This window comes from Zingiber officinale, chromosome 8B (assembly GCF_018446385.1).
Source record: "Zingiber officinale cultivar Zhangliang chromosome 8B, Zo_v1.1, whole genome shotgun sequence".
Classification (NCBI taxonomy): Eukaryota; Viridiplantae; Streptophyta; class Magnoliopsida; order Zingiberales; family Zingiberaceae; genus Zingiber; species Zingiber officinale.
Window position 1 is genome coordinate 19258136 of NC_056001.1, and position 72089 is coordinate 19330224.

A 72089-nucleotide genomic window follows, 5' to 3' on the forward strand; every position below is an offset into this window, starting at 1 on the left:
TTAACCTTCCCATAGTAACCCTAGGTTAACCTCTAAGAACAATCAAATCACAAGGAAAAGAAAAAATAAAAGAACACAACATCGAAAACTAATTCGAAAAACTAGAATCGCATGCCTCTTGTATTTGGTATTTTTACATGGAGATAAAACTAACATGATGCGGAAAATAATATTAGTTATACCTTTCTTAGTAGATAATGACCTATTGATCTTCTACCGTATTCCTCTTCTAATCTCGGACGTTGTGTGGGTAACGATCTTCCAAGACGAGAACCACCTAGCACCTCCTTCTTCTTCCTTCAAGTTTCGGCCAAGTAAGACTTCCAAAGGATGAAGATCTTTTTCCACCAACCAAGCTCCAAGGGATACAAGCTTTCTCTCCTTCTTCTCCAAGCTAAGATCCGACCACCAACTAAAACTCCAAGAGCATGAAGAGGTTTGGCCACAAAGATGGAGAGAAGAGAAAGGGAAGAGGCCGGTCACACCAAGGAAGAAAAGAGGGAGAAAAATAATAGAGGTTGTTCACCTTGAAGGCACCCAAAACCCCCTCTTTTATAATCCTTAGCTTTGGAAAATAAGGAAATTTAATTATAATAAAATTTCCTTAACTTTCCTTGAGATGAATTAATTAAGAAAAATTAAATAAAATTTCCTAATCACCCATGTCATGGCCGGCCACCTCATAGAAGAGCAAATAAGACAATTTTCAATCAACCAATTAAAATTCCTTATTTATTTCCGGAAATTTTAAAAAATAAAATTTCCCTTTAAAATCCCTTCATGGATGATAAAAAGAAATTTCTATAATTTTAATTTTTCAACATGTGAATAATTTATAAAGAATAAAATAAAATATCCTTTCAATCTACAAATAAGGAAAGAGATTTAATCTCTTTTCTTAATCTTTTGTAGAAACTTATAAAAGAGATATTTTAATTTTTAATCTCTCTTTTAAATTATATCTTCCACATAAGAAAAATTTAAAATTAAAATTCTTTTCTTTTTAAATAGGGACGACCACCTAAGCTTAGGTTCAAGCTAGGGCCGGCCACCCATGGACCAAGGCTTGGCCGGCCCTAGCTTGGTCCTCAAGCTAGCTTAGCCGACCACTACAACATCGGTATGAAGGTGGGTATAGGTGGGTATAGTACTCTATAACTAAGAGGCTGCGATAGGGACCGAGAGGAGGAATTAGTTTTGGTCTCCCGATAAAATTAAGCATCCCGTGTTCGCCCCGAACACACAACTTAATTTTATCAATAATAATTCATTCCACTAGAGAACTATTATTGAACTACCGCACCAATCCCAAATTACATTTTTGGGCTCCTTCTTATTATGAGTGTGTTAGTCTCCCTGTGTTTAAGATGTTGAATGTCCACTAATTAAGTGAGTTACTGACAACTCATTTAATTAATATCTTAGTCCAAGAGTAGTACCACTCAACCTTATCGTCATGTCGGACTAAGTCCACCTGCAGGGTTTAACATGACAATCCTTATGAGCTCCTCTTGGGGACATTATCAACCTAGATTTGTAGGACACAGTTTCCTTTTATAATCAACAACACACACTATAAGTGATATCATTTCCCAACTTATCAGGCTTATTGATTTATCAAACTAAATCTCACCCATTGATAAATTAAAGAAATAAATATCAAATATATGTGCTTGTTATTATATTATGATTAAGAGCACACACTTCCATAATAACTGAGGTTTTTGTTCCTTTATAAAGTCGGTATAAAAGAGACGACCTCTAATGGTCCTAATCAATACACTCTAAGTGTACTAGTGTAATTATATAGTTAAGATAAACTAATACCTAATTACACTTACGACCTTCCAATGGTTTGTTCCTTTCCATCTTGGTCGTGAGCTACTGTTTATAATTTATAAGGTTTTGATAACATTATCTTCTGTATGTGACACCACATACTATGTTATCTACAATATAAATTAATAGAACAACTATAAACAAATGTAGATAATTTGACCAAATGTGATTCTTTATTCAAAATAAATGTCTACAAAAGCTTAGACTTTCAGTATACACTCTAACACCTGGGCAGGCAGAACACTCAGAAGGTGGAACTTAGCCTTACCATTTACTATTAAGTCGTTGCACTGCTTCTCGATCCATCGATGCTCCTCAAGTTTTTTTCCTTCTTCACTTTTGGGCATATCAAAACCATACTTAGGTGACGTTTGGTTTAGGAGTTTGGAAATGAGAGAATGGAATTATTGAAATATAGAGTGTTTGGATAATGAGTTTGGAAATAAAATTTTGAAATCATTCCTAAATAATTAGGAATGGACAAAACCTAACTAAACAAATGGGTTTAGAATTCATTCCCTATTCTTAACCCTCTTCTCCCATGATCCCTTCCACCAGATCGAGACCTACCACTTCTTCTCCCGCCTCAACCACGACTTCCACTAGTGCGCCGTCTACAACTCCAACTTCTGCTCCCACCTCAACTATGACTTCCACCAGAGTTGGGTCGAGACCCTGTCGCCGGAAGAGTAGAAGTTGTGGCACTCGCATGCGCATGAGGTGAAAATAGGGATCCTCGTGTGGCAGCACGCACCGGAGAATTTGTGCAGGAAGGAGATCGTGGAGTTCACAAAGACATATGGCAAGTTCTGGTGCACGTGGCTGGTGGAGATGATTGAGGTGAAGAGCTGAGGGAGACAATGCAGACCGAAGAGTCTGTGCAGGAAGGAGATCACAGAGTTCATGAAGATATACGACAAGTTCTGGTGCACATGGCTGGTGGAGATGATTGAGGGGAGGAGCTGAGGGAGAAGAGAGTGGACATCGAGGAGCTAGAGACGATCGAGGGGTTGAACGCCGATTACTGGGTGGATGGATGAACCACCATGGGCAGCATCATTGCTGCTGTGGCCGGAATCTGACTGACAAAGGAAGAGGAGGCCGATGGTTGCTTAGATAGCAATGCAAGGAGATCCTTCTCCTTGGTCGACGGTGGAAGGAAACCCAAATAGATCAGAAGAGAGAATAAAAGGGGGGAGAGAGAAATCATAAAAATAAAAATTAATTTCAAAATTATTTTATTTTTAAAATTAAATTCAATTCCTATTTCAAAGACTATAAATCAAACAATAGTATTGGATTGATTAAACCCATTTCCATTCCAGTCTACTAACAAACTCATTCCCATTCCCATTCTTGCACCCCAAACCAAACGTCACCTTAATTGTTAGTAAAATATTGAAATCAGTTTTAAAACATACCTCCATTCAACGTCTCCAAAATGCGAACTCCGCCTCGAACACTGGTGGGTAGATGCTTGTCTCAGTTATTTTTTGTCTTTCGGTCGGCGATTAGTCCTCTTGAAACGAACCTCACTCTGATACTAATTGTTGGTCCCTTGGCGGCCGACAAGAGGGGAGCGAATAGCCTAAAATAAAAAATAAAACATTTCTCGTCTTTTCAAGCTAAATTAAGAAACACTTGCATAAAAAGAAACTTAATTAATGAAAGAAAGATGCAGATCGTTTACTTGATTACAACCTAAATAGTTGTTAATCCAAGGTAAGTAAAGTTCACTAAAAATCTCCTTTTGGCGGAGAAGTCTCTTTTAGTAGTTAAAACATTCGAATATAAAGCTAATCAAAAGGTAGAAAGTTTACAAGTGTTCTGCCCTATCTTTTTTAGTGTTGTTTAGCTTCTGGGATCAGGGTTGTATTTATAGCCCTGATAAAGGCGCCTGGAAGGGTTCCAGGTGTCTGGACGTGGATAGAATTTTATCATCATCGTAATGGATCGCGCCACATCGCGATATGATAGAATTCTGGGTCGAGTCTTCCACTCCGGTTTTACTCGCTTGGGTGATTTCAGCCATCGGGAATAAGGCTCACCCGAACCCATCTTCCAACCTTCGAGCGACCTTCTGCTCCGGATTCTGGTCCCTCGGAAATGCTGCACACCTCCTTCTCGCCCGCCATCATACTCTTCTATAGCACCTTATCTCTCAGACGTGCCGAGCCCATCGGCTCTCTCCCATGCCGTCCTTCTCACTAGCTACATCTTTCGCTCGACTTCCTGTGCTCCTAAGTTCCTGCACACTTAGACACATGGCATCAAAACGTAACAGGATCTAACTTGACTTGATTGATCACATCAAAATTACCACGGAGTACTTACAATATGATATCTTTTGTTCGATCAAATCCTCATACGAAATCTAGAATGCCTTGGAGAACAAATACACATTTGAAAACTAAGGTACATACATATTTATAAGAATGAAGTTTTTCGAGTTTCATATGGTTGATAATAAACCTGTCTTGGATCAAGTCAATGAATTGCTTGTCCTAATTTCTAGACTCAAGGATCTGAAAATAGAAGTGTCTGATCCATTGCAAGTGGCTGTTATAATTACAAAATTGCCAACCACTTGAAATGACTATAGAAAGAAATTTTTATATACTTATGAAGATTTCATTAAAGATCAACTTATAAAGCATATTCAAATTGAAGAAGAAACTCGCATTCATGAGAATAAATTTGCTTTAGAGTCTGGATTTAAGGTTAATAGCATTGAGTCTAGTACTAAGAAAGCAGGGTATTCTGGAAAGAAGAGAAAATTTCCTGAAACTTCATCCAAAAGTTTTGCTAACAAAAAGAAAATTAAGACATGATACTTTTGTGGAAATAAAGGTCACTTCACAAAAGAATGCAAGTTTTACAAGAAATTAAAGGTAGAGGGAAATGCTAGAAAAAAAACTTTTAATGTTTTTGAACGTCTACCAAGTTCTCTTGATATTGTTTCTATGATTGCCGATCTTAAAATAAGCATGATAACTGAATACAACATGGTAACAAATGAAAAATTTACTGTTGGAGTGCTGCTGACGTGGGCCCAAACATCATCCACATCAACGTCTCTTCGTCGAGGCACCCTTGTTGTGCCAAGAAGGTCTGGAAGCCTGGAGTATGGGCGCCTGGATGTGGTCCAGGCGCCTAGAGTCTGAGCGCTTAGACATGGTTTAGGCGCTTGGACAAGTCAACTTTATGTTGACTTGTTCGACTTCTGCTTCGGTCACTTGGGTGATTCTCCGGCTATCCAAAGTCGATCTCATCCGAACCCAACTCCAGCCTTTTCTTCTTGAGTAGTCTTCTGCTCCGGCTTCTCATCCCTCTGAAGCGCTGCATGCATCCTTCTCGCTCCACCGGTGTACTCTTCCATAGTTTCTAATCCTCGGTTGCACCGAGCCCATCGACTCACTTTCCTGTCATCCTTCTTGTCCGTTGCGTCTTCCGCCTTTATCAGGGCTATAAATACAACTTCTTGTGTTACTCGGTCCGACTTCTGAACATCGTCTCCTCCTCTGTCTGGCATCCAATACTCCATTGAGCATTGATCATTTGACACCTCCCCGTGTCGAAAGCGGGATTAGAGCGGGACCCTCTCCCCCCGGTCGGGGCATGATCACCCGACTGGCAGATGATATCTGAGCGTTGACTTGATCGTCCGACCGACTAATGATATCTGAGCGTTGAACTGATCGCCCCGATCGACCGATGATATTTAAGCGTTGACATGATCACCTTGACTTTGACCTCTATCGTGGTAACTATCCTCCGCGGGGTGGGGCCCCTCCTTACCACCGCATCACATGCCTCCCCCTCAAGTCTAGTCGAAGGAGGCTGCAAGTCCGACTGACTGGATAAAATTGTTTGCGAAGCTTTCCACCCGATCAGTTTCGACACTCCTTTGTTTCTGATCGGACTAACGTGGCGCAACGGTCGGCTAGGTGACCGCTCTTTGCCGGTCGACATGTTGAAGATTGTCGTTCGGCCATAGGTCTGCTCCCTTAAGCCGATCGACACAATGAACATTCATACATGGAAATCTTTTGGGCTTCTTTGAGTGTGATCCGGGCTTACATCACCTATATTTATGGGAAATCATGTAAATCCCTGTACATTATGGAAGACCACCCCCATGCCTTTTAATTGCCCTCATTAAATGCCAGCCCGTGGCGATGCGCCACGTGTCCCGTCCGCTGCCGCCGCACGCTTGACGTGACAAGAGGATATCCTCTGGCGATGTGACCTTTGGCGTTTCAAATTTAATGACCAGATTTCTGCTTGGGTTTCTGTGACCTAGATCGGACAGCTCCAGTCGGCCAGCCCCGAGGCTTATAAGCCCGTGCGCGTCACCTTCTCCTCCTTCGCATTCCCGTCTTCGAGCTCTTCGGCGATACTTCGTCTCTATGCTCCAACGATATTCTTCCTTTCATGTTCCTCCAACGAACTTCCAGTAAGCTTCTGTCCAATCGCATATTGCCTTCTTCCTCTACACTTCCCCGTCTTCGAGTTTTTCGACGTTTCTTCATTTGTGTTCCGACGATATTTTTCCAGTAGGCTTCCTTCTCCTCACATCCTTTTATTGCCTTTATTTTTTGCGATGGCGAGTTCCTCACAGCCGCATGTCGGCGTCCCTGGGCTTTGGTACACCTCTATTGAGTCCGGGTTTAACGTCGGCAACGCTGAGAGTCTGATAGCCGCATTTGAGTTTCCTTCTGGATATAAAGTTGTTCTTCCTTCTCCTTCCGATCGGCCAAACTCTCCGCCGCCCAACTGTCTTTGCTTCTTTAGGGATGAGTTTACCGCTGATTTGCGATTTCCTATTCACCCCTTCTTTCCCGCCATTTGTAAATACTTTCACATCTCCCTTCATCAATTAGTGCTGAACTCCTTTCGGCTGTTGTGCAGGGTAGTTGTTCTGTTTTGCCTGCATGACATTCTTCTCACTCCCCGGGTTTTTCATTACTTTTATTATCCGAAATTGTCCAAGCCGGGGAGTTTCCTTTTCCAAGCCCGCGTGTGCTTAGTTTTCTTTGACAAAATGCCAACCTCCAACAAGCATTGGAGGGAATACTTCTTTTTTGTATGCCTACCCGAGCGGCCAGACTTCTCAACCCACTGGTAACTCGAAGTGGCGAGTCAACCTCCCTTGAAACAGTACAAGAGCCGATCAGACTACCTCAACACAACTTCAATGTTGGCGGTCAGAAATATGACATCCACAAGTTGTTGCTGGAGGGTGTCCTCTACATTTTCGGCCTGAGTCTGATCCACGCCCGGCTTCCGTCCAGCCTAGGTATGCAACTTCTTCATTCCTTCCTTTGATTCTAACTGATTTTTCTTCTTTTACAGCTAAATTCATGCTATGTGCACATCTGGCCGGCAAGGCTAAGCTTGCGGATGCTGCGATCAATGCGGCGGCTGTGGAGGAGTTGGAGAGCCGCGATCTACAGATGATCGACTCTTAAGAAGACCCACAAGATGAGAGCAAAGCAGTTCCAGTCTTAGTGAGCGGAGGGGCAGCCAGCCAGACGCCTAGTGGTGGAGCGGCTGGTGGATCATAACCTTCTTCCGAACGACTTCCGATCATTCAAGTTGAGGGGGCGTAGGGCTCAGCCTCCTTATGAGCGCCGCTAATCAGGCGTAAGAGGCGCCGGGTGAAGCCTTCATCATGCTTCGCATCCTCGGTGGTGTGGTCCACCAAACGGGTTGAAACTTCGCCCTCGCTCTAATTCAAGAAACTACGACCTCCACGTCGTCTGATCGGACACCCTCGTTATCCGGTCCGCCGCAAGGGACTCTCTACGCACCGCCTGTGACCTTCATGCCACCACCATCGAAGGTCAAAAAATCCGGCATCCGTCCGACGCCCTTACCTCGGTCGTCTGGATGAGCGACCTCGATGCAGTCAGCCCCGAGCGATGTTACGCTTCTGTAAGTGCACGGATTCGTCATCAGTAATAAAGATTATCGATCCCACGAGGATTTGTTATAAACACTAGTGATGACACACTTAGGATTAGCTACACTATCGATGGTTGTAAGTAATCTAAGGAAAGAGATTAGAAAGCGGAAACGAAAACTAGCAATGAGAAGAAATCAACCTGGTTAATGAAGAGTTTTAGGAGTTCGATTTTATTGTGGTGGTATTGATGTATCACATACTATCCTATACTCATTGTCCATTAGCATGCATTCACCGGAAGCTAAGGCAACTATCCTTAAGCACCAAACAAAGACGATCCCTATGAAATTCTGTTACGGTTAACCCCTATCACTAGGGCGCCTCGGTAGATCATAAGGACACAACTCTAATTGATGTTAGTAAAGATAGAATTAAGGAGCTTAGTTTGGTCTCTTACTTCCTTGTGAAGGAGTCGCCTCTCCTTTCAAGGAAGTACCCTAGATGTCCGTGAATGGATTACCCCTATCACTAGGGCCCCTTGAGTGTACGATCTAAGGTATTCCCTCTATAAGGTTGGAAATTCCTACACGATCAATCAACACGACAAAGAGATCGAGTAGTCAAAACAAAGGAAGTGAAATCATCCAATGGATATAAACATAATATGAGTCTTACATCAAAATCAATCCACAATTACTCCCTCATCCTAGAACAAGGACTCTACTCCATAGACACCGGAGAAAAACTCGAAGACATGATGTATATAAACATACAAATTCTCAACACGAAGAGAGAAAGAAGAAGTATGCTTATCCAACGACGACGAGTGATCTTCGGATCCAATCCTTTGCTTCTGGAGTTGATGTGGTGATGAAAGATCGTTGGATCGATGTCTTGGACGGCGTGGAACGACACCAGAGTGATTATCCTATTGATGGCTTGCCTCTCGGCTCTCTCCCCCGAGGAAAAGGGGTTAAAACCCTTTTATAGGGTAGGGCGCGGTGCGACGGCACGAGCGTGCAAGGATGGCACGACCGTGCCCTTTCTTGGCTCTGGGTATGTTCCACGGTCGTGCCAATTGGCACGACCGTGATCCTGGGGCTCGGCTCTGAGGATACGGCCATGCAGGGTTGCACGACCGTGTACTGCCTGGTTGCGATCATGGGGGGCACGACCGTGCAAGTATGCACGACCATGCTCTGATCTGCTTTTGGGTTCGCCACACGATCATGCAAGGGTTGCACGGCCATGCACTTCTCTTCTTCTGTTTGGCCATACGACCGTGCAAGGTTTGCACGACCGTGTTCTCTGGCTCACTCCGGTGCGTCGACAAATGTTGTTTTCGCTCCAAAAGTTGTCCCTATCAACACAAAACCAAACAAAGAGCAGATATCCATACAAAAGAGTATATATGATAAGTACATGATAAAAGAGGCGATCATACAAAGAATATGTACGTATAAAGCAAGTGAATGTACGTAAAAACATGCATAAACTATCATAATATTTACGTACATCACACTCCTAGACTTGAACCTTTGTTTGTCCTCAAGCAAAATGCTACAAACTATGTTCATGAGCGCATGACAGAATTTCATAATCCCTAGTGCATTCGCCTAACTCTATTAACTAGTTTCATTGATAAGCATGATTGTGGAATTACCTAAGTATGGCCTAAGCATAAGTCCTTTGTGCTCGGTGCAATAAGTAGCTCAAACTCTTCAAGTTTCAATTCTTTGTCCTAGTTAAGTCATTATACAATTGAGTTCCTAATGTTTCCGGTGATAGGCACTTACCTGCCACACACTTGGTTCGTTTTTCTTAAATTACACAATGTCTTAAAGGATACTTCTTGGAATCAAGAGAAACATAATATTCATTTCCCCAGTAACCTAACTCGGTCTGAAAGGGGTGAATTGTTAGTTCCCACTCACGACAACTATTTTTTTAATCCCTTATTCATTTTTAAATATATTTTAGTGCTATAGTGTAGCACTAATCACACATGCGGGATGCATATGTTGGGATTTAGATTTTTCTAAATGAGCTTCCATGATCCGAGGTCATCCAGTAACCAAAATGTAAATAAAAAATCACCATGGGAACAAAAGTACTATACAATTTGGATGAATTATAATTATTCCAAAAGTATTTATTCTATTCAAGCTCAAGTACTTAAGTGTAGTGTAAATAAGATCCTTAAGGTTAGACCAAAACTTATACTAAACTCCGTACAATACTTAGCTTATTTCATGCTACTAAAGATAGAGAAAGGAGATACACCAAACATACTAACACTATATTGACACACATAAACTAAGAAAATGCTAGTCATTTTGCTATTGGACAAGTAGCAGAAAAAGTAGAAGGTTTGATGTTCTCAAATATGCCTCAAAACTAGAAATATGAATCTCATAAAATGCGAATAAACAAAGCAAAGAGCAGATGAGATGCAAATAAAAATATGAAACTAGTAAAATGCGAATAAATAAAATAGACTAATAAAATATGCAAAACGAAATAAAATGCAAAAAGGAAAGAAAACTCGACTGTGACTCAGGTTGTGCAGACAGACACAACACCCCCCAGACTTAGACTTTTCATCGCCCCGATGAAATCAAAATGGTCGATGAGGCCGAAGGTCGGGGAGATCTGGAAGCTCAGGATAATTCTTAACTACCCGTCTCAAATCCCTTACCCGCTTATAATATGCAAACAACTCATCGATATTGCTCTGAAAGTTTCTTATATACCACTTAAAATCTTTGTTCCAAACCATTCTCTTTCTATGAGCCTTCATAAATTCAAGCATCCGTGTGCATAACTCTCTCTCACTCTTAAAACAGTCTTGTAGTTGCTTAAACTGCTCATCCTCCATGCAAAAATTCCTAGTAAGCAATCCATTATTTTATTCTAGATCATGATGAAGAGAGTCAATGATAGGACTAAACTCTTGAAAATCAAATCGCAAAACATCCCGACTAACCGAAGGTATATTTCTAGGAAGGGAGGTTGGAGGTGGCCTAATCTGTTGCTTTGCAAAAGTCAAATGCTAATTCTCCTTAACATGGATCATAGTCAAAGCCAGGTTGGGCAATCTAAGGGAAAAACTATCCTTAATCACAAGAGTATACCCAAATTCCTCTTGACAAATCAAACGAGTGGTTAAACAAATATTTAGATCCATTCGAGAAACATCTTCAATCATTTCAAGACCACTCAGGTCATAGCCTAATATTACTGCAATATGAGTAAGCAGTCCACCTAAAACAATGGGGATAGGGGAGGAAATTTTCCCTAATTTTACCAAGTGCTTCAAAAAGAAATATCTTGAATTGATAGGCACATTTTCTACCATTTCACATAAACAATACAAGTCTGAAAGTCTTACAATTCCATCCTTACCGCCCCTTCCAAATATCGTGTTTCTCATCATCATATGGACATATCGAAAGATTGGGTTAATGATACTACTACCATTAGAAACGTGTGGATTAAACTCGGACTCTCCACCAATTTGCTCCCACAAATTTGATTTTTCAAAAGCAGGTAGGATTATGTAAGCTCCGTCCCTAGGCAAATCATAGCATATATTAAAATCCTCAAGACTCCATTCATAGTCATCATTAAATAAACAAAATTTTAGTTCCCCTCCTCCTTGAACATTATCAACAGAAATGAAGCTTAAAACCTCCAAGACAATACGAGGATAAGTTGGGTACCTTAGGGTTATTATGCTAGACCAACCTATTCTATCAAGCAACCAATCAATATCATTTCCAAACCCCAATGCTTCTAAGGTTCCTCGGTCCATAAATCTAGTGCTTAAAATGGGACGTTTAGATAAAGAATGAAAACGATGCAATTGATCATCATTAGAGAAAGTAATACCAAAGTTGTTCAATATACCTTCGAAGCGTGCATTCTCCTCGTTTGAGATGACCAACACTTCTTTTCCTTTCCTTTGACGAGAATTCCTTTTTGCGAAGTTCGACATCACAGATGATCGATTGGAATGAGATGAACATGGGGAAGGAGTGGTAATACTTTGGGAAGTTGGAGGAAGGGAGGAAAGAAAGGAGGTGTGGGGGAGGGGGTTAAAGCGGCGGCACGGGCGTGCAAGCCTCTACACACCCGTGCCCTAATAAAGCAAGAGTTTGGGTTGGGCCGTGTAGGGTTACACGACCCCTCCATGGTGACTTTACACGGCCGTGCCAATTGGCACGACCCCATCCTTTCTCCACTCGACCGAAGTTGCACGACCGTGTCGATTGACACGACCAACTCCTTCTTCCTTTCTACCTTGATCGCATGGTCGTGCCGATTGGCACGACCCGAGTCTTCTGCTTCTATGGCAGTCTCGCACGGTCGCGCCGATTGGCACGACCTGTATCCTTCTTCTTTTTGCATAGGCCACACGACCGTGCAAGGTTGCACAACCTGTGGCCTTCATCCTTCTATTGGCTTCGCACGACCATGTGGGAGCACACGACCGACTCCTTTAGGCTCATGGTGACTCGCCTTTTGCTCTTTTGGTTCCCTTGACGCCTCCATGCCCATGAAATACTCATGGCCAGCTCGTGGAGGCTCTGCACATCCTGAAAATGAATACCCAAAAATAAAGAAATAATAAAAATACTCAACTAAACTCACCAAAACTAGAACAACGAACTAGAATGAAAAAAATCCTTGGGTTGCCTCCCAAGAAGCGCTTATTTTAGGTCTTTAGCTCGACCCCATTTTAACTCATTCAAGTCGACGTGGATCTGAGAAGTATATCAGCATATCTTCCTCTGCCGACACATCATGGAGGTATTTTTTTTAAACGTTATCCATTCACTTTAAATTCTCCATGCTCCTCGCTCCAAATGCCAACAACTCTAAACGGGTAAACCTTCTTGACTTGGAATGGTCCTGTCCATCTTGATTTTAATTTTCTAGGAAAAAATTTCAATCTTGAATTAAACGGAAGCACTGAGTCCCCTTCCTTGAATTCTCTCCGCATGATATGTTGATCATGCCATCTCTTTGTTCTCTCTTTGTAGGATTTGGCATGTTCGTAGACATCCATCCTCAACTCATCAAGCTCATTTAATTGGAGTTTCCTTCTGTCTCCTGCTAACTTCAGGTCCATGTTAAGCTGCTTTATCGCCCAGTAAGTCTTGTGCTATAATTCTACTGGAAGATGACACGACTTTCCATATACAAGTCGGAATGGAGTCATACCAATTGGAGTCTTGAAAGCAGTACGGTATGCCCATAAGGCACCATCCAATTTCAATGACCAGTCTTTGCGGGAATTGGACATTGTCTTTTCTAATATTGCTTTGATCTCCCGGTTGGAAATCTACACTTGTCCATTGGTCTGGGGATGGTAGGGTGTTGCTACTTTGTGGCTAACTCCGTATTTCTTTAGCAAATTCTCAAACTGTCTTTCAATGAAGTGTGAACCCCCGTCGCTAATAACTGCCCTAGGTACACCGAACCGTGGAAAAATCACCTTTTTAAATAGTTTAATTACTATTTTGGCATCACTGGTAGGAGAAGCTATGACTTCTACCCATTTCAACACATAGTCCACTGTCACCAAGATATAATTGTTTCCACATGATGAAGGAAAGGGTCCCATAAAGTCTACTCCCCATACATCGAACAGTTCCACTTCGAGGATGTAATTCAGTGGCATCTCATTTCTTCTAGTAATGTTCTTGGTCTTCTGACATTGGTCGTAGGACTACACAAAATTCTTCATGTCTTTAAATAGACTTGGCCAAAAGAATCCTGCTTATAAAATTTTTACAGCTATTTTTGACACGCCCAAATGTCCACTATAAGATGATGAGTGACAGTGAAATAAAATGTCCTTGATTTCGTCTTCCGGCACATACCTTCAGTAGATTGTATCTCCGTATTTCCTAAAAAGTAGTGGTTCATCCCATATGTAGTGTTTGACGTCTGAGAAAAATATTTTCTTCTGCTGGCAGGTGAATTTTGGGGGAAGTACTCCACTTGCAAAGTAATTTACAAAGTCCGCATACCAAGGAACTCTCTCAGAATTTACTGCCAACAAATGCTCGTCAGGGAAAACATCATTTATGGGTGGATTAAAATCCATATTTTTTTTTCCCATTTGGCCATACTCGGGATAGATGATCTGCCACAACATTTTCAACCCCTTTTTTATCTCTAATTTCCAGATTAAATTCCTAAAGAAGCAAGATCCACCTGATCAAACAGGGTTTGACATCTTTCTTATTAAGCAGATATCTTATGGCAGCATGATCAGAATACACTATCACTTTTGAGCCCACTAGATAGGACCTGAACTTGTCGATTGTAAACACTATGGCCAACAATTCCTTTTTAGTAGTAGAATAATTCATTTGGGTTGCATCCAGTGTCTTGCTCGCATAATGGATTGCGTGCAGTACTTTGTCCTTTCTTTGTCCTAAAATTGCACCTATTGCAAAATCACTTGCGTCGCACATGATTTCGAATGGGAGTCCCCAGCCTGGAGCTTGAATTATGGGAGCTGAGATGAGAGCATTCTTGATTTTCTTAAACACTTCATTACATTCATCATCAAAACAGAATTTAGCATCTTTAATCAATAGATTAGTTAGTGGCTTGGAAATTTTTGAGAAATTCTTGATGAAACGCCTGTAAAATCCAACATGCCCTAAAAAGCTCCTAACCCCTTTTACGTTAAGAGGTGGAGGTAGTTTCTCAATTGTCTCTATTTTGGCTTTATCTACCTCAATTCCTCGTTCTGAAATCTTATGTCTTAAAACAATTCCCTCTTGGACCATGAAGTGGCATTTCTCCGAGTTCAGAACTAAGTTCACATCTTCACATCTCTGAAGAACTTTAGAAAGGTTCAGAAGACAAGAATCGAAGTCATTCCCATAAACTGAGAAATCATCCATGAATACCTCCATAATTTTTTCTATAAAATCTAAGAATATTGCCATCATACATCGCTGAAATATAGCTGGTGCATTGCAGAGTCCAAACGACATTCGTCGATAAGCATAAGTACTAAAAGGGCACGTGAAGATGGTCTTTTCTTAATCTAGGGGATGTATTGGAATTTGAAAGAAACCAAAATATCCATCCAGGTAACAAAAATAGGAATGCTTTGCCAATCTCTTTAGCATCTCATCAATGAATGGTAAGGAAAAATGATCTTTCCTAGTCTCCTTGTTTAGCTTCCTATAATCAATACACATCCGCCATCCTGTAACTGTCCTTGTTGGAATCAATTGGTTATTTTCATTTCTAACCAGAGTCATTCCCCCCCTTTTGGGGACAACGTGGACTGGACTCATCCATTCACTATCCGATATAGGATAAATAATCCCAGCATCAAGAAGTTTCAATACTTCTTTCTTCACCACCTCTTTCAAATTTGGATTTAGCCTTCTTTGATGCTCAATTGAATTTTTATATCCTTCTTCGAGCAGAATTCTGTACATGCAGATCGAAGGGCTGATCCCTTTAATGTCATCAATGGTGTATCCAATTGCTTTTCTGTGCGTTCTCAGCTCCTTGATCAATTTCTGAGTCTCCATCTCCATCAAATTGGCGTTAATTATTACTGGGAAGGTGGAATCTAGACCAAGAAACACATATTTAAGGTTAGATAGCAGAGGCTTTAACTCCACTTGAGGTGGTACAATCTCAGGCAAGGCTGGTTCGTATTCTAATAATCGTATTTCTTCGTTCACCACGACTTCTTCTGGCGCTCCCTTAATTTCTTGAGCCATTCCCTCAATATCATTGTCGTCATTCAAGTCCTCCTCCATACATGATGCTGATGTGGATATCAAACCTCCCGACGATTTTAATAAGACCTCTCCACACCAAGGGAACATTTTTTTTACATCCTTGCACCGCACACTGATGGATTCCTCTAATTCTACCTGAACCTCGTTCCCTACGTGTCTTGATTTATTTTCATCCATCAACACTCTCATATCCTCTTCTGCTTTGATCGGGTGTAGAGATAAGTTTAGCACGTCTTGTCCTGACCACTCGCTGAGATTTGACACCACCATATGGATTATTTCTTGTGCTTCATCCAAACTTTTTTTCATGAGTGGCCCCCCCCCCCCCCCCCCCAAACTGCTGTGTCCAGAAGGCTCTTGTTATGGAACAAGAGTCTGATGTAAAATATGTGAAGAACCAACCAACTCTCAATAACATGATGTGGGCACTAATATAGAATTGACAGGTACCTATCCACTACAAGAAAAACCCTCATAGACATTGGTGGAATAACAACAGTTTTAAGCAAAAACTGATGTCTTTGAGTATTTTTTCCAAAAAACTATGTCTATGAGCGCAGATTTTCGCTCATAGACATCGGTTTTTTAGCCGATGTCTATGAGCACCTTTTTTTCGTTAATAGACACCGATTTTAACAGCGGTTTTTAAAACCCGGTGTCTATGATAAATAAAATAATTTAATTTTTTCACCCATACTTAGCCAAAATTTACAACACTTCCCTCCAAACCTAAACCTATATCGCGCCGTCCTTCCCCTTCCTAGATCGACGCCCCTTCCTCTCCCGATCAAGATCAACACACGACTCCCTTGTGAGGTATGCGGAAAACGACCACATCCATATCCTCTTTCCCCTTCTCTTCTCCTCTCCCTTCCGTCTTTGCCCTCTCGCGGGTTGCTCCATCTCTTAGGGTTTCTTCTCCTCATGCTTTCTGGTTTCTCCGTTGATTCGTTGGCGGCCTTTTCCCAGGAAATCGTCTTGATTCCGTTGCTGTTTTCGCTGCTGGTGCTCAGATTTGGCTCCTCGGGCCTGCTCCTTCGTCGTCTGCACATTTTGCACCTCGCCTAGGGATCTTTCCAATGACGACGTCCTCGACCGCTTCCGCTCTCATTCTCGCCATCATCCTTCTGCTTGTCGCCCCCTTGTCACCTGGGAACTGCGCATCGACTGGAGAAGGTAACGCTCTCTTCTTCTCTTTCGGTGGGTCGGGGAAAAATCGGAGCTTCGCAACGGAGTTTGCCCTCTATGGCGATGCTGAGATGAATAGCTCGGAGGTGAGGGTGACGCGTGCGGCGAACGAGAGCTCTGGGCTTATGATTTACTGGAAACCAGTCAGATTCTTCGGCACCAAGCCCGGGTTCTCTTCTTCCTTCTCGTTCTATGTTTTGCCTTTCTTTTTATCTCCGGTCAGCGTTCCCTTGGAACCGGCGAATGGCGCCTGGTCTAGGTTATCGACCAGTGTCGTTGCAGTGAAGTTCGTGACGGCAGCAAGCCTCGTCGAAGTCGATGTTGGCGGAGAACTTTTGACAAAAAGCAGTAATCTTTCCGATGATGGTTTGCTTCTCATCCTCAGCAGAGGAGAAAAATTGCATTCTTGGATTGATTACGATGGAGAATCGAAGAGAATAGAGGTCAGGCTTTGCCAGGATAAGGATCCGAAGGAAGCAGCCCCTTCGATCTCTGACTCTATCGATTTGTCTTACATGTTGTGGAGGGAGGCGTCCTGGGTGGGTTTATCTTCCTGGAGTGGCAATTATAGTCATGGCAGTAGCATATACTCGTGGAATTTTACAGAGAAGAGTAAGCTCTGTACTTGCACAATTCCAGTTTATTCTGCATTAATGCTTAGCAGCTTCAGGCATTCATATGACTGATGATGAAAGCAAATGAATTGTTCTATAATATAAGTACAGGATTGTTATATCAAAAAATTCATGCTAAAAAAATTTAGTAAAAAATATTTATGGACTCAGTGCATCTTTTTTTAACTAATAAATTGTAAAATAGTTTCCTTGTTTCCCATTCTTTAGGTTATCCTTTGATTATTACTGCTTCATGGCATCATGAATGTTTTGTTTGGTCTATTAAGTTGTTTGGCTGTGGTTAATTTCAGCTCCTGTTTGAAACAAGAAAATGGTTTTGGTGCTGAGTGAATAGGAGAAATACTAATATACATGTATCCTGATTATATTTGCCCCTTTCATGGAAATTACTATATATTTCTTGTTCCTATTTAACTTTTACAATTCATTTCTGATTATTTTTCATTGTGCGTTGTATTTATTTGCCTAGTTCGTGTTTGCTACTTTGTAGACAAATCTCAATTCTTAATCAAGATCGGACAGGATGTGCTACATGATGTACTTAAAAGGATACTTCTTTCATAATATAGTGATATTCATCGCCTATTTTCATAGAAATTGTTTTGACAGGATTTGTGATAGAGCAGGAGTCCATGTCCATTGATGTAATAAGGAAGGCATACCAAGCAACAGAAGTCACAAAATTTGTAACACAATTTGAAGTGGACCTTTTGGTTATGCTCAATTGGATTTTGTTGTTGTCGTTAGTATTTGAATGAATAACTTACAACCGATGCTAAGAAAATACATTGACTGAGTACTTGCTCATATCAATAGGGTTTTGGCCGACTATCCTTAGTTGCAAGCTCCGCTGCACAGTCTGCTGCTAATGTTGTTCAAGCAGGAACAAAGGAGCTGTCATCCAAGGTACTGCTACTTCCTGTATAGATTTTACTGACAGTATGCTTTGCACACGCATTCTACTTCCCTATGGATTCACTCTTAATTACCAGATTAAAATGTTTGTTGAATTACACAATTTGTTTTAATTGAGCTATTTAGAATCATTGCGACGTTAAAAAAATTACTATAGTTTTTTTTATTCTAAAGTTAGGTATGGCCATTGTTTTTCCCAATCATGTTGGATCCAGGATTTGAAATGATATATTGGTTTAGAGTCAAAAGGAGTACGAAGTGTTTCATGTTCTTTTTTATTTTTTCCTTATGTGATTCATGCCGAAGGAAGTAGGTACAATTTGACAATATCTCCATTATGGTTCGTTCGTACCTTCTGCAGAGTTCCATAAGTAAGCTTTTTAGGTTAATGGAGTTCATCCATTAGCAGCACTAGTTATGTTAAGGTGTTAACCTTGGACCAAATTGGGATCCTCCCAGCTACTAAATAGTCTAAATTCCACAAATTAGGCGTACAAATTATGCTCCAGGATTCAAGTAAGAGAACTTTGTGTGACTTCATGTTCGATGACACTTTTAAGGATCTTGACAATGCTAGTTTAGTACATCCAATTGAAAATATATCAAACAATTTGTTGTTATGAAGGATGTCAAGATTACTTTGGCATTGAATGATTGTTGGAAGTGACAAGGTTAAGTAGATAAAGTCATTTGATTTGGGTGTGTGAAAGTTTTGTGAATGTCCATGTCCATTGATGTAATATTTATGGATTCATTTGATTTCTTTCATTAGATGTTGAGATTGTGGAAATTTCCTATGCAGCGTCTTTCAGATATTTTGAAGGTAAATGGATGTATTCAGGAACTCCAACTAAACAGTTCAGGTATTAGAGATGAGGTTGTTTAATTTTACTTGTTGCAAGTTCCGGTTGTTTGTTTCTTGAGGAAGAAAATGATTCTTGATTCTGGTAAAGTCTGAATGCTAAATATGTTATGTAGGGTGCAAGGGTTATTGCAGATATGCTGAAAGAAAATCAAACTTTACGTGCACCGGAACTTAACAATAATATGATTGAATATTCTGTATGACCTTATTCTTGGGCAATCTTTCATGTTTTTTTATGAAATTCCTAGATCTTTTACACTTTGTTTCTGGTGTCCTTACTCCTTACACCTTATTTCCATGTGAAATTTTATAGGGTTTTGCAAGTCTTGCTGGAGCACTAGTTGAGAATAGGGCAATTCGATCTATACATCTCAAGCTAATAAGATTTACACACACTTAGATTTTCTATCCATGCAGTTCTTGCTTGCAGATTTAATTTCTTCATCAGATCTGTTGGCTTTCTAGTATTTATTGATTGTACTACTTCTCAGCAATTATGTAAAACTATATTTCTTCTTGTTTAGGAAAAATAACACTTCTAGATATTGGCAACAATGAGATTGGTCCCAAAGGCGCCTTTAGCATCGCTGAGTTTGTTAAGAAAACTAAGTCCTTGCTATGGCTGAATCTTTACATGAATGACATTGGCGATGAGGTGTGGTTATTGACTATTGTTGCTTCATGCTCTGTTGCTTCACTTCTGAAACATAAATTATCATCTAAGGTGCATATATATATCTCATTGGAAATCATATAAATGAATTGATGTTACTCATCTTTATTGCTGCTGAGGAATTTATTTACTTTCCATGTACTCTTAGTGGTAAACAGTTATGTCATTTGGGTCGACTACTAATAAATTAAATTTGAAAGATTAAATTGCTGTTTATGTAGTTAGATTAAAATTTTTTGTTTGGATTATATTAAGTTCCCAGGAAGATGGCATCAGAGGTAGTACAATAAATAGTATATCTCTTCATCAGAGGTAGCTTTGTTCTTCTATGCTTCCTTCACTGGATTTGTTGTGTAGTCATATTTCTTTGTTCAACCATTATCATGCATAGTAATTTGTTGTATGATACTGTCGGTTCTTATCAATCTGTACACTTGAATTAGAATGAGCAAATTATCTATGTTATATTCTAAGCAGCATATACTAAGTGCCATATATGAAAGTTTTAGATTCTATGTTATATTCGTTATCTTCCACAGCAGCCTTTAAAAACTCAGTATTCTATTTTATTTGATACATGTACACATTTGTTTTAGTTATTTGACATATGGTGGATTATTGGGTCTTGATCATGAATTAACTTTGTATAAAGTATTGTAGATTATCTTTGTTGCAAGTATCAATTAAAAAGGGACTTTCTTTGGTTTAGATATTTTGCATTCCAAATTTAGTTTATTGGTAGTTCTCAACCCAAAATCAGATCACTGAAAAGCTTTCAAAATGCTTGATTTCCAGCTTTCAAAATTGCATCTTTAGACTGGCCTCGTTAGAGCTAGAGCAGATATTTGGAAAAAATAAATAAATCAAAATTGCATCTTTACCATTTCCAGCTTTCAAAATTGCATCTTTATCATTTCCAGCTTTCAAAATTACATCTTTACTAATATATTATTTATGTATTTTTACAGTTTACAAATCTCAAGTACTCCAGAGTTGAAATTGATGAAGTGCGGTTCGAGTGGGCTGAATGCATGCTAGATTACATTTGAAGTGCGGTTCTACCTTGATGTGTTGTTAAAAGAATGTTCTACCTTGATTTTGATATCTATTAGCTAGCTTTTGATGTAAAAAGAATGTTTGGGTATTTTATAGATACTGTTATAAGAAGATTATTTATATAATTTGTGAATATTTGTGTATTTTATGGATATTGTTGAATGAAGAATATTTGTATAATTTGTGAATATTTGTGTATTTTTTTTATTATTGTCGGTTTTTCATTGTTTCGGAAATCAAATTGTTAAAAAATATCCATATTACATCGGTTTTCCACCGCTGCAAAACCGGTGTTATTAACTAATATTACATCGGTCATTTACCGCTGCAAAAATTGGTGTTATTAACATACAATATTACATCGGTTTTACACCGTTGATGAAACGGTGTCGTTAAATGATACTACACTGGTTAATAACCGATTCGAAGACCGGTGTCATTAAGTGATACTACACCGGTTTTAAACCGATGTCTAAAATGGCAGACCTTTTACATCGGCTTCATAGACATCGGTCGAAAATGAAATAGACATCGGTGGAAAACCGATGTCTATGAGGGTTTTTGTTGTAGTGATCCCAAGCTTGATGCAATGCTTCTTCGTCACGTTGCTTGAAGTGCAGAATTTGATCCCTCAACTGAGCAGTTCTTTTCGGAGGAAAGTATCTGTTTAAAAATTTTCTCTCTAATTCATCCCACGTCCTGATGCTTCTCGGCTGCAGAGTGTTGAACCAAACCTTTGCATTACTTCTGAGACTGAATGAAAAAGCTATAAGTTGTATTGAATCAGTCGGAACCCCCTCAACTCTCAGTGTGTTGCAATAGTTGTGGAAATCTAGGAGATGCAAGTAAGGATTCGCTGAATCTAATCCCCCAAACTGATTTTCTTGCACTTTAGAGATGAATGATGGTCTGAGCATAAAATTCTTCGCTCGGATTTCTGGAAACACAATGAACCCTAGCTCTTTAGCAGACTTCGGTGCTCCATAATCCTTTAATGGTTTTAACATCATGTCTTATCCGAACAGACCGGGAGTGCGAAGTAGACAGATATGCAGAGTAATTGAATCTCCTGCAAGGTTAGCTTTTTGCATGCAAAAACAATATATGGAATAAAATGCAGAATGTTAGAAAAAGGGAAGATAAAGAAAAAGAGAGCAAAGTCTAGTCTAATCTAGTATGACTATCACCAATGTTATAGACGCAGTCCCCGGCAACGACACCAAAAACTTGTTACGCTTCCGCAAGTGCACAGATTCGTCGTCAGTAATAAAGATTATGGATCCCACGAGGACTAATTATAAGCACTAGTGATAGCACAGTTAGGATTAGCTACACTATCATGGTTGTAAGTAATCTAAGGAAAGAGATTAGGAAGCATAAATGAAAACTAGCAACGAGAAGAAATCAACCTGGTTAATGAAGAGTTCTAGGAGTTCGGTTTCATTGTGGTGGTATTGATGTATCACATACTATCCTATACTCATTGTCCATCAGCATGCATTCACCAGAAGCTAAGACAACTATCCTTAAGCACTAAACAAAGACGATCCCTATGAAATCCTGTTACGGTTAACCCCTGTCACTAGGGTGCCTCGGTAGATCACAAGGACATAACTCTAATTGATGTTAGCAAAGATAGAATTAAAGAGCTTAGTTTGGTCTCTTACTTCCTTGTGAAGGAGTCGCCTCTCTTTTCAAGGAAGTACCCTAGATGTCCGTGAACGGGTTACCCCTGTCACTAGGGCCCCTCGGGTGTACGATTTAAGGTATTCCCTCTACGAGGTTGGCAATTCCTACATAATCAATCAACACGACAAAGAGATCGAGTAGTCGAAACAAAGCAAGCAAAATTATCAAATGGATATAAACATAATATGAGTCTTACATCAAAACCAATCCACAATTACTCCCTCATCCTAGAACAAGGTGTTGGTTAGTCCTAGGAAAACGTACCAGTTCCACTGTACAAAATTTTTTGTACAAGTGTCGAACCTTTCCTTAAATAACTTATTGTGTTCTTTAGAAGTTAAATTAGGAATCGCAGACGGAACTTTACATCATTGATTCCAAATTTAACTTATCTGTTCTTAATGGTTTAGATTTGAATCGCAAGCGGAACTTAACACTATTGATTCAATTCCACCTATGTTATTAATTTCATTAAATATTAATTTTCAAAATTGACTTCCAGGACTGCATGGCGAGGCACATGGCCTTCTTGGATATGGGAGCAACCACCACCGCCTAGACAAAGCTTTTTAAGGAAAACTAATATTTAATTTCCTTAAATAACTCTAAGTTAACCAAAAAGAACAATCGAATCACAAATTCGAAAAATAAGAAAACACAAACTCGAAAAACTAATTCAAAAAGCTAGATCTAATGCCTCTTGTGTTTGGAATTCTTACAAAAAGAAATAACTAGCATGATGCGAAAAATAATTGCTAATTATACCTTCTCTTTGTATGCTAATGACCTCGAGATCTTCTGCCGTATTCCTCGCCTCATCTTGGACGTCGTGTGGGCGACAATCCTCCAAGATGAACACCACCCAAAAGCTTTCTTCCTCTTCCTCTAAAATCCGGCCACCACCACCACCAAGGAAAAGAGAGCAAAGGGAAAGGGAGAAGAGAGAGGGCCGACCACCACCAAGAGAGACTCCTCCAAGATAATAAGAATGGTAACTCATGAAGTCTCCTCACCCCTTCTTTTATAATACTTGCCCAAGGCAAATAAGGAAAGAATTTTTACAAAAATTAAAATCTTCCAAGAGTTTTTCCTTTTCCCTTTTATTTTTCCTTTTCTTTCCTCTTGATTGAATCAATCACCAAATTAGTTGGATGATGATTTTATTTTTTTGTTTTGGCTGACCACATTGCTTGGGCACCAAGCAAGGGTGGCCGACCCCTATAAGAGGAAGGAAATAATTTTTTTTATAAAATTTTACAAGAAGAAAAACTCTTATAAAATTTTACAAGCTCGCTTTCCTAAAGTAGGAGTTAAAAAAGGAAAGTTCTAAAAATTAAAACCATGTTTTAAAATTTAAAACTTCTCTTATAAAATTTTCTTTTTTAACATGGTGATAGAAAATTTAAATTTTAAAACTTATCTTCCTTTTTTTTCTTAAACCATGATGATGGTTAAAAAAGGAAAGTTTTAAAATCTTTTAAATTTTCTTTTAAAACATGTGGCCTAATTCAAATAAGGAAAGTTTTTGAAATTAAAATCTCTTTTTTAAAACTTATAGTTTTCTACAAAGAGAAGATTTTAAAAACTCAAAACACCCCTCCTTTTTTGAATTATTGTGGTCGGCCCCTACATGCTTGGTCACCAAGCAAAGGGCTGGCCCCTATAGAAGAGGATGTGACCGACCCTTGCTTGGTCACCAAGCATTGGACCGGCCCCCTTCTTGGACACCAAGATGGGCTTATATTTGGATGGACTTGAGGCTATAATGAGGCTACGACAGGGACCTAGAGGATGTTGGGACCGAAAAGTAGCTAGAGGGAGGGGGGGTGAATAGCTCGTCGCGTGCTAGATGCTCGTCGTTGCTTGTTTCTTCGAAGATGTGCAACGGAAAATACAGAGACAAATCACACAACGCTAACAAGGTTGGTTTACTTGGTATCTACCTCACAAGAGGTGACTAGTCCAAGGATCCACACCTACTCACGCACCCTCCACTAATAAAAACCTCCTTTTCGGTAACTACCGAAGGCGGAGAAGCCCTACAAGACTCTCAGTACAAAAGAAAGGGAAGGGATACAAGAATACAAGCACAAGCTTACAATAAGTGTAGAAAACCCTAACCCTAACTTTTCTCCTTGCCTTTGATCCGCCTCTTGACTTGGAAAACCTCCAAGATACTATAAGAACTGGCGATCTGAGCTTTGAGAGCGCTGTGGAGAAGCTGGCGAGAGATCTGAGATGAATCGGGGAAGTACTACTAAAGGAGATGCCCGCCTGCAGCTCAAATACGACGCAACGGTCGGATCTCGATCGATTCGAAAACTCCCAATTGATCGGGGAGGCTTTGGATCGATTCACGGATCGATCCAGAGCGCCTCTGTGCTATGGAAGAATGCCTAGATCGATCCACGGATCGATCCAGCGCTTATCGCGCGAAGCAGCAGCATCCCAATCGATCTGCTGATCTATTGGGACCTCTGGATCGATCCACTGATCGATTCAGAGACTCTCTGTTCGCTAGGAAAGGCCTGGATCAATCCACTGATCGATCCAGCTCTTGGTTTTTGCCCAAAACCAAGTCCCAAGCCTCTCAAATCAACATCCGGTCAACCTTGACCTGTTGGTACATCATACCTAGCATCTGGTCACTCCCTTGACCTGCCAGAACTCCCCACCAAGTGTCCGGTCAATCCCTTTGACCCACTTGGACTTTTCTCTTCGTGCCAAGTATCCGGTCACTCCCTTGACCTTACTTGGACTTCCACCAGATGTCTGGTCAACCTTGACCCATCTGGTTTTCCTCGTGCCAAGTATCCAGTCAATCCTTTGACCTACTTGGACTTCCCAACACCAGATGTCTGATCATCCTTGATCCATCTGGATTTTCCCTTGCCTGGCTTCACTCACCAAGGCTTTCACCTAGCTTCACTCACTAGGGTTTTCCATCTACCTAGCTTCACTCACTAGGACTTTCCATCTGCCTAGCTTCACTCACTAGGACTTTCACCTGGCTTCACTCATCAGGATTTCCTTCTGCCTAGCTTCACTCACTAGGACTTTCCATCTGCCTAGCTTCACTCACTAGGACTTTCACCTGGCTTCACTCACCAGGATTTCCTTCTGCCTAGCTTCACTCACTAGGACTTTTCAGTTAGGTATCCGGTCACTTTTGACCTACTTGACTCTTCTTCATTCACACTGATCAGTCCCTGATCAGAATCTCCCCATATGAACAACTGCACCTGCATTGTCCATGTGTCTACATGTACTGTCAAACATCGAAACTATGACCAAGACTCAAGCTTGGTCAAACCAGTCAACCTTGACCTAAGGGATATTGCACCAACAATCTCCCCCTTTTTGATGTTTGACAATACCTTTAAGTTAGGACTACTCTGAGTTAAGCTAATCCCACAGCCTTAACTCTCTTCATGCCAAAGTATGAATGTTGGTTCCCTTCATTCTCCCCCTATGACCTCCCCCATAGGTAATGAAGGCCTAACTTAAACCACACATTCTCCCCCTATTGGCACACATCAAACAACTACTATCTCTCCCTCTGAAGAGATACTCATCATGGTCGTGATCAACATCATAATGAAGGTCTCATACCCTTCATTTTCCCTACATTTGAAATACCACTTGAAATAATGAGGATATCCACTCCCCATTTCAAGTTCAAACGCTCATTCATGAGCATTTTCTGAAAAGAAGGTTAACCACCTTCCAAGGTTCATGAAAAAAAAAATTTTCATGTCTTTAAAGAGTCCCTCCCCCTAAAGACATGGTAGTAACTTCTGTCATTGCACCAACAATGACTTGGAATCCCTAAACCTTTAGGAAACCCAAATTTAGAAGTTTGAGGTTCAAATGTTCAAAAATTTGAAACAAACCTCAACCTAAACTTCAACTTAGTCTCCCTTAACCAATCCATCCTTGTTTTCAACATGAAAACACCCTTTTTATGTATACAAATGTATTTTGAGGGGTTATGAGTGGTTACCTAGACTAAAATAGGTTCAAAATGCTGAAAATAAGCTTTCCCAGCCAAAATCAGCATCTTCGATCGATTGGAGTTGGGTTCCAATCGATTGAACCCTGCTGAATCGATCCATTGATCGATTCAGTATTCTTTGATCAATCCATTGATCGATCCAGCGAGCTTCTGCTCGCTAGAAATGCCTTCTCAATCGATCGGCTGATCGATTGAGGCACTCCAATCGATCCACTGATCGATTGGAGTTCTGATAGTTGCTGAAATTCCATTTCAGTCAACTTCAGAAACCCTTAGAAAATTCTACAAAAATTCAAAAATCGTGAAAATTTGTGTAGACATTATTTAGGGTATATACTATCAATAAAAAATAGTTTTCTATGAAAATACATCATATTTTCAAAGATTGACACAAACTTGAAAACTTGCATAAACTTTAGTATTTTCTTCAAGTTTGTGTCTAACTATTTAATGGTGATTACTATCAAAAGATAGCCTTCACCAAGGTTTTCCAAAATCATTTTAAAAACCTTTTCAAAACCAATATCCCATCATGTTCCTTGGGCTTAATGCACATGACTTGTACATTAGCTTTCCCAATGATGGGAAAACACATAACTATGTGTTTTGATGAACCTAAAACTCAAAAGAATGCACTAAATCAACATCTTGAGTTTTGTTCATCTTCCTAACATCTCACTTGTACCTAATGTGCACTAAGACACATACAAGCCACCTTATAGTCCTTGTGAGATGTGAGATTTTGGTTTTGCCCTATTCTAGGGATCATGCATATATATCTAGGCATTTTAGAGATATTAGACATCCACCTAGGATGTCACTTGTTAATAAGTATTGTTAAATGCCATTTGTCCTTAATTACAAGGAATTAAGCTTAATGCATGAATATGTTATGGCATACATCAAAAGGAAATAATTTTTCAAACGAAAATATCCTATAACTACATGATGTATGAATGTCATGACATGGTATTTTTGGATTTTTTTTTATAATAAAACATGAATGCAAAAATAGACATGATGTCATGACATATGATGGGCAAACAATCATGGCAAGGTTTAGCATAAATAAAATATACCTATATTGCCTATCTAAGTATCCTTAACCACTTAGCTATCTCCACTTGTTTTAACTTAAAACGTTAAACCTAGATTGCCCTAAATGCTTCAAAGAAGTGCCAAAACCTAAATTGTCATTTCTATTTCTCTTGATTTGTTTATGCCACTTAAAAATTAAGCATATCCTCAAATGTTGACATATTCCATTTTTCCTCAAGAGTAAGCACATAAATCAAGGCCCGGATTGCCTTAAATTCTTAAGAGAATACCAAAATCCCAACTTGGTATTTCTCTAGATTTTCCCAATTTATGCCATTAAAGATAAATCAATTTTTCCACCATTAGGCACATTTTACTCTTTCAAAGAGTAAATAATAATTCCATTTCATTTTCAAAGGTTAACAAAAACCTTGAAAATGCTCCTTGAGTGTCAATTTCCTCAAAGTTGGGTTAACTACCCTTCTAATCGGAGTTGACACTCTCTAACCCATCTATGGGGTAGAGAAGATGCTCCTAGGAACCCAACACCTATTGGTGCTCCTTGGATGCTCTAGGTACTCACTAGGGTTAACTTCCCTAGATACCTTCCTAGTGACCTTGTTGGGCTTCTTAGAAGCCTTGGTCACATTTTCTAGGTCAACTCTAGGGATAGCCTCCCTTGTGACCTTGTTAGTGACTTTCTTAGACTTCTTCGAAGTCTTAGTCACTTTGGTTGCAAAGATACTTCTAGGGATATCTTCCCTTGTATCCTTGACTTGACCTCTAGACTTAGGGTTTGTTCCATAACTATATGGAACCTTATGATAACTAGGCACATCATTTTTTGCTTTGGTTTTGTATCCCAAACCTCTATGGCCATTTGATGGCTTTTGTACCCCTAAACCTAGGTTATGCCCATTTTGCCCTAATAGGATATTTTTCAATCTTTTTAGGGTCTTTTCTAATTTATCGTCTTGACCTCAAGACTTGATTTTCCCTCACTAAGTCCTTAGTATTTGATTTTTCATTTGATCCATGAGCATTTTTATTCTTGGGCTTGTATCTATTATCCTTAGTGTTCTTGCCCAAATGTCTATCTACCTTCCTAACCTTAGGTTGGGTAGTCTTGGCATGTAGGATCACATGCTTTTCCTTAATGCCCTCATGCTTTCTATTCTTATGGTAAATTGCATTAAAATGATAAAAATTAGAACTATCATGCTTTTTACCATAACGTAAAGGGGTAGGCTCAATAAATGTTTTACCTTCTTCTTTACCTTGGAGGCTCCCCCTTGACTAGTGCCTCCTTGAGCCTTGGCCATCTTCTTCCCCTTGGGGCATTGACTTCGGTAATACCCTTTTTGTTGACACAAGAAGCACACAATGTGCTCCTTGCTCTTCTTTGTCCCGGGGGTGGTCTCCTTGGGCTTCTCCTTGCCCTTTTGTGTCACTTGACCCTTCTTCTTGGCCAAGTTGGGACACTTGCTCTTATAGTGCCCACTTTCCCTACACTCAAAACATATTATATGATTTTTATTTTTAATTGAAACATTTATACCTTCTTGTGTAGGGATGACATTTTCTCCTTTGGATCCGGAGGTTGAGGCTTCCTCTTGATCCGATGATGATGCTCCTCCATTAGATTTTGCTTGACTTGTAGAGGTGGAAGCCTCTTCTCCATTTGACCCGGATGTAGAAGCTTCTCCTTCTTCTTGATCCGGCGTCTCCAAATATTGCTCCCCCTCAATCCTAGATGTGGAGGCTTCATCATCTTGTTCATGAAACAAGGAGTATGCTCCCTCCTTGTTCTCTTCATTGCACTCCCTTGAAGATGAAGCTTCTTCTTCGGAGGTTGAGCATCTCTCAACCTCGGAGTCCTCCTCTTGGTCTTGCTCCAAGGAGTCACCCTCTCTGGATTCTTCTTGCTCTTGTACAGTGGAGGGGATCTCTTCATGAAGCTTGGCCAATTTACTCCATAATTCCTTTGCATCTTCAAATTCTCCAATTTTACAAAGGATGGTGCTTGGCAATAAATTGACCAGAAGCTTGGTCACTTTGTCATTGGCCTCGCATCTTTGAACTTGCTCTTGGCTCCACTTGCTCCTCTTGAGAACTTTGCCCTTTGAATTTGTTGGAGTCTTGAAGCCTTCCATAAGAGCAAGTCATTGCTCTATCTCCATCATAAGAAAATTTTCGATTCTCGATTTCCAAGAATCGAAACTCGTGGAAGTGTATGGTGGAGTCACCCTTGTGTCAAATCCAAGTCCATCTTGGAATTGCATCTTGAAGTTGAGCTTCTTGAAATCTTTGACTTTTGATGAATTTGCTTCAACTTCTTCACCCTCTAGCTTTGCTTGTTTTGTTTGCCCCTTCCGGCGATGATTCCGGTGAAGAGCGACTCTGCTCTGATACCACTTGTTGGGACCGAAAAGTAGTTAGAGGGGGGGGGGTGAATAGCTCGTCGCGTGCTAGATGCTCATCGTTGCTTGTTTCTTCGAAGATGTGCAGCGGAAAATACAGAGACAAATCACACAACGCTAACAAGGTTGGTTTACTTGGTATCCACCTCACAAGAGGTGACTAGTCCAAGGATCCACACCTACTCACGCACCCTCCACTAATAAAAACCTCCTTTTCGGTAACTACCGAAGGCGGAGAAGCCCTACAAGACTCTCAGTACAAAAGAAAGGGAAGGGATACAAGAATACAAGCACAAGCTTACAATAAGCGTAGAAAACCCTAACCCTAACTTTTCTCCTTGCCTTTGATCTGCCTCTTGACTTGGAAAAACCTCCAAGATCCTTCAAGAACTGGCGATCTGAGCTTTGAGAGCACTGTGGAGAAGCTGGCGAGAGATCTGAGATGAATCGGGGAAGTACTACTGAAGGAGACGCCCGCCGGCAGCTCAAATACGACGCAACGGTCGGATCACGATCGATTCGAAAACTCCCAATCGATCGGGGAGGCTTTGGATCGATTCACGGATCGATCCAGAGTGCCTCTGTGCTCTGGAAGAATGCCTGGATCGATCCACGGATCGATCTAGCGCTTATCGCGCGAAGCAGCAGCATCCCAATCGATCTGCTGATCGATTGGGACCTCTGGATCGATCCACTGATCGATTCAGAGGCTCTTTATTCGCTAGGAAAGGCCTGGATCGATCCACTGATCGATCCAGCTCTTGGTTTTTGCCCAAAACCAAGTCCCAAGCCTCTTAAATCAACATTCGGTCAACCTTGACCTGTTGGTACATCATACCTAGCATCTGGTCACTCCCTTGACCTGCCAGAACTCCCCACCAAGTGTCCGGTCAATCCCTTTGACCCACTTGGACTTTTCTCTTCGTGCCAAGTATCCGGTCACTCCCTTGACCTTACTTGGACTTCCACCAGATGTCTGGTCAACCTTGACCCATCTGGTTTTCCTCGTGCAAAGTATCCAGTCAATCCTTTGACCTACTTGAACTTTCCAATACCAGATGTCCGATCATCCTTGATCCATCTGGATTTTCCCTTGCCTGGCTTCACTCACCAAGGCTTTCACCTAGCTTCACTCACTAGGGTTTTCCATCTGCCTAGCTTCACTCACTAGGACTTTCCATCTGCCTAGCTTCACTCACTAGGACTTTCACCTGGCTTCACTCACCAGGATTTCCTTCTGCCTAGCTTCACTCACTAGGACTTTCCATCTACCTAGCTTCACTCACTAGGACTTTCACCTGGCTTCACTCACCAGGATTTCCTTCTGCCTAGCTTCACTCACTAGGACTTTCCAGTCAGGTATCCGGTCACTTTTGACCTACTTGACTCTTCTTCATTCACACTGATCAGTCCCTGATCAGAATCTCCCCATATGAACAACTGCACCTGCATTGTCCATGTGTCTACATGTATTGTTAAACATCGAAACTATGACCAAGACTCAAGCTTGGTCAAACCAGTCAACCTTGACCTAAGGGATATTGCACCAACAGAGGAGAAATTAGTTTTGGCCTTCCGATGAGCTTGAGTATCCCGTGTTCGCCTCGAACACACAACTCAAGTTCATCGATAATAACTCATTCCACTAGAGAGTTATTATCGCACTACCGTACCAATCCCAAATTACATTATGGGCTCCTTCTTATTATGAGTGTATTAGTCTCCCTGTGTTTAAGATAACGAATGCCCACTAATTAAGTAAGTTACTGACAACTCACTTAATTAATATCTAGCTCCAAAAGTAGTACCACTCAACTTCATTGTCATGTTGGACTAAGTCCACCTGCAGGGTTTAACATGACAATCCTAATGAGCTCCTCTTGGGGACATTCTCAACCTAGATAACTAGGACACAGATTCCTCTATAATCAACAACATACACTATAAGTAATATCATTTCTCAACTTATCGGGCATATTAATTTATCGAGCTAAACCTCACCCTTTGATAAGTCCAAGAAATAAATATTAAATATATGTGTTTGTTATTATATTAAGATTAAGAGCACATACTTCCATAATAACTAAGGTCTAGTTCTTTTACTAAGTTAGTACAAAAATAACTTACCTAAATGGTCCTACTCAATACACTTAGAGTGTACCAGTGTAATTTATTAATCAAGATAAATTAATACTTAATTACACTACGACTATTCCGATGGTTTGTTCCTTTCCATCTTAGTCGCGAGTAACTGTTTATAATTTACAAAGAACCGACAACATGATCTTCTGAGTGTGACACCACACACCATGTTATATACTTATATAAATTAATTGAACAATTACATTTAACAAATAAATGTAGATATTGACCAATGTGATTCTTTTATTTCAAAAATAAATGTTTACAAAAGCTAGGCTTTTAGTATACACTCCAACAATCTCCCACTTATACTAAAAGACTAAGCTGCCATATCTGTTGCCATACATCTGATTCTCATCCCCTCCACATGCCGATCAAAAGCTTTCGCCGGAAGGGCCTTAGTGAAAGGATCTGCCAGGTTATCTGCCGATGCAATCTTGGCGACAACAACTTCTCCTTGCTTGACGATGTCTCGTTTTAGGTGGTACTTGTGCTCTATATGTTTACTTGCCTTATGGGCTCGTGGTTCCTTCGAGTTTGCAACTGCACCGCTATTATCACAATAAATTGTGATGATTTTGGGCAAACAAGGAATCACATCTAAGTCCATTAGAAAATTTCTGAGCCATACAGCTTCTTTGGCAGCCTCAGAGGCTGCCACATACTCAACTTCCATGGTTGAGTCTGAGACGCATTTCTGCTTAACACTCCTCCATGCAATGGCTCCACCTCCTAGAGTAAACACATAGCCCAACATGGACTTACTATTGTCCCTATCTGATTGGAAGTCCGAATCCGTGTAACCCACAGGGAGCAAATTGTCTGCTTGGTAAACTAGCATATAATCTCTAGTCCTTCTCAGGTACTTCAATATATACTTTACAACAGTCCAATGTCCTTGTCCAGGGTTACTCTGATATCTGCTGACCATGCCCACGGTAAAACAGATATCAAGTCTCGTACACAGCATTGCATACATAAGGCTTTCTACAGTCGAAACATAAGGAACTACCTTCATATCCTCCATCTCCTTTGATGTCTTCGGAGACATCCCTTTAGATAAGGCTACTCCATGCCTAAAAGGTAAGAAACCTTTCTTGGAGTTCTGCATGCTAAAACGAGCAAGGACCGTATCTATATATGAAGCTTAAGATAGGTACAACATTCTTTTCTTGCGATCCCTTATGACTTTGATCCCAAGAATATGTGCACATTCTCCTAAGTCCTTCATATCAAATTGTTTGGACAACCATACCCTTACGTCTGATAATACCTTGACATTGTTGCCAATTAACAAAATATCATCTACGTATAGTATAAGAAATACCACCACGTTTCCGTTACACTTGTATACACAAGACTCATCCCGATACTGAATAAATCCATATGACTGAATTACTTCATTAAACCGGATGTTTTAAGATCTTGAATCTTACTTCAGTCCATAAATGGACCGATTCAGCTTGCATACTAGATGTTCTTTGCCTTTTTCAATGAACCCTTCTGGTTGCTTCATATGGATATTTTTTTCAAGACTTCCATTAAGGAATGCTGTCTTGACATCCATTTGCCAAATCTCATAATCCATATGAGCGGCAATGGATAAGAGTATCCGGATAGACTTAAGCATAGCTACCGACGAAAAAATTTCCTCATAATCGATTCCCTCTTTCTGAGTATACCCTTTTGCAACAAGCCTTGCTTTGAAGGTTTCTACCTTCCCATCTATCCCTCTTTTCCTTTTGTAGATCCACTTACATCCAACGGATTTTACACCATCAGGTGGTTCTACAAGCTCCCAGACCTTATTAGAATACATAGATTCTATTTCTGAATTCATTGCCTTTTGCCAAGATACTGCATCTATATCTTGGAGTGCTTCGTTATATGTCCGGGGATCAGGTTCATGTTTACCCGGGATCAAGTCCGAAGACTCTCCCAAAAACATGAATATCTCAGGTTGCCTTACAACCCTCCCACTACGACGAGGCACTGTCTCTAGTTGTGTATCATGTGTGACACGTGTTGCAGTTTCTTTTGGTACTTCATCTTGTACTGTTGGTATTAAAACAGACGTGTCCTCTCTTATTTCTTCTAGAACTATTTCACTCATGGGCTTATGGTTCATTACATAATCTTCTTCTAAAAATCGAGCATTGGTGCTAACAATGATATTCTGATTTTTAGGATTATAAAACAAACTACCTTTCGTTCCCTTAGAATATCCCACAAACAGACAGACTTCTGTATGTGATTCCAACTTGTCAATATCTCCCTTCAGCACATGTGCGAGACTACCCCATATCCGGATATGATTCAGACTAGGCTTATGCCCATTCCATAATTCCATGGGAGTAGAAGGAACTGTTTTAGAAGGTACCATATTCAGAATGTACACTACTGTTTCCAGAGCATATCCCCAAAACGAATTTGGTAATTCTGAATAACTCATCATCGATATAACCATTTCCATAAGAGTCATATTCCTTCGTTCTGCCACACCATTCTGTTGGGGGTGTACCAAGTGCAGACAATTGGGATTGAATCCCGACTTCTGATAAGTAATTCCTAAACTCTCCAAAGAGGTATTCGCCACCACGGTCAGACCTCAGTGTCTTGATACTTTTACCAAGGCATTTCTCCACATCAGCCCTATATTCTTTGAATGTATCAAAGCATTCAGACTTGCGGCGTATCAGGTAAATGTATCCGTATCTTGAATAATCGTCTATAAAGGAGACGAAGTATTCATAACCACCTCTTGCCTGGATAGACATAAGACCACACAAATCAGAATGAACTAGTTCTAACGCATCTTTGGCTCTACACCCCTTGGCCTTAAAAGGTCTCTTGGTCATTTTACCTTCCAAGCAGGATTCACATGTTGGAAAATTTTCCAACTCTAATGAACCCAAGAGTCCATCGGCTACAAGCCTTTGAATCCTATTTAAATTAATATGACCAAACCTTAGATGTCAAAGATACGTTTAGTTCATTTCCGAAGGTTCTTTTCTATATAAAATTCTTCCATGTCCAAACTGTGATTCAAAGAAGACGAAATAAAATTACAGGTTTTAATATTGATGGTCTTTGGTATAATGATGAAGAGAATTTGAAAAATGAGGCGTTGGATTTCTTCAAAAATTGTTCCAATCAAATGATCAATGTAATCCAAACAATCTTGCTGTTCATTATATTCCTAAAATCGATCATGCAAGAACTCTATAAATAACTTCTTAGTCCAGTTTCTTTCAAAGAGGTCAGCGATGCTATTTTTAGTATAGCTCCATATGAAGCACCAGATTCGGATGATTTTAAGCAGTGTTTTTTAGGTATTATTTGCATATAGTTGATAAAGATGTTTAAGCCTCTATTGACAAAGCCTTTTCTAATAGTTGTATTGAGCATGATCTTTCAGAAACACTCATTGTTTTAATTCTAAAGGTTGTTGATCCAATGACCCTAAAAAGTCTTAGATCAATTAGTCTTTATAATATCTTGCTCAGTCTAATTTCTAAAATCTTGTTCATCTTATTCGGCCTTGATTGCCTTGCTTGGACAAGTCTATTGTTGTCCACACTTTGTGAGTTAAACTTTGGAAACCATTGATTTGTTAAGAAACCATCGTTTGTCCCACTTTCCGAGGTCTCTTAGTCAAACACCTTAAAGTTGGAGATATCTAATAAATTAAAATTAAATTTTAATGAAAAAGTATAGCATGGGGTGGTGGCGCAGTTGGCTAGCGCGTAGGTCTCATAGCTTCTGAGTGATCCTGAGGTCGAGAGTTCGAGCCTCTCTCACCCCATTTTCCATTTTTTAAATAAATTAATTTCTTAATGCGCTGAAAATCTAGATATATTTTTAAGTTTAAATTCAAAGGGAAATTGTTAGTGAAGTTAAGGATTAATATATTTTGAGTTCTATCTGTATATATGGTGGTATACAACCCGTGGCATACATAATTTTATTGCCAAACAAATAAAATTTACATTTGGTGCGAGAGGTGTCCAATTGGAGTGCCCCTTTTTCTTGTTTTTAGCTAGTTTAATTGTGATGTTATTTATACAACCACAGTCAGAGAGTTAAACAAAGCCAGTTATCTTAATTAAAAATGGTAAGAATTACGAAGATGAAAGAGTATCTCTTTTACTTTCATCTTCTTTCTTTATGAATAATTTTTCATCTTCCTTCTTTATAAGCGATATTATTATCGCTTGTCTTTATAGAAAAGACGTCTAAGGAGTCAAAAGAGAAGGAAGGCGTGAGCAAGTAATCGGTAAAGAAGAATATACCTCAGTGAGATTTGATTTGTAAATCTTGAAGAGTCTTTCAATTAGTTCGTTATCATTCTTCTGACAATAAACGAAGATCGAGATCTACTATGGAAGTTTACTACGAGTTTTACAGATTTCATATTTCTGTATTTCATGTTTCAAAAACAACAATGATATTAGAGCGATAGCAATTTTGAAAGCATGAAATTGGAAGAATAGAACTGAGAAACAGCGACTGTTGCGATTTCTGCTCAAGCAGCAGATCTATATAACATCAGAAAATTGCAACAGTATTGTGATTTCCATATTCACAGTTGCGCACTAGCGACCGTGCTGTGGGCCTGCGACTGAGCCAAAGACCAGAACCTGCATTTGTCACGGTAGAGAAGGTCGTGGCTACGTCATTCAGATACGTGTGTTTCGCACGTCAACAACCACATCGGGCGGCTGGCGTTCAGCTTCTGTGGTCCTAGAGTGCCAACGACAACATTGGGAGGCTGATAATTGATAGTCACAGCAATCGCGTTCGTCACGATAAAGAAGTCGCAACAGTGAATCACGAAAAATGAAGAAAGGAGAATAGTAAATCAGTCAAAATTACTCTATGAGAAAAGTTTTTATTTTAAAAAATCAAAAAGAGAAGAAAAATCGAGAAAGCATGAAAAGTTTTCTCATGCGAAAACAAGGTTCTTTTAAAAATTAGTTTTTTTCTCTTCTAACTGGTTTAGTTGAAACCACTTTAGTTTAAATTAGTTTTGGTCCAAGCAAATTCAGTTTGATGTAATTAACTAGACTAGTTTGGTCCAAACCAAAAGCGATCCAACTAGAATTAATCAAATAAGCTTTGATTTGATCAATTAGTTTGAGTTAGACTTAAATAGGCTTAGATTAAATATAACAATTGAACATCCCAATTAGATTAGTTCTAATGAAGTTAAAGGACTTAGGATCTAATTTTCCAATTGGCATATCTAATGTATTAGTCAACTGAAACTCCTCCAGTATAGAAAATTTATTTTTTTTTTCCATTTTCTATTTTTTTTTTCCTATTTGCTTATGTATTATGTATATACTTGTTCCATGCATATGCGAAAATTGAATTTGACCAATTTGTTACTAGTTTATTGATTTTGTATTGACATTATTATTTTCAATTCCAGATATCACAGATAATATATACGATGATTAGTCGCAATATATGACAACATGAGCTATAGGAGGAAATTAAGGGGCTTGATTATAACCCGATTCATGGAGTCAGACTTATTGGTTGGCTTGATCGGCTATTCTGAAAACTTGAATGAGAAGTATTTCTAGTTCAGGATAAACACAAAAGATAGGTTCTAGTTCAGTCACAATCGAGGCATCTTAGCAATATAGCACACCAACTATGAGATCGTTCTGAAGGGCGCATCTCATATTCAGAGATGTGCATGAATTTACTTAATTTAGCATAGGATTCCGAAGAATTTAAGGAGGATTCAAAAGAAGATCCTGAAGAATCAGAGGAGGATTTGGAAGAGTGTGTGGAGGATCCAAAAATGGATCTGAATATGGATCTGATGGATAATTCTGAGGCTGATCTTGCCTTCATTGAGTCCGGGATGAACGAGATAGTATTACCCATTGAATCAGTATTTTTTCTAGTGGGAGGTATGCTAGCTTATTCATGGTGTTAGTGTTTTGTTATTGTCGTTATATATGAACAATTTTAATTTATTTAGTTTTTCTAAAAATAATGTAGTGGAAATTGTTGTTTTGTACGAACAGTGCTATATTATATGAAAAATAGTTATATTATGCGTTAACTAACTTTCTTATAATTAGTTCATATTTTATGATTTCATGATTAGTTCATTTGATGAAATGTATGTAATGAAATTGATAAATGTTGATTAAATTGAATCATACAAATGATGATAGAAACATAATTATCATTTGATTTTGTAAATCAACTCAAATTACATTGACTTAATTGCTAATTGCATACATATGAATTACACTGAATAACTAAATAATATTTTATTTATAAATTAGGGTAACTAAGAACATCATAGTTAAACTCACTAAGGGAGAGAAATTATATGAGGATAACTATAAAATCTGACACCTCAAGATGCAATACGTTCTTGAGGAACAAGAAGTTCTAGATGCTTTAAATCAGCTCATGGAAGAACCAATTGATGGTTCTACAATACAATACAGGCGCGACCTTGATATCTATAAGTCATGGAAAAGGAAGGATTCCACTGTAAGGGAATATTGATTAGTTCAATGGTGTATGACCGATTATTTGAGTATGAGTCATTACCATCGGCTCATGATGTCTAGGCAGTCTTTAGAGAAAAGTACAGTGGAGTAAGTCTAAGTAAGCTTCGTCAACTGACAATTAAGTTTAATAGCTACAAAAAGCGTCCAAATGTTGCCATAACCCAGCATTATCCATTCTCTTCCTGATTCTTGAGAGACAATGAAATAGAATTTGACTCACAGTGAAAGTATTAAGACTTTCACTGATGTCTCATGCTATGTTGAACTGGAGGTGGAGAGAATAGAATTCACAAGGATTTTTGGTTAAGCTTTTATAGTTGAAGGTTCTTGTTCCAAGAATAATAAAACATGGTTTAAGAGACAAAAGGGAAAGCAAAAGGAAGTAGGTGTTGTTGCTGGGCAAGACCAAATCATGAAGAAAGAAAAGAAATATGGATAAAAAAACTAAGAGCAAGCTTTCTTGCTATAACTGTGGCAAGAAGGGTCATTTTGTTTGAGATTGTATGAAGTCGAAAAAGGGAGATCCATCTTTATCTTTTTTCCATGAGTATTATGTTGCAAGTTTAGTGTTGTTAGCTGAATTTTATCCTTTGTAGATTATAGATTCAGGAGCAATGAACCATGTAGCTCATGATTGAGCTACATACGTGGAGTACCTTCGGGTACCAGCGCCAGCAAATGAATATATATGAGAAACAATGCAAGAATTAAAGTCAAAGGAATTGGCATTTACATACTCAACCTACGTGGTGAATGTACGTTGTTTCTACATGATGTTATGTATGCTCCTGAGATTCGACGAAATCTAGTTTTCGTTATTAGTCTTCTTGATTTAGGTTATTGTGTAAACTTTTATAGTCGTTGTGTGAGACTTCACATTAACTCTATGTTAATTGGGAATGTTATGTAACATATGGTTTAATGGTTCTTGATGTAGAATCAAATAATAATTATGGAAATAATGATTATTTTTTAAACATTGCTCTTACTAGTGATGCTGATATTAATAATGAAGTTTGGTATGCTAAAATGGAACATATAAGATAAGAACGAATGAATAGATTAGCTAAAGAGGATCTGTTAAGTGCTCATGCTAAAGTTAACTTGTCTATATATGAACATTGTCTTGCTAGAAAAACAATTAGGAAATCATTTGGTAAGCCTATTAGAGTTGAATCACCATTGCAATTAATTCATTTGGATATTTGTTGTCCAATGAATGTGAAGGCTAGAAATGAAAGTTCTTATTTCATTATATTTATTGATGACTTCACACGTTTTCATCATATGTATTTTATTTCTCACAAATCTGATGCATTAGATTGCTTCAATCGTTACTTGAACGAAGTTGAGAATCAATTGGAACATAATGTTAAGACTTGATGCACTGACCGTGAAGGTGAATATTTGTTTGATCAGTTCAAGACAAGGTATAATAAGAAATAGATCATTAGATAGCTAACTATCCCTAGAACTCTACAGTAAAATAGAGCTACAGAAAGAAGAAATCGAACTCTTCTAGATATGGTTAGGTCTATGATGGCTCAAGCTAATTTGTCAATTTTCTATTAAGGACATACGTTATTAGCTGCAACTTATATACTTAACCAAGTGTCTTCTAAATATGTTCCATCTACTTCATATGAACGCTGGATATATAGAAAATTATATTTGAGTAATCTGAGACATTGGTGTCAACTGCTTATGTTCATGATAAGACTTACCAATATGGAAAATTATGACCTAGAGGTAAGAAATGCATTTTGTATGGTATTCTAGTATTTTTAAGGGTTATGTTTTCATTGGTGAGTAACAAGATTGAACCATCTCTAAAATAGAGTTGAGAGATACTATTTTCCTTAAAACTGAATTTCCAACAAGAGGTAAAGTTGATAAGATAATTCCTTTATTTGCAATAGAGGAAGTGGATAATATTCCTTTATTAACAAATCAAGAATCACCAAAGATGCCTAAATCTAGTCAACCTAGTGAGATTAATTTGCCAAATCATGGGTTAACTTCTCAACCGTCTAACCTATGAAGAAGTAGTCATCAAATTATTCCTTGGAAAAAGTTTGACATTGAGAATGAGGCATTGATGATTCTTCTAGTTGACGATGAGGAACCTCTAACGGTTGATGAAACTTTGAGATGCTCAGTTAGAGAAGAATGAAACATTACAATAGATGAGGAAATAAAGTCTATGAGAAAGAATCAAGTTTGGGATTTAGTAGATTTTCCTCCGGGTTGAAAGGTTATTAGGAATAAGTGGATTCTCAAAATCAAGAGGAAAGCAGATGGATGGATTAATCTATATAAAGCTCGATTAATTGTAAAAGAATATATCCAAATGGAAGGTATTGATTTTGAAAAAATATTCTCCCCAGTTTGTTTCAATACATGTCATTCTATCTATAATAACACAATATGACATGGAATTATATCAGATGGATATAAAAACAGCTTTCCTTAATAGTAATCTTGATGAGGAAATCTATATGGCACAGCCAGAAGGTTTCATTGCTGAAGGTCAAGAAAATAAAGTATATAGACTTAAGAAGTCTATATATGGGCTAAAGCAAGCGTCAAGACAATGGAACATAAGATTTAATAAAGTTATTTGTCTTATATTTTAGAAATAATCAATGAGGATCATTATGTTTACCTAATAAACGAAAAAAAAGAAAAGTTTGTCATCTTATTATTATATGTTGATGATATATTAATAGCTGAAAGTCACATAAAGTGTGTGATAGAAGTCAAATCGTGGCTTTCATCACAATTTGACATAATAGATATGGGAGAAGCTGAGTACATCTTAGGAGTGAAGATTATTAGAGATTAATTAAAAAAGTTTTTGGGTTTATCTCAAGAAACTTATATCATTAAAATGCTACAACGCTTCAATATGTCAAATTGTAACATTGAACAAACACCTACAGTGAAATGTACTATTCTGAGCAAAAGTATATACCCCAAGACTCCTGAAGAAATAGCCGAAATGAAGAAAAATCATATGATAGTGCTATTGGTAGTTTAATGTACATTGAGTTATGTACTCGTCCTGATATAAGTTATGTTGTTGGCTTAATTAGTCATTTTCAGTCAAACCCAGGATTGAGACACTAAAAGCAGTAAAGAGGATATTCAAATATCTCAAAGGAACAACGAATTATTTTCTCTATATTCAAGGATCAAATATGAGCTTGAGTGGCTATATAGATGCAGATTGGGCGGGGAACCTTAATAATAAAAAAAATCACATATGGTTATACTTTCTTGCTAAATGGTGGTGTCATCTCGTGGAATAGCAAGAAATATACTTGTGTAGCACTGTCAACAATGGAAGCTAAGTATGTGTTTGTGTAGCAGTTATGCAAGAGGTTGTCTGTTTAAGAAGGTTTCTAAAGCATCTGAACATTGCTGAGGACATTGAGAGTCCTGTTACAATGTACTGTGATAGGCAAACTGCTATAGTCTTTCCAAAGATCCCAAATATCACAACAAAGACAAGCATATAGAAATTAAGTATAATTTTATAAAAGATATTGTTGATAAGAAAAAGATAGTATTTGAGTACATTCATACGTGCAATATGCTTGCAGATCATTTTATTAAGTCATTGACTAAAGAGTCATTTCAAGGATATGTGAAATCTTTAGGACTTTGAAGAATGTAACATATTGTAAAGATAATTAGATATATGAAAATGTCATGATCTATTTAGTGTATATGTCTTTGTTACATTTGAATAAAGTCATGATAAGTATGTTTGCAGGTTAAGATTGGTGCACTCACATGGACAATCATCTTTATTTGTTAAGTATAAATAGAGATAAGACTGTTACTTATATGACAGCTTATGTAGCTATGAATAGAGGCATACCCATAAGTAAGGGGTGAACAGTCAACCCGCCAAACCGACCAACCCACTCATATCGACCTAAACCAAACAAAAAAAATGATCAAACCGAATAAAAATCAACTTGAAAAATAGTGAACCTGACTAGGTCCGGTTCGGAAGCGGTTTACTACTTTAAAAAAAATCGTGGATAACCAAATCGCTGTAAAACACCCTGTTGTAAAACACCCCCTGCTGTAAAACATGAACACCCAAAATAAGAACCTATGAAGTAGAACGACGCGGACGAAGTGACGAACTGAAGCTAAAGCATCGAACTTCTAAAGCAGCCAAGCAGCACGCCTCATCGTGGGGCTGGTCGACTGGGACTTGGGACACACTTGAGTGCTTGACGCATTCCCTATGTTACTGTGAAGATTAAAGAAGACAAGAAATAATTGAATGAAGTCGACGCCTACAAAAGGAATGAAGTCGACGCCTCTAGTACGCGTCTTCTTTCTGATCGAAAACCCTAGGTAAGCACTTCTAGCCGACTTAGTTCACTAATTAAACTTTTGTTGATGATTCTTTATTCTTAGAGACTAACTTTGAATCATGTTTAATTGTTTAATTTCTAGGTTGGTTTGGTCCATTTGGAGTCGGCTTTGAAATTTAAAAAAGATCAAAATCTTGAATTTAAGGTATGTAAGTACTTTGTTGTAGTAGTTGTTTTATTCAACAAAATAGATGTATTTGAATTAACGACATATAGTTTTTTATCACTAAATAGTCCATATACATGGCTTGAATGGTCTTTTGTTGTTGTTGTTATCATCACACTTAGGAAAAGAATTATGTAAAGCAGAACCCCTTCTATGCCATTGAGATTATGAGTAGCCTTTTGTGTGGTATTCCTTATGTCCTTCTTTTGGGGCATGCATTATTTAAAAAATAAATGAACAATAGTTTGATGCTTCAAGAACATATTGATCTTCATTGGAACATATTTATCTTCATTGCATTATTCTTGTTAGTTGTTATTAATTTGTTTATAGTTATATCCTTTTTAGGAACTTTGGATTATATTAGAAATGGATAGTCAAAATACTTCACAACCTTTGATAATAATTAAGTCGGTTGGTGGTGAGCCACCATCTACAATTGTTCAAACTCAAAGTGAATCTATTTTTGAGCCTCAAAGTCAAACACATGTTGAAGTAAAACCCACGTCCGTCGATGATAATGAAAAGGGGGAAAGGGTAAAAAATATCTTATGTGGAAGCATTTCAAAAAGTTAGAAGTCACTAGTTCAAAAGGTCTGAGGGCTGCATGTAATTACTGTAGGAAGGATTACGCATGTGCTTCTAAAAAAGATGGAACTAGCAACATGTGGACGCATTTAAAAGTTCAATGTAAAATATCCCCTTTCAAGACTAATACTATGGATAAAAATCAGAAAGTCCTTTCTTTTGATGCAACAAAGGGTAATGATGCTTCACAAACATTAAAAGCATTTGCATATAATCCTGAAATATGCAAACGAGAGTTAGCATAAATGATTATGACGGATGAGTTTTCCTTTAGAACAGTACAAGCAGAAGGGTTTAAAAGGTTTTGTCAAGCAATGCAGCCAAAGTTTGTCATGCCTTCTCAGTTGCTAGAGATTGTGTGAGGATATATGTGGAAGAAAAAGAAAAGCTAAGAAATGTATTAAAGTCTCAATGTCTTTGCTTGACGACGAACACTTGGACATCTATACAAAATATTAATTATATGGTTTTAACCAAACACTAGATAGATGGTGAATGTAATTTGCATAAAAGAATTTTGAACTTTTGTCAGGTTAATAATCACTTCGGTATGATAATAGGGAATATGGTAGAAAATTGTTTGTTAGATTGAGGCATTGAAAACATTTTATGCTTGACAGTCGATAATGTCAGTTCAAATGATACTGCCATTACTCACCTAAAAAGGTTGATAAAAGATTGGGAGTCGAATGTTCTGAACAATGAGTTCATTCAGGTGAGATGCAATGATCACATTTTGAATTTAATTGTTAGAGAAGGATTGAAGGACCATAATGAATCTATTATGAAAATTCGAAATGTCGTTCGTTATGTGAGATCTTCTCCAGCTAAATTGTTGAGTTTCAAAAAGGTTGCTGAGAGATTGAAAATTTCTACACAGAAGATGGTGTACTTAGATGTTCTAACTAGATGGAACTTGACATATTTGATGTTAGAATCAACAGAAAGATTTGCAAAAGTTTTTTGAAAGATTAGAAGAAGAAAGAAGCTCAAAATATCTTGACTTTTTTTATAGAAGAAATCCAAGACAATTCTATGCTCCTTGATGATGCAATTGGGAAAAGCAAGAGGAAAAGGAACATAGGATCCCAAAGAAAATTGAATGGAAAAATGCTCGAACATTGATGAGGTTTTTAAAGATTTTCTATAAAGTCACTTTGTTGTTCTCGAGTTCTTTACAAGTGACTTCCAGTTCTTTTTTTCACGAACTCATGACTATTCAAATGATGTTAAGTCAAATGGGTAGAAATGGAGACATTATGATTAGTAATATGGCGTAAGGAATGATGCAAAAATTTAATAAATATTGGGGAAAATTTGAGAGAACCAATTTGCTATTGTATATTGCAGTGGTTTTGGATCCTCGTTAAAAATGAAATATGTTGAATTATGTTTTGACAATATTTATGATTCTTCCACAGTAGCTGACAAGAGGAATAAAATTAAGGAATTGTTAATGAGATCATATCATCATTATACTGGAAATATAGATGAGAATGTTGATACAATTGTTCACCAAAAAGATATTATCGCAAATGAAATGGAGGAAGATTTGAATTTATCATTTATTTCTCAATTCAAACATCACTTGATGCAATCAGATTCTTTTGACAAAAAAAAAATCAAAAGTTGAAAAATATTTGTGCGATACTATTGTGGATTCGGATGATAAAAAGTTTGATGTGTTAGCATGGTGGAAGGTTAATGGTGGTAAGTATCGTGTACTATTTGCAATTGCTAAGGATGTATTATCAATTCCTGTATCTATTGTGACATCAAAATTAACTATTAGCACTGGAGGTCGTGTTCTTGATTCATTCCGTAGCACACTTACTCCTGGGGTTGTCGAGGCATTAGTTTGTTCTTAAAATTAGTTGCGTTCAAAACGTATTAATGTTGGTGTGGATGAAGAAACTTTTACATATATAAGCGTATTTGAAGCTATTGAAGAAGGTGTTATTTGTTTATTTATGACATAGTTAATATTTATTAACGTTTAACTTCTTAAATATTGATATTTTTATTATTTTATTTGTTTGTTTCAGATATGAAAACAAGCATGCTCATGGATAAAGAAGCTTAAGCATGGATAAAGAAGCTTATTTTTCATTTTGGAAGACTTTATTTGTTATTTGAAAGAATTTTATTTTTCATTTTGAAACATTTTATTTGTCATTTGAAATACTTTATTTTTCATTTTGAAAGATTTTATTTGTTATTTTGAAGATTTAACTTATTTGAGATTTTGAGTTATTGTTTATGTAGTTGTCTATTGTCTAATGAGTAATGTCTATTATCATTTAAAATATTTTATTTTTTTATTATATTTATATTTATATTTTATATTTCATTGAATATAAGATTGGATATCCAAATAACTGATAATCCGTCGGATATTTGATACATAAGAATCGTTGGATATAGGGTCAGATGTATGTCCTAATATTGCATTATCTGATCTAGTAGGATCGGATAATTTTTTACCTTAATAATTGAACTAACCTGATCTGCGATCACCTCTACCATAAGTTAAGGTCGTATTAATAATTATGCCAAGATGAGAATATTTATGTAATGATTGGAGTAAATAAACCCACCATTTACTGAATCTGTTTAAGGCCAAATTGGAATTCATATGTTGAATTCAGGATTAGACATTAAGTATGTCTAGATCAAAATATGTAAGATGTTAAATTTGGAGAAAAATATGCACTCTTTTTAATAAAGAGAAAAACATCATAGCATGTGATTCATACCACGTGTGCCATAACGATAATAAGCGTAGTAGAAAAATGGATTCCTACTTCTCTACTATGTGAAACATTTGAGATTATAAGTTAATCTCAATCTTACCCAAAGTGACTCTTTAGCTGTCTACAAGAAGTTCTAATCAATGTCTGCTACTTTAGCATATTTCTTATTAGATATGAGTGATTTGATCTATGGAGCATAACTAGGAAAATGACTTATTAAAATAAATAAATTCTAGATAAAAAGGAAGATTAAATAGATTTACATTTTTTGATATTATTTACTAGTCGACTCATTTCTATTATGTATAGAAATGATTGTGAATATTTGAATATGGAACATGCTCTTAACATAATAGTCATTATGAGCGATTAGAGATGTTCATATTGATGTAAATAAAAATAATTTACTCTAGGGTAAAGATAAATTATTAATGTCTCTGATTCGTTCTATAAAGCGGCTATGTAAGGTGTAACAATTTTCTTAGCAATAATTGCTCAGTGTACTTGCTATTACACGAACCATTTTTTCTAAAGTATGAAATGAATGTTTTTATTTGATCTTTGTAACTAATTAGTATTTTGCTCTGGTGTTTGTGACTTGATTATAATATAGTTTATGTGACTTACATAGTCTTTGTAACTAGTTAACCTTTATGGATTGACTTGGATGAGTGGGAGATGTAGGAGTTAAGAAAATGAAAGGGTGTCTTTTCTTCTCCATCTTCCTCCTTTATGAATGACATTATTGTTGCTTGTCTTTATACAAGAGGCGTTCAAGGAATTGAAAGATAAGGGAGGCATGAGCGAGCAAGTAATCGGCTGGCGAAGAGGAACATACCTCGGTGGGATTTGATTTGTGAATCTTGAAGAGCCTTCCGATTCATTCGTAATCGTTCTTTCAACGATTAATGAAGATCAAGATCTACTACAAGATATCAATATAAATATCACATATTTTATAATTCATATTTCTATAATTCAGATTTGAGAAACAACAAAAATCACCATAACCAAGATGACTACCGGAAGGACGACAAGATTTGCTCAATAATTTATTGACTTGGGTAAGACAATCTTCAAACAGACTTTCCGGCAGCAAAACACGACTGGTCTTCTATGAATTTTCAAATCATATCAAACAGTGGAGATAAAGTTAGCGTTCAGCCTATCTATAGGCTACAGTCGGGCATTTTTGCTATCACTTTTTGGCAAAGGTTCGAGCATCCCACAGATCAGCCCCACAAGTAATTAAATCAGGGTATTTGTCCCGACTTCATCTGGAATTGGGAGAAATACTTACGCTAGCTGATGCATGGCTTTCTTCACGAATGAAAATTGGCAGATGGATCACTCCAGGAGAAGTACAAGAACGGAAAACCCCTGCCCTTCATCTTAGCACAGGGTTTCCAATCTATCATCTTCGCTTTCATTATCTTCATCATCGAGTGTTTTATTTGCGTATCTGTTCGTTGGATCTTCCAGGAAGGTATCAGTAGTATGCAGGTTCGTATCCATTGCATGTTCAGCGTCCCTTGCATTGATCTCTTAACCTCGCCGAAGATATAAATACTTGATAAAATAACTTAATGTATCCAACCTTGCCGTCGGGGGTCTAGCTCATATGGTAGAGCGCTCGCTTCGCATGCGAGAGGTACGGGTTCGATTCCCTTGACCTCCATTAAAATTTTCTTATTATCTTGTTTATTAATATTAACTTAATAAAATATGACATAGACTTTTTTAACAAAACCGACCTTAGCTCAGTTGGTAGAGCGGAGGACTGTAGTTGTTGCAGATGATCCTTAGGTCGCTGGTTCGAATCCGGCAGGTCGGAAATTTTGTTTTATTAATTTTTCTTTTTCAATTTAGACCAAATGAAACTTACGTTTTCGGCAACCGGTCTCAACGTAAATTGATATATTCGTAACTCAAGCATGTCCTCATCTTCTTAGACTTTGAGGTAACGTAATCAATTGAGGACACCGACAACCGTCATGGGATGACAGTTGAGAGCTAAGTTGAGCGAGCTCGAGTTACAACCACCAATTTAGCATCTTCTCATCTCCTCCGTCGTGCAGTAGGAGAGAACAAGTCAATTTGTTTTGTATATAACCACCAATGTAGCATGACACCTCCTTGATTAACTTCTTTTCTCTCGAACTTGAATCTTGTTGAATCAACATTGAAAAAGTTTGTCATTTCAACCCGATAAAGTCCCATCCGATTTAGAAAACTCTTTCATCCTAAACGAGTTCAAGTTTTCCTTCTAGTGTGATGGACAAATACGCTTGCTTACCCATACCAAAGCTTAAATACTTTAGGATATTTGCAACTTTATAAGTACTAGATTTATTAGTCATATTTTTTTAAAAAAAGGAAAAACAGATATTAAGGCAAAAATAAAACGGGTGTCCTTTTTTTTTTTATCATTATCTTTTTTTTTATCAAGGTTCCATTCCCACCAACTCTCCTAAAATATGAGTTGCCCTCAAACTCCTGCCAAATACTTTTAATCATCAATCGGTTGGGTACGTTATACCAATTATGATTTTATAATTATTACATCGTAAATATTAGATGAGCAGGTTGAATTAATATTGTAGCAATTATAATTACTATCGAATATAATTAACGATATAGAACTCCAATTTTGAACAAGTGCAATGGTTAATTGTGTCGGTTGATGAAGAAGTGTATATTTTGAATGCCCACCAACTTTTCCAAAGGTTATTTCATTTTATATATATATATATATATCTTGGAAGAATTTATAAATTTGTTGTTTATAAAATCTATTTTATTTTTAAGAAGGAATTTGTCATTAAATCCAACAGCAATATAGTGGGACTAAAATTTTCTTAAGAAAAGTGATTCACACTCGAAACGAAGTTCTATCATCAATTTATTTTTAACAATTTTAAGGGAATTTTTCCAATCCAATGGAAGCCATTGGTTCAAAGTTTGTTTTTGATGCATTTAAGTTGGATCGTTTTGATGGGACGAACTTCACTCGTCGAAAGGATAAATTGTTCTTCCTCCCACTGAATTAGGTGCCACATATCTACTACTACATGATATGCCCGCGATTCCTGCACCAACTAAGAAGGATATTAATGAGATCAAAGTAACTCGGAAGAAACGAGAAGAGAATGAAGTGTTGGGGATCGGTAGCCGACTAAAAGGGGGGTTGAATAGATCTTGATCCCAAGTTGATCGCTTCCTATGTATTTATTAGTGCATAGCAGAAAACAAACAAATACGAATACAAATACAAATATGAAAGTTAAAAGCAAGACAAGAAAGCAAACCAAGATATACGATCGTTTACATGGTTCGGAGATAACTTGCTCCTACTCCACAGCTGTCTGTAAGATGGACGATCCCTCAATCTTTCGGTGGATTAGCCCCCGGCAAACTCCAGCTATCTCAAGTCTTCTTGTAGGTGGAGAAACCTCACCATAACTCCAACCAATATTTCTTGGACACAAAGAACACCTTGAGAACTTAGTGACTACTAATTAGGGTTGACCACCACTAATTTTGTCAACTTTAGTCAGTCATCCCAAGCTCCATTATATAGAGCTTGGAAGAAACATCCTTGTTGTTTTTACAGTTACCAGTCGACTAGTCCTTGCACCAGTCGACTGGTGCTTGGCTAATAGCTCTTTACCAGTCAACCGGTCCTTGAACAAGTCGACTGATCCCTACCATTCGGGTACAGAAACTCTCTGTTCTCTGCCCCAGCCGACTAGTCCCAGTACCAATCAACTAGTAAAACCCTAAACATAGGGTTTCTCTTCCTGAGTACATTTCTCTCGCACTCGGACCCTCACGACTCACTTAACTCTTCTTCACAGCTTTGACCTCTTGCCTTCAAGCCTACTTCCTTTGGCTCTCATCCCTCGGATACATTCAAGCCCGTGACTCGTCCCTAATATCATCCTTCGCGTATGCTTCGAAGTGACTTCCCTCGGATCTTGTCCTTGCTGCCTTGTCCATGGTCCCTCGGATGCTCCATCCTTCACCAAACCTGAAGCAATCAAATTGAGTCATATATATATCTTACAAATCTGCACACTCATATACATATATCAAATACAAGGGTGAACATAACTTAAACCATTTGCCCAAACATCAAAACATATGGTCGCACAGACCATTGGGATTGCTCCAACAATCTTTCCCCTTTTGCTGTTTGACAATACATTTAAGTTAGGGAAAACATAATAGCAAAAATAATATGCTAATAACAAATGGAATTATGTTGCCAATGCTACACACTAGAACTTACACTACCGAGAAATGGACTTATGTTGCCAAGGCTACATACTTGGACTTACACCGCCGAGAAATGGATGCAAACATGCATTATAATCTATCACAAGGCTCCCCCTACACCTGACCTCCCCATCGAGCCAGGAATTTTACCACAGGGATATTTAAGAACCTATCACAAAGCTCCCCTTGCGCAAAGACACCTAAGGTTTTCCCAATTAAACATTACTTCTCCCCCTTTGTCTAATATTAAAAAGCTCCAACAATATCCCAATCGTCAAAACTTAATCATCCAAAGTGACCCTAAACTCATATATTTATCTCCTTAGGATCTCATACACCTATGCGAGTTGATCCGGTCAAAATCAATGCTAAAAAATAGTTGCAGACTGGTATCAGTCGACTGCCCTCATCGATACAAACTCACAGAGGCATTATGTGGTCGAAAAATATTGTTACCAGTCGACTGGTGACTATACCAGTCAACTGGTACCTTGATTTCAACCCAATCAATATTTTTGACCTAATTTCAAAAATGCACCAATAATTCTACAGACATCCAAAAATCTCTAAATTTTATGGAGAGGTCTGTTTTACCCATGTCTACTTGAAAAAAATATACTTAAAAATGTTTCTATCACCAATCCAAAGATTGATACAAAATCCAAAACTAGGTAAATGATTCAATAGAACCCTGACCTAAAGTCCTAGTTTTGACTTCCTCTTGATTTATTTGCTCATACTAACCCTTAATGCATCCCTAGAATTGGTTTATATGACATCTATGCATCCAAAATCAATTATCATGCAATATGACCCCAATGTCATATTTCCATGCATGAAATTAACCCAATTGTACCAATTCCCTAGGTTTGAGACTCAAGTCCATCTCCAAACTACTTGGCACATTCCATGATCCATCTAAAATCCCAAGTAATACCCACTTGAGATCCATTAGCGATGAGTCCCAAATTGACTCTTTGAGCTCCCCCTAGAGGTCTTAACCTTAGTCACCTCCCTTGGTGACATATCTATTGTGGCTAAACCACAATGATACCCCTTAGAAGATTTCCTTATCTTCTTGACCTTGGGCATCTCATCCTTGCTATAATCATATGAAACCCTAGCATATTTCATCTTATTGGCCTTAGATGATTCTCCCTTGCCATGATCATTTGCCACCCTAGCATATGATCTCTCCTTAGCCTTGGAGGAACTAGATTAGTTTCTTAAACCCGATCTATCTGTTGGTGCAATTTGCACTAATGATCTAACTCATGTTTTGATGAATGACAAGGGGTCTAAAGTTATAGTGTTTTGTTGTCTAATCCTTCTACTAAGTGTGCAGGAGTTGACTGGTCTAAAGGACCTAACATCAGGCTGAAATCCAGCTAGGTACGCAGGACCTGATAGCCGGTACAAAGTCCAAATAGGTCCGCGGGGTCCGATATCTGGCAGGAAGTCCGGTTGTGTCTACGGAATCTGACAACCGACCGAAATCTAGTTGGGTCTGCGGATCTGACAACTATCGGGAAGACCTGGTGGGTCAGAAGCAAGTCAACTGACTACAAGTGGTAAGTAAAGATAAGCAACTAGAGGAGAGATCTAGTGAGGCTGCGTTCCCCATTGAGGGAACTATAGGTGTCGATCCAACTTAGGTCCATTTGGGAAACCTAAGTTGAGATCTTAACTAGGTCCTGGTCTCGTGAAGATAGGATTTAATTAATTCTCACATTTTATTATGTTGTGTTAACTCTATTTTGTAAGGTAAAATATATTTTTTGATTACTTGGACTAATTACATTTTCTTGCAAGAAAAGAGGTTGTAGAAAAGGGGTCCGGGCACCCAGACCAAGCTCGGTCAGACGGGGCTGCGGGTGCCCGGGCTGTCTAGTCGCTCGGACCTAAAAAATCATCTACAAGTTGACGTGGAGCGTTGCGATTAGCTGAGCCACGTAGTCTAGGTGCCCAGAATGGACTTATTTAAGGGCCTTCTACCTGAAGCTTCAGAATAACAACTACTACAAGTTTCCTTCTTGCTCGATGCTCCGAAAAGGCTATCGCAACACTGCTACGCTCCACCGACAACCGGACTTCATCTTTACTTAGTTTCTTACTGTCGATAATTTTTATATATAGTTCCTGTACTTAATTTGTAACATTTAAAACTATTAGTGAATTTCTCAATGAAAGCACTTGACAAGTGCGGGCCTTGGAGTAGGAGTCGTCGAATGCTCTGAACCAAGTAAAATCAACTTGTGTTAGCATTGCTTTCTTTTGCTTCTGTTTTGCGCTGCGTAACTTAAGTTTAAATCGAGTTTTTCGATGATTGCTATTCCCCCCCCCCCCCCCTCCAGTGAATTTCTGATCTAACAAGTGGTATCAAAATATGCACCGCTCTGAATTGGTGCAACCACCAATCAAGCAAAGGGGGTGATTTTTTTCTCTTTTCGTTCTTGAGCTTTTTCGATATAATCCAAATTGGTACAATTACCTCTTTGGATAATTTTTTCCGTTGCAAACTACTATGAATTGGTGCAACACTAATTCAGTCTTAATATCTTCATTTTGCTCCCACACTGCAAATCCAAAACATAGTCTTGGGACTTCTTTTCCTTTTTCTCTTTATGTGCAAAGGTTACTTAAATGACGCAAAATGAGGGACACAGCACCGTCCATCCTCCCCTCTTCAACGGTGATGACTTCCTGTACTGGAAGAAGTGGATAAAGGTATACCTTAAGACCAACTTTGACCAATGGTTCATCGCTACCAAAGGATACAAGGGGTCTGTCGACAACGCTAGAATTTCAATGGACCCAAAAAATTGGAATCCAGAATTGAAGAAGAAGGCTCAAATCGACTTCAAGGTTATTAATACAATCCAGTGCGGATTAACCAAAGAGGAGCTAAACCACGTTGGCCCACACGAAAATGTGAAAGAGCTATGGGACAAACTCATCGAACTATAAGAGAGAACCAACGACGCAAAGGTAACAAAAGGAATCTATTTTTAAATAAACTATTAACATAAAAATACAGGAAGGGGAATCTACGAGTCAACTACATGCAAGGATAAAAGATATCCTCAATGGGCTCCATACAATCGACCATCAAATGGAGAACCGGGACTTGATAAAGTATACTCTAAACGTGTTTCCTCGAAATGCACTGTGGGCATCCATCATGGATGCCTACAAAATTTCAAGGAACCTATCTAAATTAAAATTAGATGAGTTATTTGTGAACTTAAACTCCATAAACGAACTAACTCAAAGCAGGTCGAGAAAGGTATTACACTTTTTGCAGGTCCCTCGAAAGAAGCTAAATACAAGGACAAGCTAGAGCCAGAATCTGAATCTGCCTCAGAAGACGAAGAAGAACAACTCACGAACATGGTCAGAAAAATATTCACAGGAAGAAAGAACAATTTCTCGAAGAAGAACCTACAAAAGGTAATCAAGTCAAATGTCATGAAGGCGAAGATCACATGCTACGGGTGTAACGAGAAAGGACACTACAAGCACGAGTGTCCAAAGATGAAAGACGACAAACCCAAAATAACTAGAAAGAAGAAGGCGCTCAAGGCGACGTGGGACGAATCATCTTCAGAAAAATCAGATGTCGAAGATCAGAAACATCACAACTACCTCGCATTGATGGCAATGGAGCCGGAATCAGAAAGTGAGTCGGAGCAAGACGACGAGTCTAAAGACGAATCAAGCCACGATTCCGCACATGTTTCTGAAGGTCCGAACGAGGTATCTTCTATCTTAACCTCCAAATGTTATCAAATAATTGCATGTTTAAATAATAAATTAATCAAACATGAAAAACAAAATGAATCACTTCTTGATCAAAATCAACACCTCAAGGAACAAATTAAAATTAAAAATCCAAATCAAGATATAACACTTGAGGAGAAAAACATAAATTTAAAAAATGAAATCAATAAACTTAAAGGATTATTAAAAACTTTCACCACTCGATCAAAAAATTTAGACTTAATTCTTAAAACTCAAAAAGCTATATACAATAAGTCCGAGCTCGGATACAAGTCTAGCTCAACAAACAAAATATTTATACCATTTCTAAGTCAAAATAAGAAACAAGCTAAAGTCTAGGTTTCAAAAGCGTGTCTAATCACACGAGTAGGATTCAATCAATTCTATGTGCCTAAAATTGAAGTTCATTATTTAAAACCAAATTCAACTAATCCCATTAACTTAAAACTAAATCAAGATAAACCTTCAAATTTAAATTTCAAACTTAAGAATAAAATAAAATCAAATAATAGAGAAAATAAATTCAAATTAAAAAACTACCAAACTAATTTGAATTACAATCAAGTATATTTCAACTATAAAAATAATTGACATAAAACCTAAAAAGTTCAGGGGGAGGCTCCAAATTAGTTGGCACCTCCAAAATAATAGTTTACTCGGTTGGGTAATTAGGATTGGATTAAAAAGAGACAAAAGTTTAACTTAAAAAATAGCACTGGAGAAGTTTTGAATGATAGTAGGTTAGGGAAGCTCTGTCTATGCATGTCTATTACCTTTAATTTGCCTTTGATCATAAAGTTTACTCCTGCATCCAATAACACGGTTGGAGTCTCTTCCCTTTCTTGTCTCTTGGGACTTCAAACGACTCCTTGACCACCATCATGGTGTCCCAATCCGTATAGAAGAAGACCTCCATCTTCATCATCCAATAGGTAATGTCCCATAAGCCTCCTCATTCAAACTTTGAAGGTGCTATCAAGTCGACCATATTCTTATAGTTGCTCTTCTTGGCGGTTAGTCTGGTGAAGTGTGACCTTGGCTCTGATAACACTTGTTAGGGATCGGTGGTCGACAAGAAGGGGGTTGAATAGACGTCGACCCCAAGTTGATCACTTCCTACGTATTCATTAGTGCACAGCGGAAAACAAACAAATACGAATACAAACACAAATATGAAAGCTAAAGGCAAGACAAGAAAGCAAACCAAGATACACGATCATTTACGTGGTTCGAAGATAACTTGCTCCTACTCCATGGTTGTCCGTAAGGTAGACGATCCCTCAATCCTTTGATGGATTAACCCCCGGTAAACTCCGGCTATCTCAAGTCTCCTTGTGGGTGGAGAAACCTGACGACAACTCCAACCAAGATCTCTTAGACACAAAGAACACCTTGAGCACTTAATAACTACTAATTAGGGTTGACCACCACTAATTTTGTCAACTTTGGCTAGTCATCCCAAGCTTCATTATATAGATCTTGGAAGAAACGGTCTTGCTGTTTTACCATTACCAGTCAATTGGTCCTTGCACCAATCGATTGGTGCCTGGCCAATGGCTCTTTACCAATCGATTGGTCTTTGTACCAGTCGACTGATCCTTACCATTCGAGCACAGAAACTCTCTGTGCTCTGCCCCGGTCGACTGGTCCCAATACCAGTCGACTGGTAAAACCCTAAACATAGGGTTTCCCGTCCTGAGCATATTTCTCTCGTACTCGGATCCTTATGACTCACTTGACTCTTCTTCGTAATTTTGACCTGTAAGTACCCCGTGGTAGTTTTGATGTGATCAACTAAGTCAAGTTAGGTCATATTATATTTTTAACCTTTGTTTCTAAGTGTGCAGGAACTTAGGAGCATAGGAAGTCAAGCGAAAGACACAACTAGAGAGAAGGACGACATGGAACAAAGTCGACGGGCTTGATGTATCCAAGGGACGAGGTGCTGCGGAAGAGTATGCTGGCGAATGAGAAGAAGGCGCGCGACATTTCCAAGGGACGAGAAGCCAGAGGAAGACTGCTCGAAAGTTGAAAAATGGGTTCGGGTGAGCTCTATTCGGGATGGCCGAAATCACCAAAACGAGCGGAGCCGGAGCGAAAGATCCAGACCCAAGTGAGTGGAACCGAAGTGGAAGACCCAGACCAAATCTGGGTCCGGGCGCCCGGACCTGAAAATTTAGCCAAACGCGATGTGGCACGTTCCGTTACGACAGGGATAAAATTTTATCCCCCTCCAGATGCCTAGAACCCTACCAGGCACTCCAACCAAATCTATAAATACAGTCCTGGTCTAGTAACTTAAATCAACACTTGTAAACACTTCTAATTTAGTTTAGCTTTGTAGTTGTGAGATTTGACTACTATAAGAGGCTTCTCTGCCTAAAGGAGATTGTTTAGTGAGTTTCAACTTCCTTGGATTAGCAATTCCTTGATTACAAACCAACTAATCCTTTTGTGCCTCTTCTTTCTTTAATTAATTTGTATTACTTTTTATGCAAGTGTTAATAAAGCTATAAAGTTCAAGAAAGGGGATTTTGTTTGTTATTATTGTGCAGGCTATTCACCCCCTCTAGCCGACCACCAAGGATCCTATAATTGGTATCAGAGTAAGGACGCTTCAAGAGGACTAACCGTCGATCGAAGTAAAAGAGATAGCCGGACCAAGCATCTAACCGCCAACGTTTGAGGGGAAGTTCTCATTCTAAAAACAAAAAATGGAGGTATGTTTTTAAACTGATTTTTATACAATACTTCCTATGAAATTTGGTTTTGATGCCCCCAAAAGTAAAGATGGAAAAGAACTCGAGGAGTATCTTTGGACTCAGAAGCAACACGACAAATTCATAGCAAATGGTAAGGCCGAGTTCCACCTACTGAGTGTTCTTCCTGATCAAGAACTTGAAAAAATCAGCAACTTCCAAAGAGCAAAAGAACTTTCGGAAAAGTTCTTGAAGCTCTACAAAAAATCAACGAAAGAAGAATCTGATTATAACATGGATACTAACTCATCTTCAAAAGCATTCGGATCCGAGGAGATTACCGAAATAGCGCTAATTTCCGAGTACCTGCTCGAAGACGACAAAAGCACCTCAAAAATGAGCATTGAGAGCATCAATGAAGGAGGAGATACTGCATAAGAAAATAGCAATGAAAGGGGAGCGTCTACCGACAAATATATGGTAAGTTAGATAAGTAAGCTTCCTCTAGAGTAATTATTTAAAATTGTACAAATGCTAAGTAAAGCATTATATAAAAAGAGAAAAAAGTATATAAAGTCAAAGAAAAAATATGCATGCCTAAAAGAAGAATTTCAAAAACTAATAGATGAAAATACAAAATTAAAATGTTAGAAAAAAATGATTCATGCTCAAATTTTCAACATGCTGATGATAAAAATTTTAAATATGATTGAGGACTTAATTGGCATATTAGATTTCATAAGAGCCAAGTTAAAAGAATATCACAAAAACAAATTCTGAAGAAAATTTTGATTAATCCAGTTGGAAGGAACCTATATTGAGTTCCAAAATCATGCATAAATTGAAAAATCGTTATCCATGTGTTAATTTTATTTTGATTTCATATTCTTGCTTAGAATTATCAAATAAATAGTTCTGCATAATTTCATAATTTCTGTTTAAAAAAATAATTAAAACTTTATAAGAAAGAGAATTTCAATATTCATCTACAGAAATTTTTTAAATTTTTTTAACCGTTGTATTATTTTTCTATAGCTTTTTAACAAAAATTCGTATTCTTTGATTTAAAAATATCTTGTGGTGCTATTTTTTGTGAAATTCATTTTTCTATGGAACATTATCCTTTTCTCTATCTATGAAAATTTTCCTAAAATTTTTTTTTAGCATTGGTAAATTTTCTATGGATTATTTATCCAAATGCAAATTTTTTACATGAACATTTTTAAAAATTCAATTCTCTAAAATTTATTTTTTTTTAGAAAATTATTTACTATTCTACATTTTCAGAAAATATTTCATGATTTTTCAAGATTAATAACTATTGTTAATTATTTTTTATGGAAAATATGAATTTATGCTGAAATGAATTTATTTCTGCTTAAAATAATTTTTAATCTTTTGTGAAAAAATTAAATTTTCTTTAAATATATTTGTTCAACTATTATAAAATTTTCAAAAAAAAAAAGTTAAGTCTAAAAATACTTTTTAAATTAAAACAAAAACGTCTATATCTAAAATTTAAAAATTCATTCTTTTGGATATCAGTTAGTTTTTTTAACCCTTATATTATATTTCTTGGACTACTCCATTTTAATGTGATCAAAGGGGGAGAATTAGTGAAGTCTAAGGGGAGGTAGATTTTTTTTGAATATTTTGAATTTGCAAAATTCATTACTATTTATGTTTAGTTTACCCTAACTTAACTTGGGTTGCTCACATAAAAAATAAGGAGATTATAAGTACCCTGTGGTAGTTTTGATGTGATCAACCAAGTCAAGTTAGGTCCTGTTATGTTTTTAAGCATTGTGTCTAAGTGTGCAGGAACTTAGGAGCACAGGAAGTCGAGAGAAAAACACAGCTAGCGAAAAGGACGGCACGAAAGAGAGTCAACGGGGTATGTGCATCCAAGGGACGAAGTGCTACGGAAGAGTATGCTGGCAGATGAGAAGGAGGCGCATAGCATTTCTGAAGGACGAGAAGTCAGAGTGGAAGACTACTCGAAGGTCAAAAAATGGATTCAGGTGAGCCCTTTTCCAGATGGCTGAAATCACCCAAGCGAGTGGAGACAGAATGGAAGATTCGGCCCCAAGTGAGCGGAACCGGAGCACAAGACCAGAACCAAAAAAGTCAACTAGAAGTTGACTTTTGGGTCAGGCACCCGAACCTAAAAATTCATCCAAATGTGACGTGGCGCGTTTCGTTGGCACGGGGATAAAATTTTACACCCCCCCCTCCAAGCACCTGGAACTCTTCCAGGTACCTTGACCATAGCTATAAATATAACCCTGGTCCCAGTAGCTTAAATCAACACTTATAAACACTTCTAATTCAGTTTAGCTTTGCAATTGTAAGGTTTGACTGTTATAAGAGGATTCTCCGCTTGAAGGAGATTGTTTAGTGAGCTTCAACTTCCTTAGATTAGCAATCCCCTGATTGCAAATCAAGTAACCCTTTTGTACCTCTTCTTTCTTTAATTAATTTGTATTACTTTTTATGCAAGTGATAATAAAGCTGTAAAATTTGAGAAAGGGGATTTTGTTTATTTTTATTATGCAGTCTATTCACCCTTGTCTAGTCCGCCGCCAAGGGACCTACATGACATCTTGCCTTCAAGCCTACTTTCTTTAGCTCTCGTCCCTCGCATGCATTCAAGCCCGCGACTTGTCTCCAATGTCATCCTTCGCGTATACCTCGAAGTCACTTCCCTCGGCCCTTGTTCTTGCTGCCTTATCCACGGTTCCTCGGATGCTCTATCCTTCACCGGACCCGAAGCCATCAAGCTGAGTCATATGTGTATCCTGCAAACCTGTACACTCATATACACATATCAAATACAAGGATGAACCTAACTTAAACTCTTTGCCCGAACGTTAAAACACATGGTCGCACAAACCATTGGGATTGCTCCAACATGAAGTTCGTTGTAGAGGATACATTCTAAATACCTTATCAGATAGGTTATATAATCTCTTCCGCTTGATCAAATCCCCATAAGAAATCTGGAATACCTTAGAGAACAAATACACATTTGAAAAACAAGGTACATACAAATTTCTAAGAATGACATTTTTTGAGTTTCATATGATTGATAATGAACATGTCTTGTATCAAGTTAATGAATTGTTTGTCCTACTTTCTAGAGTCAAGGATCTAAAAATAGAAGTGTCTAATCCATTGCAAGTGGTTGTTGTAATTGCAAATTTGCCAACCACTTGGAATGACTATAGAAAGAAATTATTACATACTTATGAAGATTTCATTATAGATCAACTCATAAAGTATATTCAAATTGAAGAAGAAACTCACATTCATGAGAATAAATTTGCTTTAGAGTCTATAGCTAAGGTTAATAACATTGAGTCTAATATTAAGAAAGTAGGGTATTCTTGAAAGAAGAGAGTTTTCTGAAACTTCATCCAAAAATTTTGCTAACAAAAAGAAAATCAAGACATGTTACTTTTGTAGAAAAAAAAAGGTCACTTCAAGAAAGAATGCAGATCTTACAAGAAACTAAAGGTGGAGGGAAATGCTAGACAAAAACTTTGAATGTTTTTGAACGTCCACCAAGTTCTCTTGATATTGTTGCTATGATTGTCGATCTTAAAATAAGCATGATAACTAAATACAACATGACAACAAATGAAAAATCTACTGATTGGTGGTATGATTCTAGCCATCAATTCATGTTTGAAATGAGAAAAGTTTATTCAAAAATTATGAACTTGCTGCAAAGGAAGAAAATGTCTTGATGGAAAATCATGATACTGCCATAGTGATCGGAAAAGGAACAATCGAGATACAATTTACTTATGGAAAGAAGATGGTCTTGATGAATATACTATATGTTCCCGACATGAGAAAGAATATGATTTCTACAAGTTTGTTATGCAAGAAGGGATTGAAGACTATTATAGAGGCAGAGAAACTTATACTTTCTAAGAATGATGTATTTATAGGACAAAGATATTCATGTGACAAAATGTTCAAACTAAGTATCAATAAAGATAATATTTTTGCTTACATGCTTGAGTCTCCATTTAATTTATGGCATGCTCATTTATCCAATGTTAATTTTAATTCAATTAAATTTATGTCAAAGTATGATTTAATTTCAGGTCCAAATGAAAATTCTGAAAAATGTGAGATTTGTATAAAGGGAAAATAACAAGAAAATATTTCCCTAGGAATAAAAGGATAACTAAATTTCTTAAACTAATACATTCTGGTATATGTGAATTAAATGGTCACTTAATTAGAGGTGTAAAAAGATATTTTATTACTTTTATAGATGATGATTATAGATTTATACAAGTTTATTTAATGACAACAAAAGATCAAGAATTTGATATGTTTAAAAACTATACAGTCTTGGTTGAGAATCAATTGGAAAAGAAAATTAAAATCTTGTGAAGTGATCGAGGTGGTGAATATTTTTCAATTGAAATTTCAATGCATTATCCAACAGACTAGTGCATCCTACACCCCACAATAGAATGAACATTAATAGATATGATAAATGTTATGCTTATGCATGCTAAATTACCAACAAATCTATGGGGAGAAGCATTACTAATAGCATGTCATGTACATAATTGAATTCCATCAAAGAAAACTAAAACTTCTCCATATAAAGTATAGAAAGGAAGGAAATGAAATCTAAGTTATTTTAAGGTGTGGGGTGTATAGCTTATTATAGAGTTTTGGATCCTAAGAGGACTAAGTTAGGGCCTAGAGCTCTTAAAAGTATTTTTGTGGGATATGATAAAAAATCAAAAACCATATAGATTGTTGGATGTAGATTCTAAAACTATTATAGAATCTAGGATCGTTGAATTTTTAGAAACAAGTTTCTGAAAGATCTGAAAGTTAATCCACAATAAAACAAAGAAGTTTCTAAAAACGCAACACAAAGCATTACTATGAATTCTGATTCTTCTTCAACTAAGAAACGAAAATTAATAGAACCTCCTAATGAACCAAGGAGGAGTCAAAGAGTAAGAAAAGAAAAGACTTTTGGTACTAATTTTATATATTCACAATCATTGACGTTTCTGGTTGAAGGAAGTAGAGATGAGGTGTTGAGTAAAATACTATTGTTTTGCATTTAGAAGATGATCCAAAATCATATAATGAAGCAATGACTTCACGCAATTCCTGTTTATGGAAGGAAGCAATAAACAATGAAATGGATTCTCTTCTAGCAAATGGAACATGGGTGCTAGTTGATTCACCTTCTAAATCAAAACCTATTGGTTGTAAATGGGTGTTTAGGAGAAAATATAATACTAATGGTTCTCTACAAACCTACAAGGTGTAAATGGGTCCCATTCTACAAGGCAAGGTTTACAGCCAAAGGCTTTAGGCAAAAGGAAGGTGTTAATTATTTTGACACATATGCTCCTGTAGCAAGAATTACTTCAATAAGAGTTTTGTTTGCTTTAGCATCAATTTATGATTTACATATTCATCAAATGGACGTAAATACATCATTTTTAAATGGTGAACTTGATGAAGAAATTTACATATAACAATCAGAAGATTTTGTACTTCCTAATCATGAAAAGAAAGTCTGCAAATTGGTTAAATCCTTGGATGGGCTAAAGCAAGCCCTTAAACAGTGGCATAAAAAGTTTGTCAGTGTGATCTTATCACATGGCTTTAGACATAATGGGGCAGACAAAGGTATCTACTCTAAGTTTACCAAAGTTGTTGGTGTCATTATATGTCTCTATGTTGATGACATGTTGATTATAGGAATGAATATGCAAGGAGTAAATGAAACTAAATCTTATTTATCTTCTCAGTTTAAGATAAAAGACTTAGGAGAAGTTGACAGTATTTTAGGAATAAAAGTGATGAAACATAGTCAATCTTTTTCTCTTAGTCAATCTTGTAGGACCGATGTGTGTCGATAAAGTGGGGTGTGAATATCGATCTGTTCGTTTTCATATTTTCGTCATGTTTGTTCGATCTATCAGTTTAACAATAGTGGAATATACAAAATAAAAGAACGAAAGACTCACGAGATTTACTTGGTTTTCAACCCCCCGGGGTTAGTACATCTAATGCCTACACACTCAAGTGTGTGTCCACCAGTGGTCTCATTTCCGGAGGTGGCAAAACTCATCTTACAATTTTAACACAAGCACAAAGTGTTGGAAGAAACAATCTGTTGCCGGAAATTTATGGGGTATTATCTGAATTTAAACTACACTAAATTAAATTCAACTTACAATTGAGATGACCTGAGCGGATAATCTTAGGCTACCAGCAGGGGTTGGTTTCTACTAATTGCTGAGTGCAGACCGAGCTTCGAGTCTGAGCAGCAAAGTCCGAGAGGACTTAATGGCTGAGCGAGCAAGTAGTAGATTGGCCGACCGGGCAGTAAGACCGAGCAAGTTTGACCGGGCTAGTTGGCCAAGAAGACAGGCCGAGTAGACAAGCCGGTCGTGCGAAGCAGATAGGCAGAGCGAGAGGTCGGTCGGACAAGAAGACAGGCCGAGCAAATAGGATGAGCAATCAGAGAGGCCGATCAGGCGAAGCAGATAGGTCGAGTGAGCTGATGCCGGTCGGGCGAATCAGAAATGTAACCCGAGGTAGAAGTGTCATCCGGTCAAGCTGAGTCAGCCGGTCAAGCTGAGTCAGCCGGGAAAAATTGCTGAGCGGGTGAGCAGACAAGCGGGGAGGCTGACCGAGCAAGTGGTCGATCGAGAGAAGCAGACAGGCCGAGCGACTGAAGGAGCAGAGGAGCCCGAGCGGGCAAACAACCTCCTGAGTGGGAAAAAAGGACCAAAGCCTGCAAGAGTCGCAGTTTCCTTGAAACAGATTCGCCCTCCTCTGGCTGTGCTTCGAGGCTCACTAGGGTCGTCTATTTCCTAGGATACAATGGTTGACCATGATTCCCACTAAGCACTGGTAGCCACGGCAAACTGAGTGACACCCAATTGCTATCACGGGCACTCTACCGAGCAGGAGTTGCACGATAGAGGAGAAGGGAATGAAGGTGAAGAGCTTCTGCTTGTGTTGTTGTGTGGTGTATGCCTTGTTAGGACCTTCGGATAGCGGCTAGAGAGGGGGGGGGTGTGAATAGCCGACCCCAAATTCTCGTTTCTTCCTACAATTTGAGTTAGCGCAGCGGAAATAAAGAGTAGAAACGAAAATGGAGAAGATCAAACCTCAAACGCGACGATATAACGAGGCTCGGAGATGATACTCCTACTCCTCGGCGTGTCCGTAAGGTGGACGAATCCTATCAATCCATCGGTGGATGAGACCCCGGAAAATCGGCTAATAAAAACTCCTTCTGGGTGGAGAAACCTCGCCACAATCTCTCTTGCAACAGCAAGATCGGAGTACAAGAAATACAGCAAGAAGCCAAGAACAATATGAATGTAAAAACACTAGTTTGCTTGCCTTCTTGTCGACTGGTGATGAAGCAACCACTTCACGCCAACAACAGCAGCAACTGATCAGTTGGAGTCCAGCCGGTGGAAGCTCACACGAAGCTTCAGTAATGGAGAGCTCAGCAAAGCTCTGATCGCAGGGAACAAGAAGGAGCAAGAGCAACAACCAAGAAGCAGGTCAGCTTCCCTGTAGTGGCCTTCTTATATGAACCTGCGAAGAAGACAAAGAAGAAATCTAGCCGTTGTGACTCAACGGCTAGACCTGGACCGATCAGGCTCCACCCTGATCGGTCCCCAGACCGATCCCAACTCTGACAAAGAGTTGGTTGCGATCCCTGATCGGTCTGTGGACCGATCCCTGATCGGTCTGTGGACCGATCAGCCTTCTTACTGATCGACAGACCGATCAGATAACCCACAGAAGCTTTCTGTGTGGTTACTGATCGGTCCACAGATCGATAAGATAACCCAGTGTTTCACTGGATCGGTCAGCAGACCGATCCAATTACCCAGTCTTAAACCTAAAGCCTTCCTGATCTAGAGAACGAGCTACCGAGCCCTCTCTGACCTAGTCCGGAGAATGAGCTACCGAGCCCTCTCCGACTTCCACGTCCGGTCCAAAGAACGAGCTACCGAGCCCTCTCTGACCTAGTCCAGAGAACGAGCTACCGAGTCCTCTCTAACTTCGTCCGGTCCAGAGAACGAGCTACCGAGCCCTCTCCAACTTCGTCCGGTCCAGAGAATGAGCTACCGAGCCCTCTCCAACTTCGTCCGGTCCAGAGAACGAGCTACCGAGCCCTCTCTGACCTAGTCCAGAGAACGAGCTACCGAGCCCTCTCCAACTTCGTCCGGTCCAGAGAACGAGCTACCGAGCCCTCTCTGACCTACCATGCCAAGCTTCCATACTTGGACTTTTCCCCGTGCCAAGCTCCCTGCTTGGATTTTTCCCATGCCAAGCTCCCTGCTTGGACTTTTCCGTGCCAAGTCTCCATACTTGGACTTTTCCGTGCCAAGTCTCCATATTTGGAATTTTCCCGTGCCAAGCTCCCTGCTTGGACTTTTCCCGTGCCAAGCTCCCTGCTTGGACTTTTCCGTGCCAAGTCTCCATACTTGGACTTTTCCCGAATCAGGTCAACTCAAGTCGGGTCAACCAGATCAACCTTGACCAAAGGTTGCACCCACAATCCCCCAAGTTCCTATTCTTGTCAAACATCAAAATACAACTTCTCCATTCTTGTCAAACATCAAAATATACCTCGAGTCAGGTCAACTCGAGTCGGGTCACCCAGGTCAACCTTGACCTAAGGTTGCACCAACATGCCTGTGATCGCAACCTCTTTATATAGGAGCTCAAATCAACGGCAGCATTAATGGTCGATTAATGACCATTACTCATCGAGCAGTGAAACACCCACCGTTTCACTCGTTATCACTCAACAGTTTTTTATTTTACATTAATCTTGAATTTAATATATACATTACACAGTAGCAAAAGGTTTACGTGCCAAAATGTTGGTTGTTCCATTTGGACAAATTTTACCCCAACCGGTCCGACATTCGACGTACGCAGGTCGTGCTCTCATACGAGTCAAAATGGTTCAATGCAATTCGGGTCCTAGATTTGCACCCTCCCCCCCTGCGCACCCATGCGTGAGAGAGAGCATCTCCCCATGTATTTGTTCACATCCTCAATGCATGTGAATCAATATAAACCAACCAACATTCCATGAAACTCCCAATGTGGGACTAAAGTCTCATTCATAATGGAGCTTCTATCCTCTTCCACCTTTTTTCCATTCACACATATTCAATAATCCCTCATATGAATGGAGATAGGGTATCTGATAGCATTCAGCAGTTGAGTCAAGTATAGGTTAGGAAGGTTTTATCCTTTGAACCTTCCCTTGTAAAGATCTAGTTGATTACTGGCTGATAGTAGACACGATGTCCTTGAACTATACTACTGTCTGTGTAAGCAGTGACAAATCTCACCCAAGACTCTCCCTGATACAACTTAGTTCTCATGAGTGTGTTCGTTCTTGGCCATGAACACGCTTGGTTCTGTGAGAAACTCTAAGAATTGTGCCTCCAATTCTCTTCAAAGCGGCTCCACTTCTTTCTCATATAGGTGATCCCTCAAGAGTTGTCATATACTCTTCTTGATCATTAAAAGCTCATCGGCTTACCCTAGTCTAGTCATTGTTTCATTGGGTTATCCCCCATAGTGTGTCTAGTCAGTGCAAATTAGTTATCACTTTAAACTTAGTTCTTCGGATCTCCAATTAGCATAGGTTGGGTGTTTTCTGCACTGTTCGCTGAAAACGGCATCAAACTCATTCCTTATAATGAGCTTGCAACTAACTCTCAATTTAACCCTTTGGTTAGCGGATTCGCTAGGTTATCCTTTGACTTCACATAGTCAATAGTGATAACTCCCGTTGAGAGTAGTTGTCTAATGGTATTATGTCTACGACGTATATGTCTAGACTTACTATTATACAAATGGCTATGTGCCCGACCAATTGTTGATTGACTATCACAATGTATGCAAATTACCGGCACAGGTTTCGACCATCGTGGAATATCTTCTAAGAATTATTGTAGTCATTCAACCTCTTCACCACATTTGTCAAGAGCTACAAACTTATATTCTATCGTGGATCTGGTTATTACAGTTTGATTAGAAGATTTTCAAGAAATGGCTGCATCGCCAAGAGTAAATATATATCCACTCATAAACTTAGAGTGTTTTATGTTAGATATCCAACTCGCATCGTTGTATCCTTCGATCACAGTAGGAAATCTCGTATAGTGCAGTCTATATTCAAGAGTATACCTTAAGTACCTCAGTACTCTTGTTATCCCTTTCCAATACGCAATACTAGGATTACTCATGTATCTACTCAGTCTACTTACTGTGTAGGCCAAATCTGGTCGTGTACAACTCATCAGGTATATCAAACTTCTAATCACTCGAGAGTACTATATTTGCGAGATACTTTCACTTCAATTTTATGATAGATGTTGACTCGTATCTATCGACGTTCGTGCCAATGCAATATCACCCTTGGTGAATTTCTCAAGAATCTTGTCCATGTAATGGGACTGACTAAGAGCAAGTCCTTTTGTGGTTCTAAGAATTTTGATTCCTAGAATCACATCAGCTAGGCCCATGTTTTTATGTCAAATTTTGAGTTTAACATATCATTAGTGGATTTGATTATTTTATCATTACTTCCAATAATAAGTATGTCATCTACATATAGGCACAAGATGACATAGTCATTCTCTGTGGTTTTCATGTAGACACATTTATCATATTCATTAATTTTGAATCAACATTCCTTCATGGCATTATCAAATTTCTCATGTCACTACTTTGGTACTTGTTTCAATCCATATAATGACTTCACCAATCTACATACCTTATTTTTCTATCTTGGCATAGAAAACCCTTCAGGTTGCTCCATGTAGATTTTCTCTTCTAAATCCCCATATATATTTTGAGATTCCATAGAGCGGCAATAGCCAACAATACTCTAATTGAAGTTATCCTTGACACTGGAGAATACGTATCAAAGTAATCAAGGCTTTCTCATTATCGGTATCCTTTGATTACCAATCTGGCCTTATACTTATCAATTGTACCATCTGACTTCATTTTTTTCTTGAAGATCTACTTTCAACCTAGTGGTTTAGTTCCAGGAGGAAGATCCATAAGTTTTCAAGTGTGATTTTGTAAGATAGAGGCTATCTCAGATGCAATTGTCTCTCTTCAGTGAGGTCCATCAGAAGAGCCTACAGCTTCTGAGTAACTTCGAGGCTCACTTTCCAACATGATAGTGATAAAATCTGATCTATAGGATTTTTCTACCCGAGCTCTTTTGCTCCATCTAAGCTCAACCTCCACTGGTTCCTCATTACCATCTTCTCCTTGTGTTTAATATACCCGCTTTGAAGAGCTAGCATCCTCTTGGGTCTTATACGAAAACACATGCTCAAAGAATAAGATATTTTTCGATTCTATTATCGAGTTCATGTGTATCTCCAGTATTTTTGATTCATACACAAAAAATCGATGTGCACTGCTATTCTATGCATATCCAATAAATATGCAATCAACAGTCTTTGGTCCTATCTTAATCCTTTTCGAATTATGCACCAACACTTTAGCAAGACACCCCTACATTCGTAAGTATTTGTAGGATGGTTGTCTTCCATTCCACAACTCATAAGGGTTCTTATTTATTTTCTTTCAGGGTACCTTATTTAAAAGGTAATTAGCTGTTAACACAGCTTTCCTCCACATGAACTCTGGCAATCCAGAGCTCAATAGAAGAGCATTCATCATCTCCTTTAGAGTTCGATTTTTTTGCTCAGCAATTCCATTTTGTTGAGGAGTATAAGGAGCTATTGTTTCGTGTCTGCTCCCATGTTCATCACATAACTCAACAAACGGTGATACATATTCACCACCTCAGTCACTTCGAACTACCTTAATCTTTCTATTAAGCTGATTTTCAACCTCATTCTTATAGAGAGTAAATTTCTTTATAGCTTCATCCTTACTTTTAAGAAGATACATATACAGTATTTTGTGTTATCATCTATAAAAGTGATGAAGTATTTATTACCACCACGTGTTGGCATTCTTTTTAGGTCGTACACATCAGTGTGGATTAGGTCAAGTGGTTCGTTACTTCTTTCAATATGTTGAAAGGATGACCTTGTCATTTTCACTTCAACACAATTCTCACACTTATGTTTTGGGTCAAGGTGAAATATAAGTATGCTTTGCATATTTATTAATCTATGTAATACATCGTAGTTAATATGTCCTAGTCTCCTATGCCACAAACATGAAGACTCAAGTATACAAGTGGAAGAGCTTTTATTCTTATTTATCTTGGGCCTAATGACCATTACATTGAGTTTGAATAGCCCATCAGATACATAGCCCCTTCCTACAAACATTCTATTCTTGGACAATACAACTTTGTCTGATTCAAAAATAATGCGAAAGTCATGCTTGCTTAACAGTGATTCGGACACTAGATTCTTCCGAATCTTTGGAACATACAACACATTGTTCAGAGTAAGGTCCTTGCCCGAGGTCATCTTCAGCACCACCTTTTCTTGGCCCATAATGTCTGAGGTTGCTGAGTTCCCCATGAACAGTTTATCTCCAGTAACTTCTTCGAAGTTGTGGAGTAACTCCTTGTTGCAGCACACATGTCTGGTGGCTCTAGTATCGATCCACCATTACCGCCGGTTTAAACCACCAGGTTTAGTTCTGAGACCACTACGCAGAGGTCGCACATTTCTGGTCCCTCGTTCAAGTTGGCCTCCTGCTTCTTCTTCGGCTTCCTGCACTCCGAAGATTTGTGACTCACTCTATCACAGTTAAAGCACTTCCCAGAGAACTTCTTCTTGTTGATGCCTCCTCTGGGTCCTATCTTGGAAGACTTGGGGTTCTTCCATTTTGAGCTTTGACCGTGCTCAACCACGTTGGTTCTCATAGTATTTTGAGAGAACATCTTTCTCTCTGAACTCTTGTTGTCTTCTTCGATGCGAAGTTGAACAATGAGTTCCTCCACATTCATCTCCTTCCACTTGTGCTTCAGGTAGTTCTTGAATTCCTTCCAGCCTGGGGGCAGTTTCTCAATAATAGCAGCCACATGGAAGGTTTTATTCAGAACTATCCCTTCTAAATAGATCTTGTGCAAGATCACCTGAAGCTCTTAGACTTGGCTAATCACCGTCTTGGAGTCAACCATCCTATAGTCCTGGAACCGGCCCACTATAAACTCCTTGTCCCCTATATCCTCCATCTTGTACTTCTTGTCCAAGGACTCTCACAGCTCCTTAGTCGTTCTCTTCATGTTATACACAGCGTACAGTGAGTCGGCAAGGCAGTTGAGGATGTAATTTTGGCAAAGGAACTCAGAATGAGTCCATGCCTCGACTGCATTGATGGTTTGCGCATCAACATCCTTAGCACGCTTAGGAGGGTCGTCGGTCAAGAACCGAGCCAGGTTGAGTGTGGTCAAGTAGAAGAGCATCTTCTGCTGCTACCTCTTGAAGTTTAGTCCATTGAACTTCTCAAGATTTTCCCCATGATTGATTGGCATAGTTCCAATCGAGGAGGAGGGAGCCTTCAGGTGTTGAGTCTATTGCACCTCAACATTCTCTTCTGTGATCATCTCAACAGAACCGAGTCTATTTCAAGATTGTTGGAAGAAACAATTTGTTGCCAGAGATTTATGGGGTATTAGCTGAATTTAAACTACATTAAATTAAATTCAACTTATAGTCGAGATGACATGAGCGGATAATCTCAGGCTGCCAGCAAGGGTTGGTTTATGTTAATTGTTGAGTGCAAACCGAGCTTCGAGTCCGAGCAGCAAAGTCCGAGCGGACTTAATGGCCGAGCAGACAAGCAGTTAATTGGCTGACCGGGTAGTAAGGCCAAGCAAGTTCGGCCAGACAAAGAGTAGACTAGGCAAGAGGTCGGTCGGGCAAGAAGACATGCTGAGCAGATAGGTTGGTCGAGCAAGAAGATAGGTCGAGCAGACAGGCCGATTGGGTGAAGCAGATAGGCTGAGCGGTCAGAGAGGCCGGTTGGGCGAAGCAGATAGGTCGAGCGAGTTGATGTCGGTCTGGCGAAGCAGAAATGCAACCTGAGCGAGAAGTGTTAGTCGGTCAAGCTGAGCCGGTCAGGAAAAATTATCGAGCGGGTGAGTGGAGAGGCTGACCGAGCAAGTGGCCGATCGGGAGAAGCAGACAGGTCGAGCGACTGAAGGAGCAGAGGAGCACGAGCGGGCGAACAACCTCCCAAGCGAGAAAAAAGGACTGTGTCCTACGAGAGTCGCAGTTTCTTTGAAACATATTCGCCCACCTCTGGCTATGCTTCAAGACTCACTAGGATCGTTTGTTTCCCAGGATACAACAGTTGACCGTGATTCCCACCAAGCACTGGTGGTCACGACAAATTGAGTGCCACCCGATTGCTATCATGGGCACTCTGCCGAGCAGGAGTTGCACGATAGAGGAGAAGAGAATTAAGGTAGAGAGCTTCTGCTTGTGTTGTTGTGTGTCGTCTGCCTGTGATCGCAACCTCCTTATATAGGAGCTCAAATCAACGACAACGTTAATGGTCGATTAATGAGTATTACTCGTCGAGCAGTGAAACACCTACCGTTTCACTCATTATCACTCGACCATTTTTGATTTTGCATTAATCTCGAATTTAATGCATCCATTACACAGCAACAAAAGGTTTACGTGGTAAAATGTTGGTTGTTCCACTT

The 72089-nt window shown here is 38.5% G+C and overlaps 1 protein-coding gene, 1 long non-coding RNA gene and 3 other non-coding genes across 5 annotated transcripts; all 5 read left to right on the top strand.

Annotated features, from left to right (window-relative positions):
* Nucleotides 1-16613: 16613 nt before the first annotated feature.
* On the top strand, nt 16614-17408 carry LOC122013573 (L-type lectin-domain containing receptor kinase VIII.1-like). The gene has a single exon (XM_042569832.1). It carries the CDS (start codon nt 16614-16616, stop codon nt 17406-17408), a length of 795 nt encoding a protein of 264 aa, XP_042425766.1.
* A 402-nt stretch (nt 17409-17810) lies between these two features.
* On the top strand, nt 17811-19804 carry LOC122017446. Its single transcript, XR_006121351.1, has 4 exons — nt 17811-18263; nt 19075-19135; nt 19251-19334; nt 19451-19804. It is a non-coding gene; the product is annotated as an uncharacterized LOC122017446 (long non-coding RNA).
* Nucleotides 19805-35890: 16086 nt separating this feature from the next.
* Nucleotides 35891-35975, top strand: TRNAM-CAU. Its single transcript is given in 2 exon segments — nt 35891-35928; nt 35940-35975. It is a non-coding gene; the product is annotated as a tRNA-Met (tRNA).
* A 12250-nt stretch (nt 35976-48225) lies between these two features.
* TRNAA-CGC lies at nt 48226-48297 on the top strand. The gene has a single exon. It is a non-coding gene; the product is annotated as a tRNA-Ala (tRNA).
* A 71-nt stretch (nt 48298-48368) lies between these two features.
* Nucleotides 48369-48453, top strand: TRNAY-GUA. Its single transcript is given in 2 exon segments — nt 48369-48405; nt 48418-48453. It is a non-coding gene; the product is annotated as a tRNA-Tyr (tRNA).
* Nucleotides 48454-72089: the final 23636 nt, after the last annotated feature.

What these genes read in the sequence shown, in the direction of transcription:
- LOC122013573 (XM_042569832.1), top strand. Translation starts at nt 16,614, where the DNA reads ATGACGACGTCCTCGACCGCTTCCGCTCTCATTCTCGCCATCATCCTT.